This window comes from Bos grunniens, chromosome 25, assembly GCF_055505025.1.
Source record: "Bos grunniens cultivar Pamir isolate PY7600 chromosome 25, Bosgru_T2T1.0, whole genome shotgun sequence".
NCBI lineage: Eukaryota > Metazoa > Chordata > Mammalia > Artiodactyla > Bovidae > Bos > Bos grunniens.
This window is the reverse complement of record NC_141189.1, coordinates 25,855,798-25,927,619: the sequence shown is the minus strand read 5'-3', so window position 1 is coordinate 25,927,619 and position 71,822 is coordinate 25,855,798. Positions and strand designations below refer to the sequence as shown.

Below are 71,822 nucleotides of genomic sequence, written 5' to 3'. Positions count from 1 at the left end.
AAGTGAAAATATCCAGAATGGCAGAGCAAAGAGATGCCTGGGTCCCTGATTCCCTGAACTCCTGGCTGCCTACCTCCAGGCTTCTAGATGATGAGAAAAAATAATTTAAGTCACAATAGGTTAAGTTTTTATAGGTTGTGGCCAAATGTCTTCCTACGTGATAGTTTCCCAACATGCTTTTTATCACTGTTGTTTTTTCCTTTACAATTGAACATACCACCCAAAAGTTCAACACCAGCCAGCATCTGACTGAAGCTGAAGCTTAATCATGAGGGGACACTGAGTGAGTGTCAGTTGCGTTACTTTTGAGACCTACAGCATGTTGTCACCTGAATCAACATTTGCATTTTCCAGCTTCCATTTGCTTTTCCGAGATGGGGGCAAATGCAGGGACACAAACAACTGTGTAAACATGCCCCCCAAAAGACGGTGACACTGCCACGACTCAGCCCACCCTCACTGGGCTTCAGCAGATGAGGGAAACCTGGATTCACTGTGGGAAGGTGGTTTCTAGCAAAGTCTGGCTGTCTGAAGGTCAAATGCATAAAAGTCAAGGCTGCCTGTTTACTCCACTGGCAGCCCCTCTTTCCCAATTTTTTTTTTTTTTTTTTTTAGCTTCCAACTCATTCAGGTATTGCTAAGCTACAAACTACCACTAACTCAGCAGCTTAAAACAACGTGTTCAGTTTTGCTTGGTGGCTATAGGCCAGCTGGGCAGTCTTGCTGATCTGGGCTGGTGGCTGGGCTCGGCTGGTCAAGTGCTTCAGTCATTCTGTTGTCTGCTTGGTTGTGGGCGGGAAGGGAAAGCTCATCTGGAATGGCCTCCATCACATCTTGAAGGTGGCGGTCACCTCTGGCGACAGGGCCACATGGTCCCTCATTCCCCAGCAGGCCAGTCGTTCACATGTTCCAAGAGAACAACTGGAACCAGACAGGCCTAGGCTGGGAATTAGCAAAATGCCCCTTCTACCACATTCTACTGACTAAAGTCACAAAGCTGTTCCAGTTTCAAGCGGTGGGTGAAAAGGCTTCCTTCTGGATGGCAGAGAATGCAGTCACTTCGCCAGGGGCAGAGGGATAGGGAGCTTTGGAGAACAGGGGCGACTTTTATAAGCAGGCTACCATGGTACCTGAGTAACAGCTTTCCCTAGAGGGGAACACCATGGGCATCAAGGAGCAGGAAGAACAAAATCTGGGAGCAGAAATATGGCCAGGTGGACCCTGCTGAGGAGGAAGAATGAGCCCAAAGGGAGCAGACGAAGAAGTTGGAGACAGACTAAAGGAAAATTCCATTCAATAATTAGTTCCACACTGGGTGCTGAATATGTGGCAAGTCCTTTACAGACACAATCAAGTTAATCTCACTCACTCCTATGAGGGAGGTTCTATTACTAATACCATTTTACAGATGAGGGAATTGAGGTTCAGACAGGATTGGATAACTTGCAGACACACAGAGGAGAAGAACAAGACGCAAGACTTGAAGACAGGCCTCTTGAAGATAAAGCCCTGGCCTGAACGTGACACTGGTCTGTCTTCAGAATAACTTGTGTCTCTGTCCCCACCCTTCTGCCTGGCTTGGACCGCTGCAGCATCGGATGACTTCCAGCCAGCGTTTTTTGTAAGAGGCCAGAGAGTGATTCTTTTCAGTGCTGTGTTGCAATTACTCAACCCTGCTGATGGAGAATGGAAGCAGCCAGAGACGGTATGTACATGAATGTGTATGGCCGTGTTCCCATAAAACTTTATTTATAAAAACAGATGAATTGCCACCCTCTTCATTCTCTGCCTTGCAATTCAGAGTGAGTCAAACTCAAATGTGACCCTGCCATTCCTTCCTAAGGTGGATTGCCAGTATCTTGGGGGTCAGTCCAGACTTTCAGTGTGGTTTCCGACCTTGCAATCAAAGTGCAGTGCCTGCATCAGCAGCTTAGCCATCATCTGTGAGGAAAGTGGGCTTTCAGGTTGCACCCAGACCTGTGGAATTAAGAACTTACATTCAAACAAGATGCTCAGGTGGTTTGCACAATGCAGTTTGAGAAGCTCAGGCTTCCGGAGCCCCTGTGCCCTGGTGCCTTCCTACCTCTCCCACCTCATCCTTTGCCCCTGGAGCCCCCTTGCTCCCACCCACCCTCACTTTCCAGCCAAACTGACTGCTCCCGTCACCTCTGTCTGAAGCTTTGCTCTCCAGCCCAACTCCCTTTAATCAGCGAATTCCTGTCTATCTTTGGATCTCAACTGCAAATCGCTTCGTTCAAGCAGCCCTCCCTGAAACTTCTTCTGTGCACCCAGGCCCTCCTCCCACCTAGCACCGACCACACTGCATGGAAATGACTTCTTTAAGTGACTGCCTCTCAAGGCGTCTTGTGAATTCATGAGAGAGACCCTATCTGTTACCTCTGTATGTCCTCACCCCCTGGGGACAGGAGCCACCCAAGAACTAACTGCTGAAAACTAATCAAAACACACCCCTTTCCCTTAGGCAAGTGTTCTACACAACCACTGTTTAACTAGCCAACTTCCACCTGGTTCTAAAGACTTTGAAGAGTCCTAGCGGCCTCTGAGATTCCATCTCTCACAAAGCCTGGTGGTTTTTCTTATTAGCTAATGTTTACCATTTGGAGAGGGCCTGGGGTGGGGTGGGGGGGCGCTAAGAAATTTCTGGGCAAAATTCTTAAGCTACAAATTAGCCACAGGCCAAGACTTGAGTTGTGTTTGGTGTGTGAGAGGCGAACTGAGGGTAGAGGCGGGTGGAGGTGGGAGGCAGAGAGGAGGGACAGGGCCAGAAGCTTCTTGCTAAAAAAGTTACTTGAAGGCAAGACCCCACGCTGCCCACAGAGCCATGAACTGGCATCCTTCCCCACCTGTGCACGATGTCAATTCTGTACAATGTCCCAGCTTTGCTATGTGGAAAAGTGTCCCATACACCCACTCGCTGAAAGCAGGTGGCCTGTGTAAGGAATCACAAGCCATTATAGCCACACGCTACCCTCCCGGAATATGAGAACTCTCTCTAAATCTGATATTCAGTCCAGAGGTTTCTATAAGTTCCTTTATTAATAAAGCAAAGTATGAAAGAACAAGGTCCCCAATGACCCATATGATTAAAAGTGCAAATTTACTTCAACCTGAAATAGAAAACAAATGGCTGGCCTCGACTGTTTGGACCATGGGAATTTGGTGTGATTAAAGCACCTTTTAATCACACAACTGTAGCAGCTGAACCATATTTGATCACCTCTTTGGTCTCTGTTATTGGAACAAAACATATGCTATGACCGCAGCCGATAGACAGCATCATAATACACAGTTTAGGGTCAAAATCCACACTAAAAATAACAATAAAATAAGAGGAATGTTTTAAAGTCAAGTGACTGAATCAAGGCACTTAAAAAAAAAAGTAAACGGTGCTCACAATATTCCTGAATATCTGATACTTAAAAAACGAGATTACATGTGATTTAGCTGCACGTTTTAGTCCATTCTCTCTGTACAGATGATCACATATATCTTCATCCTCTCCCAACGTATACTTGCTCTATTCCCACTGAATCATGTGCTATGAAAGTATAAAAAAAATTAACAGTAGTGTCTAGGAAACAGACAAGCAATTAAAAAAAAAAAATTAACAAATGCCACAATGATAACACTGAACTTTTTTCCCTCCCAAGGGATAATGGAAATGTCCATGAAGTTTATTTTTTCCACCACTGGGGAGGGATAATAATAATCTTCCTCCCCATGTATATGATCAATTAAATCATCATCAAGGTCAAAAGCCACATTTTATAGAAAAAGTGACTGACTTCTTGAGGCTAAAGGAAACACTTTGGAAAGCTATTAGTTTAATTCCTCCAGCTAGGACGTCACTTTTGGTGGGAGCCATTGAGGCAGAAAGAGATAGGAACATCTGATCAGAACAGTGCTCTTAACAGTGGGGCTGGTAACAAGCCTAAGAAGCTTGGCAGGGAGGCCCTGGCATGCTTCTCTGGTGTTCACTGCCACCAACTATCATCCCAAAGGCTAGGAAACGACTAAAAAACAAAACTTAATTTAAAAATAAGAATAATACACAAATAAAGAAGAAACAAGTTATTCTACAATCCTTCCTGATTACTCATCTGCAGACTCTGATAGAGCCAAGGAATTCAGGCCCAACTCACCACGAAGGAAATGCCAAGAGCTGGTCCCCAGGGGCCTGATATCCAGTCTGACTCTTTCGGCTCTAGGATGGAGAATCCTCCTGGGAATTTTAAGTTAAGTGTTACCTGTGGCAGTGTTAATTTGGGGGATTTGTTTCTACAATAAAGCTTAGTTCTGAGAGAGAAAGTAGACTTGAAATATCACCCCCAACCACATAGTACAACATCATACCCATAACAATAAATATAACCTTATTCATACTTGAGGGGTTAACTGTGTAAGGCAGGGATCGCAAACTGGTAGCCCCCAGGCTCATTCAAATGTATTTTTGGCCCACATGTGTTTTGGATTTTTTAAAATTATGTTGTTTAAAAATCAGAAAGCTTCCTTTTTAAAAAACAATCCTGACTTTTTTTATTTCCAGCCACACCCTACCCTCTTCCCTGCATAGAACTGAGCAATGTGCCCCATGAAGATGGGTAGAGTACCCCCCCACCCCTCCCCTATTTACCTCCCTGTCTTGCTTCTGCAGGCTGCTGAGTTTGCGACCCCTGGTTTGAAATAGCACATATCTAAACAACGTGTTTCCTAACCCAAACCTCTCTCACACCCTCATGTGATTTCACCCCATGGAGTGAATTCTTCTGCCCAGCTCTTCCTTTCACATCCATCTTAAGTCCTCCTTCCTGAAATCTTCAGATTTCTCTTCGTTCGCTCACATTTTCCCTTCTTTCAGCTTCAGTTTCATTTTGCAAAAAAAAAAAAAAAAAATCTCCGTCTCTCAGCCCACAAGCGTTTCGACATGGCTCCCAAGACTGGTCAGTGGGAGTTACTAAAGTGTGTCTTACGGCAAAAAGGCTGAGTCATCTCCCCAAAATATTTTCTTCAGACACCGGCTGGACAGTTAATCTTTTTTTTCAGAGCATGAACAATTTTGAGCCTTCTGGAATGAGAATATTTGCATTTATGAATCTCCAGTACCAAGTATACACCAAAAATGTATATATTTCAGATCAAGGACATGATGGAGCCCTAATAAAATAGAGAATTGAGCTTAATTTAAGTGCCATGGGCAACCATCACACCTGGCTAACATGCCATATTATTTCGTTTGTACACAGTACATGTTTTGGATTACTAAACATTGATCAAAATTGATCGAAATCTCCAAGTTTTTGGTTACCATGTACAGAGAACAATTGTTCAGCATGGCATTTAAATAAAACATTAATAGTTTAAAAATTCACAAACACAATGCCCCATTAATTAAAAAAAATAAAATTTAAAAATCTTGAGGATGGATGAGGCTTTGGGTAATTAACCTAAAAAAAAAAAAAAAAACAAAGAAACTACAAGAACAGTAAGTGTGTTACTAGATTCAAACATCAAAATGCTATTCAAAAAAGGAACCTATCAACTTAACTAGAAATATTTGGAAAATTCAGCTTTTAAAGCTTTATAATACCCCCCCCCCAATAGCCTCGCTTTCCCCTATTCCAACTACAGGGGAAATTGTAGCTGAGTATGGAAACATTATAAATATATATTTATATAAAGATCTACTTACTCTTGAAATTTATTTAAAAAGTAATTAAAAAAAAAAAAACACTGTGCAGTTTATATCTTTGCAGGAAGTTGGTAGACTGATTCCTTTGCTAAATGCAGTACCTTACGACCTAACACTGACCTCAAAAACTAGGAATGACTTTGTGGTATCCAGGGGAAATGTCCCCAGCGCAACCCCAAAGAGACAGCACAACATTTGCAACTGTTTCTCTTGTAGTCCAAGGTTGCAAAGGACTAAGAAATCTCTGCAGTTCTGATGAGAAGGATTCCCTATAAGTCATCTATTCACAACGATTTCCCCACAGTGGCCAAGTAGGGCCCCTAAAAAGTTTTAAAAGTTCCCTCCAAATAGCTCAGAAATTAAACAATGGCCCAATTCACGTGACTACTTCTGTCTTCCAAGTTTTACCTTTAAAAGTCTCTGTTAAAAAAAGAAAAAGTTAAAAAACCTAAAGTGTATCACTGGAACTGGTTGTATTTTCTATTCAGCAGATGATGGCCCATTCTAAACGTCAAGTGAGTTTCATGTTGACTGATGCAATTGAGAGCTATTAGAAAATTGGGAGGACAGAGGGATTTCAGAATGGACGGCCTGCAAAATACACTCAGCCTGGTGATGTTTATGCTCAAAGAGAAGAAAGAGGGTACAGCTGACAAGGGCTGTCTCCCTCCATCTCCCCTTAGCTTGCCCTCCCCTGCTGTCTTTCTCCTGTTGACGGACTGAGAAATAACTGATCTTCAAGCACAGAGCCCAGAGATGCTGAACTCTAAGTGAAATGCATCGCAAGACCTGTGCTGAACCAACTGCTTCTCAAAGGTGGCCTTTGGGCCGCTAAAAGGCTGCTTAGGCAATCAGAGCAAAACGTCCCAACCACGAAGGATCACTGAGATTGGCTGAGAGCAGGCACTGCCTCTTCACTATCTCATTAAACTCAGAAAGAAAAGGAGTTTGCTAAAAAGACTTTAAAACAAAAATGAACAAACAAAAACAGGTTTCTCCCTCTAGCCAGCAGCAAGCCCTGGCGAGTCACCTTGCTAGGCAGAGTGAACTTCATCTTTTTCGAGACTCAACATGTTTTCTGCCCTCACCAGTGCTGTCTGAAGCATTGTCACTCCGCCCTGAGCATGGCTCACAGCAGGGGCTGATGAGCGCTCATCCCAGCGCCTGCCTGGAGCTGTGTTGAGCAAGCCTGCTTTTCAAGACTGCACCTCCCTTCATAGCAAATGTAACTGGCCTCCCTTTCCAATGCCACACGTGGCACTAGCAATTACCCCAAAATGAAAGAACTGATCGATAAAGTGCTGTTTGCTCTGAAAGTTTCGCTAACCAGCTCTTGACTGCGGCTCAACACCTGTGACTTAATCCTTCACAATCCTGTCAAACACCCTTGATGGAACCCTTTAAAAAGACCTTAATATTTATCTGAACAGTGGAAACTACCTCAGAACATGAATTACAGTTCCAGTTGTAGAGAAAGGTCCAGATTTTTAAAAAGACAACCAGGAAACCAGGACCTACCAAGTAGTTATGTAAAAAACAAAACAAAAACAAAAACCATTAGCTTCTTTAAACTGGGGGGCAAGAGAGATCTTCTAAATAACTGGCAGAGGGAACTTTTTCTGCAGCTAGTTCTTGCTTTATTGAACCTCCCTAAAAGCTAAATCTTTCTACAGAATCATTCCACACAAACCAACATTTGGACCAACTCTCAGTTGCCGATGGTGGCTGTCTTTCCATAGCTCATCCAGGACACTCTGGTGGGTGTGAAGATGCCATGATTATCTGGATGGTGGAGCCGGGGTGATGTTTAAGCTGCCAGATGCCACTGCTCTGAATATTCCAACCCCTTCTGCAGGTCATCTTCCTTGACTTAAACAGGCTTCACTGCCATCCCCGCCCCACCTGTGGAGTGGGGCTGCAGGAGCACTGGGCCAGGTGGGGGCTCTAACAGGGTTTATGGTTCATCTTCAGGGAACCCTTGGGTGCGCTGACTCCGGGGTGGCGGACACCTGACGAGGTAGCGGGGACCGCCATAAGCGCGGAGAAGCTGGGGCAGCCTTCGCCACGTGGACAGCAACCGCGCCGCTGCGAGTTCCCGAACCTGCCGGTCGAAAGCCGCCAGGAGGTCAACTGGGGCAGCTTCACGCAGTACCTTGGGTAGCGGGCCCACCTCGGTGGCCGCCCCTCCAGGGCCCAGGACGCAGTGGAAGAGCGTCCGGCGTCGCAGCAGGCAGTCCCTGAGGAACTGCACTAATTCCTCCAGGCGGTCGCCCAGGTGCGCCTCGTCCCAGCCTGGTGCCGGAGCCCCCTCGCGCTGCAGCACCGCCAGCAGCGCCGACTTGAGCACGTATGAGGAGAGGATGCGTCCCCACTGCGCGGCGGCCGTCGGGTCCAGCCCGCGGGCGCCCAGGTCTCGCAGAGCTTTAAGCAACTGCAGGCACTTGAGGTAGCAGGCACCTGGAGGGGCCCTTTCCTGCAGCCAACTCAGCAGCTTCTGCTCCTGGCGCGCTGTGTTCAGCCCCCACAGGGCATCGGCACGCAGGCCTTCCGGGAGCTCCGACAGGGGCCCGGCAGGTGAGGGTGGCGGTGGTGGCGCCACCAGGAAGACGCTGTCGCCCAAATGGACGGCAGGGATGAGTCGCACGGCCATGGAAAGGCGGCAGCAGCCGTAATCGGTGCGGCAGGGCAAGATGTGTAGGGTGGGCGGCTGCTCCAGACCGCCCGGGGTCAGGCTGACCCGACAACGCCCCTCCAGGCTGTAGCGCACGGTGGCCAGGGAGCGCTGCAGGTGCGCCTGGAACCAGCGCAGTACCAGCGTGGCCGAGAGGAGGCGCCGCCCGCGGACATCCACGCAGAAGCCGTCGGAGAAGGGTTTGCAGTCCCGGAGCCAGTGTCCGCCGGAAGCCCCTGGCGGCGCCTTGAGTGCACACACGAAGCAGCCGTGGAAGGCTGGAGCCAGCTCGGGCTCTGAGCCCAGGCTCCGAGGCTCCAGCGCCACCAGGGGAGGGAGGCGCAGCGGCACGAGCACGTCGAAGCCGTCGGGCCGGCGGATTTTATGCTGCTCGTAGGCGCTCCCTACCTGGATGAAGTCTCCGCGGAAGGCCAAGGCCAGCGCTCCCCCAGGTATGGGGCCTGGGGACCCTCGGGCACGGCCAGCCCGCACCAACTCGCCCACAATGCGGCTCACGTGTGCCTTGCTGTGGCCCAGCACGTGCGGCGACAGGCGCACCTCGTGTTCGTAGTAACTCTCCAGCAAGATGTCTAGGCTGGGCTCGGGGAAGTGTTTAGCCGAGAAGGTGGAGTGGCCCCCCATGCGGGGAGGCCCGGGCAGAAAGCGCTGTCGGACAGCGTGGCGACAGCGCAGGAGGATGTAGCCAAGGAGGAGGAGGACCGCCACCTTGAGCAGCGGGAAGCCGCCGTCCGCGCCGTCTGGGGGCTCGGTTCGGGCACCCGCGTTTCCCCGCAGAACATGGTAGAGGCACACGAGGGCGGTGCACAGGCCGGTCACCAGGGGCCAGAAGACGCGCAGATTGAGGGTGTAGTGCACCGACATGCCGGGCGCCGGGGGCAGCGACGGCGGAGCAGCCCAGGGCGCGAGCCCCGGCGGCGCCCCCGGCCCAGCATGCGCGCAGCGCCCGGGCAACCCCACTGTCCCGGTCTCCTTCGCCTCCGCGGCGGCTCCCCCGTCGCCGGGCCGGGGAAAGCCGCCCTCCAGCTCGGCCTCCTCTCCCAGCTCAAGCGCTCCTTCCAGCAGCGGCCGGCCCCGCCCGCCCCGGCTCCCGGCCGCGCCCTGTGCCGACTGTGCGCGGCGTCCGGCCCGGCGGCCCTCCCCGCCCCGCCCGCGGCCAGCTTCTGGTCCCGCCGCGCTCGCCGCCTACCCGGGGCTGCCCGCCCGGAGCTGCGGGGCACCGGCTCAGAGATCCCTCGCCGCTCCCCTCCGCGCTTGTTCCCGTTACTCGGCCCCAGGAGTTTCCTCTTCCGAGGGGAGGCGAGACCACGCCAGCTAGCGGGGAGGAAATGCCGGAGTCTGGAAACCGCGCGCGGAGCCGGCGGGCGGGGTCGGCCCCCTCCGGGGCCTCCGCCTTCAAGCGACGCGGGACGGCGGGAGGGACTTCGGGACGCGCTGGCAGCTGGCCTTCCCGGTCCTCCCTGCCCGAAGGAAGATAGGAAGGCTCTGATTGCGGGGCGGTCGCCTGTCCGGGGAGCTTTCTGGAGTTGTGTTCACACAGAGTTGCACTGAGAAGTTGAAAGGAAGGAGGTGGAGACGGCGCAAAGGAGCCCGTCCACCCCCCGCCCTCCCCCCGAAACCGCCCCCCTCACCCCAGCAAGCCGCGGCGGCGGGGTGTTGGTGGCGTGGCAGGTCCTGGAGCGGAAGCGGCCCCTGCCAGCGTGCCGCCGTCCTTTATTCAAACCGATACCTCCTGAGCACCTACTGTGTGCCCGGCAGACCAGGGGCTGGTGAAACAGCAGTTGGCGAAATAGATTAGGCTAATGGTGCCCTTCCTAAAGCTTAACGGCCTTTTTTCAAAGAGGAAAACAAAAAAAAAGGAGGCGTCCCACAGCAGAAAAATGCTCTGAAAAGGAATAAAAGTGTGTGAGGGAGTGACAAGGTGGGGGCTGCCCCGCGGAAGCTGGAGGCTCTCTGTGGGGGGTGACGGTGGGTTCCCGAGACCCGGAATTGAGGAGGAGCCAGGCTTGGAGGGACAATCACAGCCTTTACACAGGTCACACACGCTGGCTCCTCACGTCCTCCTACGAAAGGGGCACTATTATTTCCCGCATTTTTCAGATGAGGAAACTAGGGCACAGACAAAGTTCAGCCCTTGCCCAGGGTCACACAGCTTTTAGCAGAGCTGTGCTTTGAATATCAGCACCTGGCTCCAGGGAAGCAGGACCTGGGAGGCCGTGCCTTCCTGAGAAGGGTCCTTTGTCAGGGCCTACGCTGGCCCCCCAGCCCAGGAATCCTTCTTTTGTTTCATAACAGGGAGCACTCCCTGAAGTTATCAGCATTTATTTAATTATCTGAACTTATAATTTTTAAACAACTTATTTACACTCATTGCACCTTCCTTGTTTCCACCACCAGTAAAGGAGAGCAAGGGTAGATATATTAAAAATGTCAGAACTCAAAAGTCATCTGGGAATCAGGACTCAGAGGATGGCTCCTGACTTAAGCCCCAATATTCCTCCCAGGAAAGCCTCTCAGAGCTAAGCAGAACTGTACTCAGATACCTGTCTCCACCTCCTATTAACTTTAACCATGAGATCAAAGTCTATTAAGTCAGGAGTCTTTGAGTTGCAAGTGACAGACATGCAGCTTTAAAAGCATTTATTGTCAGGTTAATTGAGACGTCCTTTAAGATCCTAGAATACTTCAGTATGGCTGGATCTAGGTTTTCTCAAACCACTCCTTAGCTCTGCTTTCTTCTAAGTGGGCTGCACTCTCTGCCAATCTGTCTGGAGAGGCCCCTGGCTGCTCTAATTTGACCTTTTCCTCATCGCAAAGGAAAAGAAGATTTTGGTTGCCTGAAAGTTGCAGCAAATGTCATGCCTAGGGATAACCCTGAGTCCTATGCTAGAAGTGACCAAGCAAGAGAATGCAGTGGTAAAGAATCCACCTGCCAAGGAGATGCCAGAGACGCAGGTTCAATCTCTTGGACCGGAAGACCCCCTGGAGGAGGAAATGGCAACCCACTCCAGTATTCTTGCCTGGAAACGTCCATGGACAGAGGAGCCTGGTGGGCTACAGTCCATGAGGTTGCTAGAGTCAGACACCACTGAGCGATTGTGCACACGCACAGAAGAGAATGCAATGATTAACCTGGACTGGGGTGGTGCCATAGACTGAAATGTGTGTCCTCAAAATTCACGTGTTGAAGCCCCTTTGTCCCTAAATTAAGTGCATATTCACAGGTTTCAGGGTTAGGATGTGGACAAGACTTTTGGGGGAGCCACCTTCAGTAAATGATGTACTGTACTACTCTGTGTGTGTGTGTGTGTGTTAAGTTACTTGGTCATGTCTGACTCCTTGTGACCCTATAGACTGTAGCCCACCAGGGTCCTTGGTCCATGGGATTTAACTGGAGTGGGTTTCCATTTCCTCCTCCAGGGGATCTTCCCACATACAGAGATTGAACCCATGTCTCCCTCGTCTCCTGCGTTGTAGAATATTACCATTACTATCATCTTTTCTGCCTATAATCAGTTTCCATAGCTCATTTCCTCCAGAGAGTTCAAGGTACAGACTTCGGAAATTTGCCCTTGGAAAAATCTACTGCATGTTTCAGATCAAATACAAATTCATTTTTTCCTTAATTTATTACCCAACATACAATGTGCCAGGCAGCAGGGACATGCAGTAAAAGAGTAGGGGCTCTCTACTTACGGACTAATGCTACATGGTGTGGGTAGATTCAGAAAACTGCCACTGTTTCATCAACTTTTGACCATTATTTCATTAAAAATCTTTAATGTTTAATTTTTGACAAAGGCCGCTCTTTTTTTTTTTCTAATGCTCAGCAAATATATATACACAGCCCTCCCAACATTTCTGATTCCCTAGAGGTGTGTCCTGTGAAGAAAGAATGGCAGTGACTCACTTCCCAGGGAGGGCCCAGGGAAGGCGCCTGGAGTGGGGAGGAGGGTGACACCCCATCAGGCTTTGGTGGCTGGGAAAGGACAGTGTGTTTGATAATATGTCTGGTGTTTCTGCTGCAGACATTTTCACTGCATACCTAATTGGCCTTCAGGCAATGTTGCTGTAAAAGATAAAATAGTGAAAAATAAAAAAGGGGCATTAAAGGAAATAATGAAACATGTTATTTTAAATAACAAAATTTAAAAGACTTTATGGCAAAATACAAATGTATTTGAATACATTTAAAATGTGTGTCAATTTATGGCAATACTTCACAGATAATTGATTCTATTTTGTAGATTGTACCTAAAATCACTGCAGATGGTGACTGCAGCCATGAAATTAAACGACACTTGCTCCTTGGAAGAAAAGTTATGACCAACCTAGACAGCATATTAAAAAGTAGACACATTACTTTGCCAACAAAGGTCCATCTAGTCAAAGCTATGGTTTTTCCAGTAGTCATGTATGGATGTGAGAGTTGGACTATAAAGAAAGCTGAGCACCGAAGAATTGATGCTTTTGAACTGTGGTGTTGGAGAAGACTCTTGAGAGTCCCCTGGACAGCAAGGAGATCAACCCAGTCAATCCTAAAGGAAATCAATTTGAATATTCATTGGAAGGACTAATGCTGAAGCTGAAACTCCAAAAATTTGGTCATCTAATGTGAAGAACTGACTCATTTGAAAAGAGCCTGATGCTGGGAAAGATTAAAGGTGGAAGGGGAAAGGGATGACGGAGGATGAGATGGTTGGATGGCATCACCAACTCAATGGACATGAGTTTGAATAAACCCTGGGAGTTGGTGATAGACAGGGAGGCCTGGCATGCTGCAGTCCATGGGGTCGCAAAGAGTCGGACATGACTGAGTGACTGAACTGAGCTGAAGCATGTGTCCTCCAAGTCTTTTGTTCTTAGTATTTTAAAGGTTTCTTTTGCTTTTGTCTCACCTGCCTGTTCAGCTTTGCTTTTTCTCTAAAATTTCTTTTGTCTTTAAGAGAGGCATCAGCTTCCAAATACTAGGATGCATATTTGTACCTGAGCTTTGTGTCGTGTTAGGAAAGCTGTTTGTTCTTGGCAGGTTGTCACATGTCCCCTGATAGACGTTCCAAAGTTCTGCGGAAGGTGTGGGTTCAACTCTGTGTCTTCAAATCACCAAAGGATCTGCAGACTGACATGTTATCATGTTCTAGTGCAGTCTGGTGGTTTAGTCACTAAGTCGTGTCCGACTCTTGAGACCCCATGGACTGTAGCCTGCCAGGCTCCTCTGTCCATGGGATTTCCCAGACAAGATTATAAGAGTGGGTTGCCATTTCCTTCAGGGGATCTTCCCAGGGATCGAACCTGGGTCTCCTACATTGCAGGCCAAGTCTTTACCAACTGAGCCATACAGTACATGCTCTGACTTACTCTCTTACTTCACACTTGCAGTAAATTTTATCACCATATTTTCTATCAAGTCCATATACATAGTTGTCATCATCCTCTATTTTAAGACCGCCACGCCTGCTCGTCCCTGTACAGATCATCATGAGGGCTGAGATTGACGGGATGGAAGGACAGTTCTGTGTCAATGGAGAAATGAAACCAAACTGTCAACCAGTTGAAAGCCGCCGGTCAAACCCAACTGTCAACCAGTTATTTTATCTTTTACAGCAAGATTGCCTCATGACCAATTAATTTTGCAGTGAAAATGCTTGTGGAAAAGATGTCTATGCAAAGATGCTTGAGGTTCGAGTACCCAGAGCCCTTCGATAAATACCATGTGCCTCCTGGACTCGGCTCTTGCCCTGTGGTTTCTGCAGAGAAGCTCAGAACCAGCCCAGCTATCAATGCCATTTCACATATGGGCAGAGCAAGGCAGCAACAGGATAAGAAAGTCACACCACTGGCAAGGCTGACTCTGGAGCTGGACTCTGAACCCCTCTGCTTCACTCCCTTTCACATTGTAAAAGGTTTTATAGGCACACCTTTTATGGCACTTTGCTTTACTTTGGCTCATGGATATTGGGTTTTTTTTTGTTTTTTTTAAACAAATTGAATGTTTATGGTCACTCTGTGAGCAAGTTTATCAGTGCCTTTTTTTTCAACAGCATTTCCTCACTTGGTATCTCTGTCACATGTTGGTAATTATCTTAATATCTCAAGCTGTATTATTACTGTTATATTTGTTATCGTGATCTGTGATCCTAAATTTGATGTTACTCCTTTGACTTACTGAAGGCTAGGATGATGATCAGCAATAAAGTATTTTTAAGTTACGGTGTATACATTGTTTATTTAGACCTAATGTCATCACACACTTAATAGGCTACAGTATAGTGTGAACATAACTTTTATGTGCACTGGGAAAGCAAAAATAGTTTTGTGACTCACTTTATTGTGATATTTACTTTATTGCAGTGGGTTGGAACTGAGCCTGCAATATCTCTCGGGTGTGTCTGTGTAGCACAGAAAGGGCACATTCTGGGAAGGCAGGTTAATTTATGGTTGTCTCCAGTTGCCAAGTGCTGACCAGGTTCTGCTGTGTGGCTTCAAAACCTTTTCTGGAAGTTGAGCTCAGAGCCCTTTCCTGCAACTTTTCCAGTGATTCTCAGAGTATCTGTGATAAATGATCTATTGTTGTTTTTCTAAAGCTCTCCTGGGGGTTCTCCCGTGTACTGGACACAGCTCATGGCACACAGCTCAGAATACCCACACGAGAGAGAGACACACCTATCAGTCACTTTGGTGAACATCACAGCAAAGTCAAGTTGATGCAAATGTGTCTGAACACTTACTCTCAAGTGACTGGGCCAGGGCAGCCGTAACATGGGGGCCTGACACCCAGCTTTGCCAACAGTGTCCCCCCCAGTACTTGATGGTGACCCAGGGACCCAAACCTATCTTCTATCTTGGGGAGTCTGAATGGGACACAGAAGCCATGAGGAAGCAGAGTTCAGAATTAAGCTGAAGCCATGTGTAAGTGGGCTTCCCTTGTGGCTCAGCTGGTAAAGAATCGCCTGCAATATGGGAGACCTGGGTTTGACCCGTGGGTTGGGAAGATCCCCTGGAGAAGGGAAAGGCTACCCACTCCAGTATTCTGGCCTGGAGAATTCCATGGACCATATAGTCCATGGGGTAGCAAAAAGTCGGACATGACTGAGCGACATTCACTTCACTTCACTTTGTGTATAAGCAGAAGGATGGAACAGGCAGAGGCCTTAAGGAAACAGAAACCATTTCAGTTCCGAGGAGGGTAAGAAGAAGTCAGGAGAGAGTGCAGCTGACCCAAGAATGGTGGGTATCAGAGTTGATACAGGGGAATTAGAGCTGCCCAGATAAAATTCCAGGCCCCCTTCCTGTTTTAGGAGCAGCTGCCTCAGTTCCCATGAGTCTGATAATACTCCCCACTTGTGAAATACTTGCTATCCCCACTGGGCTCTGAGATGATATGAGTGTGTCTGTTCCCTGCAACCCAGACTCAGGGGTGGAGAGGAGTTTTACCCTGGTTCCCTGAAAAACAGAATCTAAGAGTATAGCTTGCATATGAATGTGTTACTGGGAGTGCAAAACCTAGGAAGCAAGAGTGAGGGCAAAGGGGAAGTGAAGCAGGGAAGGAAGGGGAACAGAGTACGAGGCATACAGAGCTGGTCACAGCACTGCTGCAAACACAACAGGCTCCTCAGCCACCAACGAGGCTGCACAGAGCCCCTTCACAATATCTTCAGTTCAGTTCAGTCCAGTCGCTCAGTCATGTCCGACTCTTTGTGACCCCGGGGACTGCAGCACACCAGGCCTCCCTGTCCATCGCCAACTCCCAGAGTTTACTCAAACTCATGTCCATTGAGTTGGTGATGCCATCTAACTATCTCATCCTCTGTTGTCCCCTTCTCCTCCTGCCTTCAATCTTTCCCAGCATCAGGGTCTTTTCAAACGAGTCAGTTCTTCACATCAGGTGGCCAAAGTATTAGAGTTTCAGCTTCAGCATCAGTCCTTCCAATAAATATTCAGGACTGATGGACTGGTTGGATCTCCTTGGGAGGAAAAAGTCAGACAATTGAAGGGATGGCTCCTTCCCATTACCCGCCCCTCATCTGTGAGAGTATGCCCGCGGGGCACTAGCCACACTTCCCCACCGTGTCAGGGGGCTGTTAGAGCAGCCAGGGTCTCTGTGGGTCTTGCCTAGTCTGAGCACAGGTGGGCAGTCTCTCCTCAGTCGGCACCGTGCAAAGGAAGCCCGTGGTCGGTGGCAGTGACAGGAACCAGTTCTTTCCAACAGTGAGGATGGGGTGAGTCGTGGCAAGGGCTGTTCTGGGCAAGAAGCGAGGCTGAGGCCCAGGTGTGCAGACAGGGCTGAATGAATCTGGGGAAACTGGGGTCTAGTAGAAGTCTCCTTGGGGGAAGCATCTGCTAAGCTGATTCTGGAGGATGAATTGATCATTGCCTGATAAAGGGATGGAGGAAGCCAACGGCGCAGAAGTCCCTTCATGTATGGAATCCCGCAGAAGTGAAAGCAGGATTTTGATTCCACTAAGTCTGAAGTTTGGGGCTGAGAAGAGAAATGTTGAGAGATAAGACTGGAGAGCTGGTCACAGCCTTGTGTACCAGGCTATTTGGTTAAAATGTCCTTGGTTACTGGTAACAGAAGACCCCAATTCAGTTGATTTATTCATAAATATCTAGGGAGAAAAGGGGGCAGACAATTGAAGGGATGGCTCTTTCCCATCTCCTGCCCCTCTTCTGTGAGAGTGTGCCCACAGGGCACTACCTGGCCACACTTCCCCACTGGCTGATAGAGCGTTGGGTCCCCGTGGGTTGGCAAGGACGTGTTACCACCTCACAAACTGGAAGTCTGAAGGTGGAATGGCTCTAGGCTCACGTAGTTTACTGACTCAGTCATGCCATCAGATTCCTTCCAGCTACAGACTAGCTCTCCTCCTGGTTACTAAATAACTGCCACAGATCCAAGAATCATAACCAGATACAATAGCATCCATCAAAAGACGGACCTAACACCCTGCCTGGTACTTTATAGAGGTGGCCGTCTCCCTTGGATCTCTATTTTAGAACAAGGAAAATTTCACAGAAATCCCCCAGGAGAACTTTTGGCAATTTACATGGCCTAGAATTGCATCTTGTCAAGGCCAAGAATTACATCTTGTCCAGGCCCATTGCCCTGATTGGTTTATATTAACAAGGATTTACCTCTGAGTTAGGGGTACAGTCATCTGTGTTAAGAGTTGATACTTGAATAAATTTGGGGCTCTCTTAATAAGGAAGAAGGGGACTGGGTGATAGATCAATGTATTAGGATGTAAGTTCTGCTGGTGTCACAGAAAAACCTGAAATGACCATGCCTGAAGCAAAATAGCAGTTTGTCTCTCCTGAAACAGTCACGGGGTTGGGAGCCAGACTGCCTCCATCTCACTGACCCACCACACCCAGGCGCTACCGTGACTGCTCTGTGCACCCCCGCCTGTATTCCAGCCCACGGGAAAGAGCAGAAGGACAAAGAGAGGGCATGCTCTTCCTTTTAAGAGCATGACATAAAATTGCACGTGCTGCTTCTGCACATTACCTTGGCCAGGACTTAGACACATGTGTGATATTGTGACTTAGAATAAGAAATATATATTTGGGCTTCATCTCTGGCACAGAGCTCCTAAAATCCTTAGAATATCCTAAGTGATGGAAGCGGCAAAGGTGTCCCGTGTTGTCAGCGAGGCGACTTTTAGAAGCACCTGAGTATGGGAGCTGGTTGCCAGAACCGACCACCTGGTTAGAGCGATGGAACGTTTGGTCCCCCCCCTTGACCTCCACGGAGAGGAGGGGGCTGGAGATTGAGCTCAACCACTAGCAGCCAATGATTCAATCAATTGTGCCTATGTAATAGTTCAGTTCAGTTCAGTTCAGTCACTCAGTCATGTCTGACTCTTTGCAACCCCATGGACTGCAGCACGCCAGGCCTCCCTGTCCATCACCAACTCCCAGAGCCTACTCAAACTCATGTCCATTGAGTCGGTGATGCCATCCAACCATCTCATCCTCTGTCGTCCCCTTCTTCTCCCGCCTTCAATCTTTCCCAGCACCAGGGCCTGTGTAATCAGGTCTTCATAAAAACTCAAAAGGATGGGGTTTAGAGTTTCCAGCTGAGGAACACATGGAGGTGCAGAGAGCATGGTGTGCTGGGAGGGGGCATGGGAGCTCCGGCCCACACACCCTGCCCTGTGCATCCCTTCCATCTAGCTGTCCCAGAGTTACCGCCTTTTAAATAAGGCACTTCTGGTGAGTAAAAGCTTTCTCTGAGTTCCATGAATTGCTCTAGGAAGCTGACCAAACCCAAAATGGGGATGGGAGTTGTTGGAACATCCGATCTATAGCCAGTCAGTCAGAAGCACAGGTGATAACTTGGACTTGCAACTGGTATCTGATGGGGGAGAAGCAGGGGAAAACTGAGTCCTTAACCTGTGGGATCCAACACTGTCTCCAGGCAGGTGTCAGAACTGAGTTGAATTGTAGGACACCCAACTGGTGTCTCAAAATTTCTTACAAGCGTGTGTGGGGGGAAATCCCTCCACACATTGAAATTGGTCCCAGGAAATTCACTGGTGGTCCAGTGGCTAAGACTCCAAGCTCCCAATGCAGGGGACCCAGGTTCGATCCCTGGTCAGGGAACAAATCCTGCATGCCATAACTAAGACCTGGTGCAGCCAAATAAATAAATATTAAAAAAAAAATAAATTAGTCCCAGAATTGTACATGGCCACATATAGTAGCAGAGGAGGCTGGGAAATATTGTCATTATCATAGAAAGCATCTTGCTAAAAATAAATGTTTCATTATTATGGAAAAGAAAGAATAAATGCTCCGAGACAGTCATCAGACTTTGCCATAGTAGGCAAGCAACAGTATCTGATCAATGGGCTCCATCCTAATTGTGATTCACTATTTGTGTGATTACGCATTACATGTTTATATTTCTAAATATATCCTGAGGTTTTTTTGTGAGCAGGTACTACATCTGTCCAGTTCACTGCCCAGTACTGACACTGAAAACAAGTCAATCTATTTCAGAAGTGCGGCAAAGGAATTCCATACTGATAAAGAGCTTTTCACCAGAAAATGTTCTTTCCTGATCTCCATTTTCAAAGCCTCTGTTGATATAAGAGTCGTGAATAATGAAACCAACATCCGTCAAAGGGAAGCTTCCGTCTTGCAGAGATGAAGGGCTAGGAGAGAGCTATTGAGTCTGTAATACAATTTGGTGCCAATAAAATGGTGCAATATTAAATTCAAGGCCGTCGGATTTACACTATAAATCCCACCCAATTAGAGAGCAAGCAACCAACCCCCACCTGCCACAGTTCCTCTAGTTTGAGTCATTTTACGAACACAGACTTCCCCGGACATTGCCTGGTGATGTCATAGAGAGAATTTTGACAGTCATTACATTTCTGGCTGGAGGGCAAAGGAGGCCAAGGAGGCCAAGGAGACTCGGAGCTGAGTAGAACATAAAATGACTGGGTTCAAAAGGCACAAAGTCAATTGTCTATAAAGTTAATGAGTTGGCTGCAGGCCTCTCGTCCCTGCTGCCTGCTCGCAGGGTGGTGATGAGGGTCAGCCTGTCCTGAGAGTTCACCCTACAGCAGGGGATGTTCTCATTAGGACTTTGCATGATTTAACCCCATTCGGCCTCCACCACACAGAACAACCTGATGAGAGACAGTCTATTTTTACCCACAGTCCCTGGGGAAACTGAGGCCTAGCCATAGGATACATACTTTGCCCAAGGTCATAGAGCTGCTGCTGCTGCTGCTAAGTCGCTTCAGTCGTGTCCGACTCTGTGCGACCCCATAGATGGCAGCCCACCAGGCTCCCCCATCCCTGGGATTCTCCAGGCAAGAACACTGGAGTGGGTTGCCATTTCCTTCTCCAATGCATGAAAGTGAAAAGTGAAAGTGAAGTCGCTTAGTCGTGTCCAACTCTTAGCGACACTATGGACTGCAGCCCACCAGGCTCTTCCGTCCATGGGATTTTCCAGCCGAGAGTACTGGAGTGGGCTGCCATAGGTCATAGAGCTAGAAAGTAGCAAAGATGAGATTCAAACCCACGCTTCCTGTGCTGGTATTTTTGCCCACCCTACCACCCCCATATGCAAACTGCCTCTTGTTTTCAAATGGGCATGTTTTCCTGGGTCTGGGGCAACAGAGCAAAATAAGACATATGGAGGGAATTTTTCATAAAGCTCAATTCACAGGGGACTCTCAACTCACAGGGTAGGGACATTTAAATATCAGCACACGGCAAAAGAAAGTCAAATTTAGTTCAAAGTAGATCGGCATAGGGGCTCGGATCACACTTGCATCAAAATTCATTAAGTGATCCTCTTCAAGTTTGGGTATTTCGCTGTATCTAAATTTTGCCTCCAAGAAATCACATACACACACATCAGATTCTAGTAAGTGATACACCTGCTGAAGTGTGCTGCCTCAGCAATTGCCTTTGAAATGTAACAAAAATAAGATGGGGACCTCCCCGGCAGTCCAGTGGTTGAGACTCCGAGCCTCCAATGCAGGGGGCACGCATGGCTTTGGTTCCTGATTGGGGACTAAGGTCCCCCATGCTGGGTGGTACAGCCCCCAATTTTTTTTCTCAAAAAGCTGAAAAAAATAAGATAGATGGAGAGAGGGATGGAGGAATATACAAATGTGAGAAAGCCATCAAGCTAAACAGTAATGGTAGAACAGAAGAACGGAGAAGGCAATGGCACCCCACTCCAGTACCCTTGCCTGGAAAATCCATGGACGGAGGAGCCTGGTAGGCTGCAGTCCGTGGGGTCGCTAAGAGTCGGACACAACTGAGTGACTTCCCTTTCACTTTTCACTTTCATGCATTGGAGAAGGAAATGGCAACCCACTCCAGTGTTCTTGCCTGGAGAATCCCAGGGACAGGGGAGCCTGGTAGGGTCGCTAAGAATCAGACATAACTGAAGCGACTTAGCAGCAGCAGCAGCAGAACAGAAGAAGTGGGTATATCAGTGTTCTTTGTACAGTTCTTTCAATTTCTCTGTGTATTTGAAGATATTTTTAATATAATATTTTTAATATAATGTTGAGAGAGAAAAGGAATATTTGAAAATCTGTTAGGAGGTTGCTGTTGTGGAAACTGATACTCTGTCCCCTGTTGGCCATCACAGTCAGAGTTTTCTCCAGCATTAAAAACCAAATTTTAGTGGTTGAGCACCTGATGAAGCGGTTGGTTTGAGTTTATGGGCCAAGTTGTGGCAATCATATGTATCTTTGGGCACTCGGCTTGAAGTAAAGTGATGAACAGGACAGTCCATGCTATTTAAAGAACTTTCTGCCACACCCTGAAGCATTTTTACGTAGCTGTGAACTACAATTCATATTGTACTACAAGACAGGAAAAACTTAAACATAAAAGTTTTCTCTGCCCTTTGGCCTCCTCTCTGCCCGCACTGTGCATTGTACATCTGCGTTATTCATCGACCAAACCTCCCCATTGGCAGAAACACCTACTCAGTTCTAAAGATCAGTATTCTCCCAACATCAACAGGACAACTCCCGAGGAGATAACTTCCCTTCTTGATCCTGTAAGGCGCCATGATGACCCAAGACCCACTACTGTACTGCTAAATTGTGAAGCTGTTGTTATCATTGAAGGTACTTCCCTCTGTCTCAAAAACTTTTATAACCATGCTTGACCTCCAACCAAGAGAACAATTCTTGGAGCTTTCTGAGAGGCTGTTCCTAGGTTATAATCCTCAATCTGGCTCAAATAAAACTTTCCATTTCTTTCTTTTTAATTATTGTCTTTATTTTTTAATATAAATTCATTTATTTTAATTGGAGGCTAATTACTTTACAATATTGTATGTTTTCCCATACATCAACATGAATCCACCACAGGTGTACATGTGTTCCCCATCCTGAACCACCCCCCCACCTCTCTCCCCCTCCCCTCCCTCTGGGTCATCCCAGTGCACCAGCCCTGAGCATCCTGTATCATGCATTGAACCTGGACTGGCAATTCATTTCACATATGATTTTATACATGTTTCAATTTCTTTCTTACATCAGCTGATTGATTTTTTTGGTCATAGCTGAATCCCAACAATTTAAATTTTCATATGATATGGTTCTAATACAGTCATTTAAAAAGTCTGTCCTTTAAGAGTATGTCCTTCCACTCTGTTCCAGGTTTAAGTAGCCATTTTCTTCTGAGGAGAAATGGATAGAAATGATATTCACAAGAAGGATTTCTTTCTTGAAGTGCTAAGAGCAAAGTGAAAACTCAGCGATCCCAAGCCTCTCAAATGTGGGCACGGCTTTTATCTGCTTCATGCCCCGTTATCTCCCCAGTGCCTGGCACAAGAATCACTCACTGAATAAATATTTGTTGAATTCACTTCACAGGCCTGTGAAATCTGAAGGGCTGGGGAGAATAAAAGCCTGCAGCAAGATACGAGAAGTCCTTACTGACCCCATGGACTGCATGGTACCCGGCCCCAAACAGGTGTCCTGTGATCATCTGCTCAGGACACGGTTGTCAAGGCATTCCCACCAACAGGAGCAGACGGCAACCTGGCAGGGATGCCCCAGGGTCATCCCCGCTCCATAAACTTCACTTGGGACATCTTTCCCACAAGGACGGAAAGCATGTGATGCCCCTCGAAAGCCAAGAGGAACTGTGTGTTTTGACCCCCAAGGGAGGGACACTGTGGCTTTGCATCTCTGTTGGATGAGGAAAAAAAGACACCAAAAAGAAACAAAGCAGAGAGGAGCCCAGAACTGCCAAGGGTACAGGGTCTTTCAGAAAAGACATCAAGGGTGCTGTAGCTACTGACTTAATGACGAGCCGGTCTGGTGGAACCTTCTGACCTGGAAAAGATGCCCGGTTTTTAATACTGGTCTCTTTTTGGTGGTATCTTAACCCCTCCACAGGCATCCAAATCTCTACCATTTAGTTTTCTTATCAGAGTTGAACAGCAAAGCCCCATCCCTAAACTGAACCTCACAAAGCTTAGAATTTGGCTATTTGTACCTCTAAGATGGTTCAGGAGAATGTACTTGGAAATGAAGTTAGGATATATGGAAATGGGTGGAAACTGTTCAGGTCTGGAATACAGTTGGAGTGCTTTTAATTTATGTGAATTTTGCAGGTAACCTGCCCATCTACGCTTGAGTCTGGAGCACATGCCCCCATCTTGGTGCGTATGAGATGGAAGCCGGTAATCTGCTGTCCCCTTCAACATGGCCCCAAGAAACAACCCCTTACAGTGCTCAACCAGAGACACAGTGGTGGGATCCAGCTTTGGAAAAAATAAGCTAGGTGTACAGAGAGACTGTACAGGCTTCTCAGGTGGCTCAGTGGTAAAGAATCCACCTGCAATGCAGGAGACACAGGAGACGCAGGTTCGATCCCTGGGTGGGAAGATCCCTTGGAGGAGGAAATGGCAACCGACTCTAGTGTTCTTGCCTGGGAAATCCCACGGACAGAGGAACCCCAGACGGCCACAGTCCATGGGTTTGCAAAGAGTCGGACACAACTTACTGACTGAGCACATGCAGACAATACAGTGCTGTATATTCCAGGAATTTAAGAAACTAGTCCAAAGGTATCTTTGCCAGTACGTGGATTTCATCGTCCCTGCTGATGCCGGAACCTGCCCTGTTGCATTTCCACACGGGAAAGGATGGGGAGAATGAACACACAGCCCATTTTCTGTGAAACCTGCAGCAACTCTCATCCTCTGGGACGTTTTGGTCAATTGCAGCTTGGGGTGCTCTCGTTGGCGGGTCTGGTGGTCTTTGTCTGACCCTGTGAACACACCATAGGCGTACATGTGATTTCTGAGTCTTTGAAAGCTGGCATCACCAGTGACCTTGGGAGCAGCCTTCCCAAATGCCTCCTCGGCTCAGTCTGCTGGTGCCGGGGATGGGCATGAAAGGATGCCCCCCGTACTCCCCGCTGTCGGGCCCTCCCCGACCACACCGGGCTGCCCTGAGCCTGGGCAGCAGCTTGTTTGTGGCAGGGCACTCTGGCCATCAGCTTCACAAAATGCCGAGCTGCTTTTGTGCTCCTTCCACAGAAACAGAGGCCCTTCACTTTCCTCCTTTGTTAAAGGCGCCTGGAGAGGAAAGCAACAGTGAATTAGGCCATCTTTTTATAGCCTCTCCAAAGGTTAGGCTTTCTTCTGCAGCTGAAAGTGGCCCATGACACACTGCGGGCATCAAAGGGATGGATTATCAGCCTGGCCTTCATGTCAGGGCTGTGCTGAGCACATACTCTACCTCGCTTTTCTTTGGCCAAGCCACCCAGGGCTCAGTTTGATGTGTTTCATTTCTGCTCCTGTGTGACACAGCCCACCAACACCCCCAGCCTGTAGGAGGCCTTGAACAATACTCACGCCCTTCCTCTGGGGTGAGCCATCAGGACCGTGCCAGATGTGAAGTGGGTGATTCAGTCCCATGAATCAAGTCCCAAATCCAAACTGGGTCCAGCTTGTCACAGCACAGAGAGGGACCAAGAGCCCAGCATCCATGCATGTCCAGTCATTTTACAGGACAGTCCTCATGCTGCTGTGTGGCTTTTGATCACTTGCAGGTGGGTTACTGATGATTCACTTACCATCCATTGACTCAGAACAGACTTATTGACCACCTACTATGTGCCATGCTCTTCTGTAAGTGCCAGAGATGCACTCAGTGGACAAAACACAGATCTCAGCCATCCTGGGCTGACATTGTAGAGAAGATCCTGGAATTTATTGACTCAGACACTCTTGAGGGAAAATGTTGCCACAGATAAGTAGGCAGGGCAACAGGCACTGACCAGGGCATCCTGGCAAACCACAGGGGACATATGCGGTGTTATAAGAGCTTGTTTGTAGTGGACACAGTCAGGTGCTCCTATAGTGGGAAGAACAGGCATTCTGGAGGTAAGCCGTGCTGGGTTTCAGTCCCCACTCAGCGACTTTCTCACTGGGTCTCATCAACTCTGTGTCTCTGGTTTTCTGGTCTTCAGGTTCCCTGGGTAGTAGGATTAAGTGAAGAAACACATGGAGGGCACTTTGCACATGGGTTGGAGTTTAGAATCTATTGGTTTCCCCTAACTCAATTCAATGCCACCCACCCCCCAAACACACACACAACACACCTACACACATGTATAAATCTAATAAGTTACTCTTGAATACCTAAAGTAGTTTACTTAGATTTGCATGAAACTTTGTTTCTGCTAGAGGAAAAGGAGGATAAGATCAGTGAGAAAATCATAATAAGCACTATATTTATTGAAGGTTTTCTACAAATGCTAAGTCGTTTTCATGTTCATTGTGTTTCATAATCCTTACAATCTCTGTGAAGCAGGTCATGTTTTTGTTGACCCATTTTAAAGATAAGGACAGTAAGGTCTACATCAGGGGTCAGCAAATATTTTCTGTAAAGGGCCAGCCAGAGAGTTAAGTATTTTGGGTTTTGAGGGTCCAGCTATTTATTTTGCATGGTACCAAGAAAGCAGTCATGTTTAACTTATATGCAGAGTACATCATGAGAAATGCTGGGCTGGATGAGGCACAAGATGAAATCGAGATTTCCGGGAAATATCAATAACCTCAGATATGCAGATGACACCACCCTTACAGCAGAAAGTGAAGAAGAACTAAAGAGCCTCTTGATGAAAGTGAAAGAGGAGAGTGGAAAAGTTGGCTTAAAACTCAACATTCAGAAAACTAAGATCATGGTACCTGGTCCCATCACTTCATGGCAAATAGATGGGAAAGCAAGGGAAACAAAATCACTGAAGATGGTGACTGCAGCCATGAAATTAAAAGACACTTGCTCCTTGGAATAAAAGTTATGACCAACCTAGACCGCATATTAAAAAGCAGAGACATTACCTTGCTAACAAAGGTCCATCTAGTCAAAGCTTTGGTTTTTCCAGTAGTCATGTATGGATGTGAGAGTTGGACTATAAAGAAAGCTGAGCACTGAAGAATTGGTGCTTTTGAACTGTGGTGTTGGAGAAGACTCTTGAGAGTCTCTTGGACTGCAAGGAGATCCAACCAGTCCATCCTAAAGGAAATCAGTCCTGAATATTCATTGGAAGAACTGATGTTGAAGATGAAACTCCAGTACTTTGGCCACCTGATGTGAATAACTGACTCATTGGAAAAGACCCTGATGCTGGGAAAGATTGAAGGCAGGAGAAGGGGACAACAGAGGATGAGATGGTTGGGTGGCATCACCAACTCAATGGACGTGAAATTGAGTGAACTCCGGGAGTTGGTGATGGACAGGGAGGCCTCCATGGGTTTGCAAAGAGTCAGACACGACTGAGCGACTGAACTGAACTGAACTGAACTGAAGCAGAAGGTGTGACTGGACTGTGATCCAATAAAACTTTATTTATAACAACAGCTACTCCAGCTCAAGATGGCGGTATAGAAGGATGTGGGCTCATCTCCTCCTGCAAGAGCACAAAAATTGCAGCTAGCTAATGAACAACCATCGACAGGAGGATGCTGGAATCCACCAGAAAAAGATACCGCACATCCAAAGACAAAGAAGAAGCTGCAGCAAGATGGTAGGAGGGGTGCAATCATGATAAAATCAAATCCTATACCCACCAGGTGGGTGACCTGCAGACTGAAGAACAATAATACCAAAGAAATTCTCACACTGTTGTGAAGGTTCTGAACCCCACGTCAGGCTTCCCAGCCTGGAGATTTGACAAAGGGACTGGGATTCTCCAGGGAATCTGGCCTTGAGGGCCAGGGGGATTTGATTGTAGGACTTCCAGAAGACTGGGGGAAACAGAGTTTTGTCTTGGAGGGTGCAAACAAAATTTTGCACACACCAAGACCCAGAGAAGAAGAGCAATGACCTCACAGAAGACTGAATCAAAACTACCTGCTAGTGTTGGAGGGCTTCCTGCTGAGGCACGGGTGGGCAGGGGCTCACAACAGAGACAGGCACTTGGCATAAACCCTCTTGGAGTTCACCATTAACCCTACTATAGAGCCTGTAGACCCTAGGGCTGGGTTGCCTCAGGCCAAACAACTACCAGGGAGGGAGAGCAACCCCACTCATCAGCAGATAATTGGATTAAAGCTTTACTGAGCAAGGACCTGCCCACCAGAGCAAGACCCAGTTTTCCCCAGTTACTCCCACTGGGCTTCCCCAGTGGCTCAGCGGTAAAGAATCTACCTGCAGTGTAGGAGATGCAGTAGAATCAGGTTCGATCCCTGGGTTGGGAAGATCCCTAGAGAAGGAAATGGCAACCTACTCCAGTATTCTTGCCTGGAAAATCCCATGGACAGAGGAGCCTGGTGGGCTATAGTCCATAGGGTGGCGAAGAGTCGGACATGACTGAAGCGACTTAGCATGCACGCATGCAGTCACTCCCATCAAGAACCTTACACAAGCCTCTTAGCCTCAGCCGTCAGAGGGCATACAGAAGGAGCAAAGAGAAGCATAGTCTCACAGCGGCTAAAACAAAAACCATATTACAGAAAGTTAATCACGATGAAAAGCAGAAAGTTATATCCCAGATGAAAGGACAAGATAAAACCCCAGAAAAACAACTAAATGTGGTGATAGGCAATCTTCCAGAAAAGGAGTTCAGAATAATGATAGTGAAGATGATCCAGGATCTCAGGAAAAGAATGGAGGCAAAGACTGAGAAGATGCAAGAAATGTTTACCAAAGACCTACAAGAACTAAAGAACGAACAAACAGAGATGAATAATACACTAGAAGATATCAATAGCAGAATAACTGAGGCAGAAGAACAGATAAATGACCTGGAGGATAGAATGGTGGGAATCACTGCTGCAGAACAGAATATAGAAAAAAGAATTAAAATAAATGAAGACAGCCTAAGAGACCTCTGGGACAACATTAAATACACCAACATTTGCATTATAGGGGTCCCAGAAGGAGAAGAGAGAGAGAGAACCTGAGAAAATATTCAAAGAGATAATAGCCGAAAACTTCCCTATCATGGGAAAGGAAATAGTCAACCAAGTCCAGGAAGCACAGAGAGTGCCAGGCAGGATAAAGCCAAGGAGGAACACACTGAGACACATAGTAATCAAACTAACAAAAATTAAAGACAAAGATAAAATGTTAAAAGCATCAAGGGAAGAAGGACAAATAACACAAGGGAACTCCTGTTAGGCTGTTCAGAGGATTTATCAACAGAAATGCTACAAGGCAGAAGGCAATGGCATGAAATATTTAAAGTGATGAAAGGGGAGAACCTGCAACCAAGAACACTCTACCCAGAAAGACTCCCCTTAAGATTTGATAGAGAAATCAAAAGCTTTCCAGACAAGCAAAAATTAAGAGAATTCAGCACCACCAAACTAGCTTTACAGAAAATGCTAAAGGGACTTCTCTAGGTGGAAACACAAGAGAAAGAAAAGACCTACAGAAAATAAACCCAAAACAATTATGAAAACAAATGGTAATAGGATCATACATATCAATCACTATTTTAAATGTAAATGGATTAAATGCACCTATCAAAATACACAGACTGCCTGAGTGGGTGAAAATTTGTGCATGTATGCACTTCCACTTACCACATCACTCTGCCTAAACCCCCAAATTGTATGTAATTATTTTATATTTTAAGTCAATCATGTTCCCATTATGGCTTGCAATTATAAATATATTTTTTAAGTTTATATTTATATATTTATATTTTATTTTTATTTTATATTTATATTTTATAATTTTGATTGTAAAAACTGATAAACATCTTTTACTATTGTGATTATAGAGCTATTACTCACTTAATACCATTGTATCATGACTGGTCAACAGAAAAATAATAGAATTCCATATCACCAAAACTAGGATCTAATAGAAAAACCTGCAATCATTTCTTAAAATCCAGATGTATATCATAATTATCTTAGAATCTTTTGAAAAATACAAATGCCCAGGTATTGTTTTTTTTTCTCCAGCACTCCAGTATGTTTCTAATGAACAGCCATGTTGAGAAACAACAGGACTATATGATGATCTTTTACTTTTATCTAGTTTGTTTCTCTTTTTCTATTTCATATTCAGTGCTCCCATTTCATTTAGGTCATGTTCAATTTCTCCATCTCTTCCTTTTTTTATTTTTGATGTTCTTCCTCAAGGTTTATCAAGCATTGTAGAAAAGCTTCTGTATACATATATATATATATATAATACTTTTTACAAAACATGAATTTTTGCCTAACTAAAAAAATTATGACATTTGGATTCTATTTGTTTGACAGTATGAATAGAATGCTGCTGCTGCTGCTGCTGCTAAGTCGCTTCAGTCGTGCCTGACTCTGTGCGACCCCAGAGACGGAAGCCCACCAGGTTCCCCCGTCCCTGGGATTCTCCAGGCAAGAACACTGGAGTGCGTTGCCATTTCCTACTCCAATGCATGAAAGTGAAAAATGAAAGGGAAGTCGTTCAGTCGTGTCCGACTCTTAGCGACCCCATGGACCACAGCCTACCAGGCTCCTCCATCCATGGGATTTTCCAGGCAAGAGTACTGGAGTGGGGTGCCATTGCCTTCTCTGGGACAGAATGCTAGATTTCTAATTAAAAATAGATATGCAACAAGCAACAATGGTTTACTGTATAGCATAGGGAACTACATTCAATATCTTGTAATAACTTATGATGGAAAATAATTTCAAAAATAATATATGTGTATTTGTATAACTGAATTACCTTGCTGTGTACTTGAAGCATTGTAAGTCAACTAGACTTCAATAAATTACATATATATTAAAAAAAAAAAGCTAGATCTGGCTTTTTGGCCATAGTTTGTGGAAACCTTTGACCTACAGATGTGACTTCCAGGTCAAGCTCGTCAGGCTGGTGGAGGATGAACAACATTGATACACACTGTTCTGCATCTTGGTTTTGCTCCACTACTGTGTTTTTTGGGATATGTTTCCATATCACATTAAACAGCCATCTCATTCTTTTTAATTGCTGCAGAGCAATCCCTGGCAGTTAAATCATGGTTTGTTTAGTTGATCCTCTTCTAATCAATGGATGAAGTTCTACCTTCTGGTCTGGAGGTAGGTTACATTTTTTGCTAACACAAATATGATGACACAAATCTTTCACAAAGTCATTTTGCTCCAGGGGAACTGTATCTTCAGAGTAGATTTCTAGGAGGGGGATTGGGGCTTCCAGCTTCTAAGACATGTTGCAGGAAACTAGAGTCTTTTGAAGAAGCCGTGTGAAGACGGGCGATCCAAGAACTGTAGAACCTTCCTTCATCCCATGCTTAGCTTGCTGAGCTCCCATGCTGGCAAGCACCAAACACCATGATTAGCCTCCAGATAAAGGTAACTCTAGGAGTCAATGAATTACTAAATTGCTATACTGGGACAGGTGAACTTTTATCAATTCTGCCTTCTTGATCTTGAAACTAATTTCTTCACAAATGGCAACCCACTCCAGTATTTTGCCTGGAGAATCCCATGGACAGAGGAGCCTGGCGGTCTACAGTCCACAGGGTCACAAAGAGTCGGACACGACTGAGTGACTTCACACACACACATTCATCTAAAGCAGAAATCTAAACTGTGAGCTTCCTGAGAAAAGAGACTGTCTTAGTCCACAGTGAGTGCCTGATTCATCCATTCATTCACAGATATGTATCAAGTACCCACAATGGGTCCTATACTGTGCTAGATCTGGGACTACAGTGATAACAGGAGAGACAAGGTCCCTGGTCTTGGGAGGCTAAAGTCTGGTGGGGCTTGGAGACAAGGCTGTGATAAGCGCTTTGACATAGGACAGATAGAGCATTACAGGAACCCATAGAAGGGAATTCAGGTGGAGGGTTGGCAATCAGAGAAAGCCTTCTTGAAAAAGGAGGTCTACCCTAAGACTTGAAGCCATTCACTAAAAGTGTCAGTTAGGGTCGATAACTTTTGGCTGCTATTAGCAGAAACCAAAAGTAACAATGGCTTAAACATGATAAGCCATGTTTATAAGCCTGAAAGTCCACCTTTCAGGTCAGAAGGTGGACTGTCCAGAAATGGTGGTGGCAGTATTGTGGTCACCGGGGATCTAGAAGTCTTCTATCTTTTGGGGTTGTCATCCTTAGCCAGGGCTTTCATCCCCAACAATGCCTCATAGTTCACAATAACTTCTGGAGTAAGCCATCATATCCATATTCCAGGCTGGAAGCAAGAGTTAGGAGCAGGTAAAAAGGACCAGGTCCAGCTGTCTGCTCCATTCCTAAGGAGCTTTCTGAAAGTCTCACCTAAGAACTTCTGTTTATATTTCACTGACCTCTGCATAGACCCTGGGCACATCCAGGTGCACTGTAGAGAGAGACAACATCCTTTGCGTTGAGCCCATCAAAGAGACAGTGACATCAGGTAAGAGATGATGGTGGCCACTCCTTGGGAAGAGGTGATGGTGGTGCAGAGAAAATGGAATGGTTTTGCATTTTTTCAAACCTGATAAAACTTCCAGATAATCTCCAGCTTTGCTCAAGTCTACTTAGGAATCAATACCAAAGGCAGAGTCTCCTTTTTAGAGTGATTAATTCCCTCCCTTATCTCTGTTTAGAAGACAAAGAAGGAAATGGAGAAGAGGAAGACAAGACTTCCTGCCACTGGAGAATGGATGACCCCAACCACTGACCCAAGGTGATTTAATAGTCTGAATGCCCCCCCGGGCTCCTAGGGATGAGTAAACATGATGCTCTATGGAACTGCAAGGAGGCAACCATGGCCCAAGTTGTCCCTTCTTCGAGTGGCTTTCTTAAGATCCCCTTCCCTCAGATGGGAATAAAACATGAGGTAGGGAGTGACCCTTAGGAGTCAGGACTCAGCCTTAGCTGATTCCAGGATGGGTGTCTTTTTCTCCCTGTCTGAAGAGGCTTTCTCTCCCCTTCCCATCTTTTCTATACTTTAGGCCCTGCTTTGCTTAATGGCATTATATTGGAAAATGTAGATAATTTTCCCTTGAATACTATCTTATCCTCCCCAATAAACACTTAACACTGTTAGTATTTAGCACCCTTATCCCCTTGACTTGCTTGGGACTGCAAAAATACTTTATGTCGGTACACCTTGACCAATACCAATAACTTTCTATTTTCTAATTTCATATACAGTAACTCTTCAAATACCTCAAATATTTCCATGGTCCTCTTGAACCTTAAATCGTTATTAAATGTCGTGGATTTTAAAAAGATGGGTGAAAGTGAAGCTGAAAGTGTTAGTTGTTCAGTCGTGTCCAACTCTTTGTGACCCCATGGACTGTAGCCAGCCAGGCTCCTCTGTCCATATAATCCTCCAGGCAAGAATACTGGAGCAGGGTGCCACGCCCTTCTCCAGGGAACCTCCTTGACCCAGGGATGGAACCTGTGTCTCCTGTGGTTTCCACATTGGCAGGCAGGTTCTTTACCATCAAGAACCACCAGGGGATGGTGATTCCAATGAGAGGCCTCTCCACCTGCCAAGGAAAGGGAGCCAAGAGCAATTCGAGGAGGTTAAATTATACATCTTGAGATTCATTCCATGTTGAGGCTGAGGCTGAAGACAGAGGCAAGGACAGATTTGGCCTCTGGTTTTGGCAACTGGTGGAGCTTTTAATCTCCAACAACTGTCACTTTATCTGGCACAGGGCAGACGCTGAATTCGTATTTGTGAATGAAAGACAACTTCACAAACCAGTCTCTTCCTTGATTTGATTTCCTTATTTTTGTCCTATATTCTGATTGGTTTCCTAGTCATCCAGCCCGAAACTCCCCACTGACTCATCTTTCTTTTCGGTTCTGTGTTAGTCAGGGTTCTCCAGGGAAGCAGAACCAAGAGGACGCATAGCGAGACAGGAAGAGACTCATGTGATCGGGGAGGCTGACGAGGGCCAGGATCTGCAGATAGCAAGTCAGAGACCCAGGAGAGCCAATGGCGCGGTTCTCTGTCGAGTCTGATGACTCCAGACCCAAGAAGGGCCAGTGTTTCCATCTGAGTCCAAAGGCAGAAGGTTGCTGTCCCAGCTCAGCAGCCAGGCAGGAGGAGTCTCCTCCTTCATTTGGGAGGGTCAGCCTGTTCTTCTAATCAGGCTTTCAGCTGATTGGATGAAGCCCACACACAGGAGGGTGGGCACCTGCTTCACTCATCCAAGTGTTAATCTCAACCAAAAGACCCCTCACAGACACACCCAGAATCACATCTGACCAAATGTCTGGGCACCCCGAGACCCAGTCAAGTGGGCACATAAAGTTGACCATCAAGAATCCTTTCTGATTAGCCAACAAGTCCTGCCCTTCTTCTTTCCACGCCGTCAGTATCCTGCCAGGAAAGAGAGGCACACATATCGGTGGAGTGAGAGAAGGGACTGAACGACGGGACTGTTCAGAAAAGTGAGGACCAGACGAAGGGAATTCAGGATGGTGATGCGCCAGGGACCCGGGAGCGTCAGAGTTGCCATGACCTCTGGGATTGTGCCGGTAGAGCAGGTGTGACTGGAACTGCTCAAAACATGTGACATGTATTATCTTTAAAAACCTCCATGGTTGCTTTTATTCACATACCATACAATTCACAGATAAAAGATGTACAATTCACTGACTTTTGGTAGACTCACAGTTGTACAACCATCACCATGATCAATTTTAGAATATTTTCATTACACTCCTCCCAGCCCCAAGCAATCATGAATCTACCTTCTGTCTTCGTAGATATGCCTATTCTGGACATTTCATGTAAGTGGATCACATATTCTGTGGCCTTTGCGATTGGTTCCTTCCACTTAGCATATTGTTTTCGTATTTATCCATGATACCCCCAGTGCCATCTTTTACAAGGGGGAAATTAAGGCCCAGAGAGGTTAGGTAACACTTGGTAAGTGGCAGAGCCAGAATTCAGACCCGGGTGGTGCAGACCAGCTTTCTAGGCCACCTGGCACCCCAGAGCCCTGACCCAGGTCCTCGTTCACTGTCAAGGGGAGGTTATCATCATGTTCCCTGGGTCTCAGCCTTCCACCGCATCTGGAACCCTCTGCCCCACTTGCATCCACTTAAGACCTGTCTCCATCACAACTTCCTGGGCTCAGGGGACATGAGGCCTTTTTGTCTGCCCATATCTGTTCTCCCTTCTGGTGAGGGGACTCGGGTTTCCTTTGGGGGAACCACCTTACCCACTCTTGACCCACGTGGCTTGGCTGGAATTGTCCCCACTCCACTTGCTTCAGGAGCAAGCGTGTAACCAGGCATGGCCAATGAGATTAGTCACAATCCCCCAGGCCACGTTGAGGGCCAGGAATGTGATCTGATTGGAGAGAAATGAAGCTAGAGGTGGGAGAGGGCTATGCTTTAGATTCTGGGAAAACAAAATTTTCTCCCTCTTCTGCAGAAGCTAGAGGAACAGACCCTCATCCTTCTTTGGGATCAAAGAGTGTTAGGAGGTGATGTATGAAAGTGCTGCGTAATAACAATGTGATCATACTTGAAGAAGACCCCAGGGGCCGCTCTGTCTAATGTCAACACTGTGGAAGCAGAGACAGGAGAGAGAGAGAAGACAAGTACTTGGTTTGAGCTCCTGGATCAAACCATACCTGAACAAAACATGCTATGGATTTTCCATTTAGCAGAACAAACAACTTCCTACTAAAGCAAACGTGAGATGTTTTGCGTCTCTTCTAAATAATATAAAAAAGGAGTATGAATTTCATATCCTAAATTTAGGATATTCCACAGCACTTAGAATAATATGCTACCTTAAAGTATCCAGATAACTGAGATAATTATTCTTTTTAATGCCCATGTTGTCTTATTTAAACGCACATACAGAGAGCGTCAGGAGGTCAGTGTAACAGGTGGCATCTCCATGCAATTTTTTCAGACCGTTTCAATAAAGCCAGCTGGGAGTTAGGCATGGAAAATACCACACAAATGCCACTCACCCAGCAGAACAGGGAGCACGGCTGCTCAGCATTGTTCCCACCTGATGAGGACAACTTGATCTAGAATGTGTTTCCAACTGTCGCAGCACTGAATGGGCTGGAGAATACTGCAATTACAAGTCACATCTTAGCAGAAGGCAGTGCAGGAGAAGTGGGACAGAGTAGAAATCCTGAAGCAGCCCAGAAAAGGAGGATGGAAAACAGAGGGAAAGCCCCCTTCGGAAGCAGGTTTAAAATAAAGTCCGTGTGGGATCAAACCACTGATCCTTAACCATGGCTGAGAATCAGAGCCTCTGTATGAATTTTTAGATTATATTTCTCCCTTAGGCCCTTGGAGTGGAAAGTGGTAACCCACTCTGGTATTCTGGTCTAGAAAGTCCCATGGACAGAGGAGCCTGGTCAGCTTTAGTCCACAGGGTCACAAAGAGTCAGACGTGACTGAGCACACACACTTTAGGCCCAGCCCAGAAGTTTCTGCTTCAGCCCAGTTTTCTGCTTCTGGGCAGAGCAGGAACATCTGTAGATTTTTTTTTTTTTTAATCTCAAGAGTTTATTCTGATGCACATGCCCAGTTAAAAACTCCAGGATTAAGAAGTAGGAAATTCTGTACAACCTTGGAAATATTGGAGTTGAACCAAAAAAAAAGGAAAAATGTATAAATGTATCATGAAAAGGACTCCTCAAAAAAAAAAGACAAATAGCAGGAATGAATAAAAAGCATTTCAAAAGAGTAGAGACATGGTCACGCATTAAATGTTTGCCAGGTTTTGGGGTGCAGATGGACAAGAATACTGACTGAAGGGCATTCACTCACAAGCTTGGCCCTCCCTCCCTGTTTCACACTTTCATCCAGAAGTTTCTAGGTGTGTGCATATTGAGATCAGGAGGCTCATTTGTCAATCCTTGTAATTGCTTTTGTTCCATTCCATATGCTTGTTAAAGTTTAGATTAGCTTATCAAAAACATTGACTGAGGGCAAGCTAAACTCCAGGTGTTGGGGTAGCCCTTGACTTTGGGGAGCTCGTGCCAGCTTGGAGAGATGGTAGGGAAGCATTAACGCTGGGGTGCAAGAAGCTGAGGGGCTGGGATGGGAGAGGCCCTGAGGGATGATTTCACCTACGAGATGCAGATGCGGGTTTAGAAGGGCAAACAGCCTTCATCAGGGAAAGCGCTGAGCGTGTGGACCGAAGGGAGGCTTGCGTCCAGCAAGCAGCACTAACTAATGAATAAAGTCATGACACCCCTCGGACACTGCTTGACGCTTGAAGCCGGTTTCATCGTGTGTTTCCCCTAGAGAGAGGATAATCGACCACCCCTGTGTTTTCCTCTCTCTCTTTTCTGAAACAGAAATTGCATCCTCCTGGTTAAGGACGCTCCCCTCGCAGACCGCAGTGGCCAGGTGTGTCAGCCCACACCTCGCAGTGTGTGAAAGAGACGTGCCACTCCCGTCTGACAGCGGAGTTCACGAGGCCGGATTATCACCATCCGTAGCAAAGACCTGGGAAAGACTGAAGGCAGGAGGAGAAGGGACGACAGAGGATGAGATGGCTGGATGGCATCACCGACTCGATGGACCTGGATTTGAGTAAGCTCCGGGAGTTGGTGATGGACAGGGAGGCCTGGTGTGCTGCAGTCCTTGAGGTCGCAAAGAGTTGGACACGACTGAGCGACTGAGCTGAACTGAGGCAATGACCTGGCCTTGCCCGCCGGGAGTGTCCCGAGACTTCAGGCAGGGCCCGGCGGGCTGGCGGCGGCTGGCGGACTCGGATCGCCGGGGCGAGGGCGCCCTCTGGCGGCGGCAGGTGGCGCGCGCCCTTGCTCGCCCTTGGCTCGCCCAGCGGATCGTCCTCGGCGATCCGGATCAAAGGACCCGCGGCTCAGGCAGAGCCCTGCAGGGCTGCCATTTCGGGAACTGGAGTGGGAGGGATCACGTCCTCGAAGGCAAAAGGAGCCTTTTAAACCTTTGGAAACATTCAGTAGAAAAGTGCTTTGTGTTCCCGTAGAGCCGGAAAGAACGATTTTTGAGGGAAGGTTTCTTTTGTTCCTCGCGATGGGGAAAGGTCATGTTTTCTCAAATCACCCGGATTGACAGGCCTAAAGGAGGCACAGGGGTGAGGGTCCAGAGCTTTTATCATATTGGCAAAGAAGTCTGGGGTCTCCAGAAGGCTTAAGGACGCCAAGGTCCCTCCTCTGAAAATTCCAGAGACTTGTGTTCAGGGGTGGTCCCCGCAGGAAAAGTCCCTCAATTCTGTGTTAATAACCCAGATGCCCCCCGCTGGCGGAAGCGAGGACCTAAGAGGTCTCGGGGAAGAGAGAACAGAAGAGACCTAAGTGGTTAAGTTCCAGCCTCCCCTGCACGGAGCGTCTCCTCCTCTGCTGAGCGGGGATGCGGAGCGTAGTGCAGGCTGTGGGGCGCGTGGTGGCGGTGGCCCTGCTGGGAACTAGCAGCCAGCTGGAGGGATGAGGTGGACCCGTAGGCTGGATCCACAGATTGGAAAGGCAGATATCCCTCACGAAGTCAAAAATGTACACATCAGATCAGGATGCACAGTTTATTATTCCGTTTGAGGAACAACAAACCCCAAGCTGTACAAATATGGATAGAAGATTTTTTGAGTCTGGAAATGAAGGCAGTGAACCAGTAACACTGGTTACTTTTAGGTAATGGAGCGCTTCCCTGGTGGCTCAGACTATAAAGAATCTGCCTGCAATGGTGAACACGTGGTTTCACTCCCTGGCTCAGGAAAATCACCTGGAGAAGGAAATGGCTACCCACTCCAGGATTCTTGCCTGGAGAACTCCATGGACAGATGAGACTGGCGGGCTATATAGTCCATGGGGTTGCAGAGATTAAGACATGACTGAGCATGTATTATCCTTCATAGTTGCTGAGAGTCGGGTGTGACTCAGCCCGGTGGTTCTGGCTCTCAGCCTCTCATGAGGTTGCAGTCAGGATGTTGGCTTGACTGAGACTGAGGATTCCCTTTAGAGATGTTTCACAACCATGACTGTTGGCAGGGGCCTCAGTTCTTGGCCATGTGACCCACTCCACAGGTTAACTGTTCTCACCACAAGGCAGCTGGCTTCCTGGAGAGGGGGAGAGCGATCCTAGAGAGAAACGTGGAGCCTGCAAGGTCTTTTATGACTTAGCAGCCTTGCAGGTCACACTCCACCACTTCTGCCACACTATTTGTTATAAAAAAGTCACTAAGGACAGCCCATACTCAAGACAAGGAGAATTAGGCTCCACCAAAGAGAGAAATGGGCTTCCCTGGTAGCTTAGCTGGTAAAGAATCCTCGTGCAATGCAGGAGACCCTGGTTTGCTTCCTAGGTTGGGAAGATCTCCTGGAGAAAGGAATGGCAACCCACTCCAGTAGTCTGGCCTGGAGAATTCCACAGACTGTATATAGTCCACGGGGTCGCAAGGAGTTGGACAGGACTGAGTGACTTTCACTTTCACTTTTCAGATGAACACTTGGACTTTCCAGGTGGCTCAATGGTAAAGAATCCGCCTGCCAGTGTAGGAGCTGAGGGTTTAATCCCTGGGTCAGGAAGATCCCCTGGAGAGGGAAATGGCAACCCACTCCAGTGTTCTTGCCTGGAAAATCCCATGGACAGAGGAGCCTGATGGGCTGCAGTCCAAGGGGTCACAAAGAGTTGGACAAACTGAGCGACTAAAACAACCAACAACAAAACAGAGAAATATCAAGGAATCTGCAGACATACTTTAAAACCACCAAATCTTGTTAAAATGCAGATTCTGATTAGGCAGGTCCTGGGAGGATTCCCCAAATTCTGCATTTCTAACAAGTTCGCAGGTTACCACTGCTACTGGTCTGTGGACCACTTCTGAGTAGAGAAGGAATCAAAAACACGCAAATAACTATAGCTCAGATGACATCTTTGGGAAGTGGACTGCTTGCAAGAATAATATCCTTCGTCATCCTGGCATCATTTTTGGATGGTGCCCAAATCTAAAGTCACATTTCCCCTGAAAGGTCAGAGCAGTAAAGTAAGAGAAAGACAAGATTACCTTGTTAGTACAGAGGACAAGCTGTAATGGAATTAAAACAATCAAAGGGGGATTCGGCCAAGCTCTCTAGCCTTATATTCAAGAAGCTCTCAGAAAGCACAAAACGTCAGCCATCAATTCTGAAGGGGATGCTAAACAAACAATAGCAAATCTGGGCTTCCAATAAGGATTGTACAAAATGCCTTCATAGGACTAAGACTACTGACTGCAGTACTTACAAAATTCACTTTGATACAGGAAGGCAAGAAGCAGCATCAGCATCTCAGAAGATCAAGACTTCCGCATGCTCTGCTGGCTTGAAGGCTTGTACGTTAAATAAATCATTTCCCATTCAATTGCCTGGACTGAAATTTGCTTTCAAATATAGCATAAAATTGCTATGTGACTCAGATGTAAAGAATCTGCCTGCAAAACAGAGGACTTGGGTTCGATCCCTGGGTCAGGAAGATCCCCTGGAGAAAGTAATGGCTACCCACTCCAGTATTTTTGCCTGGAGAATTCCATGAACAGAGGGGCCTGGTGAGCTACAGTCCATAGGGTCACAAAGAATAGGACACGACTGAGCAACTAACACACACAGCATAAAACTACAAATCCTGTATTTTTTTTAATTGCTATGATTCATACCATAAAATTCACCTTTTTAAAAACCATCTTTCAGTGGTTTTTAGCATGTTCATAGGTTATGCAACCATCACCACCATCTAATTCTAGAACATTCATCACCCCCAAAAAGAAACCCTAAATCCATTAGCAGCAACTCCCCATTCCATCTCTTGCAGTCCTAGGCAACTAGCAGGCTATTCTTTGACTCTGGATTTGCCTGTTCTGCACATTTCATATAAGTGAGCTCAAAAATTATTGCTATAAAATATATGTAACCATTTACCATCTTAACCATTTCCATGTGCAGAGTTCAGCGGTATTAAGCATTTTCATATTGTTGTGCAACTATTACCACCATCCCTCTCCAGATCTGTTTTCATCTTCCCATACTGAAACCCTATAACCAAACATCAAGTTTGTAAGTTTCCCCAATGCTACAACATGCATCAGTACTTCCTTCCTTTTTACAGGTGACTAACAGAGTCCCTTGGACTGCAAGGAGACCCAACCAGTCCATTCTAAAGGAGATCAGCCCTGGGATTTCTTTGGAAAGAATGATGCTAAAGCTGAAACTCCAGTACTTTGGCCACCTCATGTGAAGAGTTGACTCATTGGAAAAGACTCTGATGCTGGGAGGGATTGGGGGCAAGAGGAGAAGGGGACAACAGAGGATGAGATGGCTGGATGGCATCACTGACTTGATGGATGTGAGTCTGAGTGAACTCGGGGAGTTGGTGATGGACAGGGAGGCCTGGCGTGCTGTGATTCATGGGGTCGCAAAGAGTCAGACACGACTGAGTGACTGATCTGATCTGATCTGAACCCACTCCAGCGCTCAAAATTCTCCAAGCCAGGCTTCAGCAATACATGAACTGTAAACTTCCAGAAGTTCAAGCTGGTTTTAGAAAAGGCAGAGGAACCAGAGATCAAATTGCCAACATCTGCTGGATCATCGAAAAAGCAAGAGAGTTCCAGAAAAACATCTATTTATACTTTATGGACTATGCCAAAGCCTTTGACTGTGTAGATCACAATAAACTGTGGAAAATTCTGAGAGATGGGAATACCAGACCACCTGACCTGCCTCTTGAGAAACCTATATGCAGGTCAGGAAGCAACAGTTAGAACTGGACATGGAACAACAGACTGGTTCCAAATAGGAAAAGGAGTACGTCAAGGCTGTATATTGTTACCCTGCTTATTTAACTTCTATGCAGAGTACATCATGAGAAATGCTGGGCTGGAAGAAACACAAGGTGGAATCAAGATTGCCGGGATAAATATCAATAACCTCAGATATGCAGATGACACCACCCTTATGGCAGAAAGTGAAGAGGAACTCAAAAGCCTCTTGATGAAAGTGAAAGAGGAGAGTGAAAAAGTTGACTTAAAGCTCAACATTCAGAAAACTAAGATCATGGCATCCGGTCCCACCACTTCATGGGAAATAGATGGGGAAACAGTGGAAAGAGTGTCAGACTTTATTTTCGGGGGCTCCAAAATCACTGCAGATGGTGATTGCAGCCATGAAATTAAAAGATGCTTACTCCTTGGAAGGAAAGTTATGACCAACCTAGATAGCATATTCAAAAGCAGAGACATTAGTTTGCCAATAAAGGTCCGTCTAGTCAAGGCTATAGATTTTCCAGCAGTCATGTATGGATGTGAGAGTTGGACTGTGAAGAAAGCTGAGCGCCGAAGAATTGATGCCTTTGAACTGTGGTGTTGGAGAAGACTCTTGAGAGTCCCTTGGACTGCAAGGAGATCCAACCAGTCCATTCTGAAGATCACTTTGTGGGTGTTCTTTGGAAGGAATGATGCTAAAGCTGAAACTCCAGTACTTTGGCCACCTCATGCGAAGAGTTGACTCATTGGAAAAGACCCTGATGCTGGGAGGGATTGGGGGCAGGAGGAGAAGGGGACGACAGAGGATGAGATGGCTGAATGGCATCACCAACTCTATGGACGTGAGTTTGAGTGAACTCCGGAAGTTGGTGATGGACGGGGAGGCCTGGCGTGCGGCAATTCATGGGGTCGCACAGAGTCGGACACGACTGAGCGACTTAGCAGCAGCAGCAGCAGCAACATTCCATTGTATAGATATACCGCATTTAGTTTATCCATTTATCAGCTGATGGACACTTGGGTTGTTTCTACTTTCTGGCTATCACAATGTTATTAATACTATGAATACAATGTTATTAATACTATGTATATTCATATCCAATTACTTATTTGTATACATTTTCACTTCTTTTAAGTTTATATCTGGGAGAGGAGTTACTGTAGCACAGTAATTCTATGTATAACTACCTGAGGAGATGTCAGACTGTTTTCCAAAGGGGCTGCACCATTCTACAGTCCCACCAGCCCTGTGAGAGGGTTACAATTTCTCCACATCCTCACCAACACTTTTTATTCTCCATGTTTTTGATTGTAGCCATCCTAATGGGTGTGAAGGGGTATCTCGTTGTGGTTTTCTGTAATGACGAATGATGTGGGGCCTTTCTATTCCCCAAATGCTAATTGGCCCTTTGTATATCTTCTTTGGAGACATGTTTGCCTATTTTTAATTAATTTGTCTTAGAGTTGTAAGAGTTCTTCATATTCTAGATACAAATCCCTTGTCAGATACACGATTCGCAAATATTTTCTCCCATTCTGTTGGTTGTCTTCTCACTTTCATGATAGTGTTCTTCCAAGAACAAAAGTTTGTATTTTGATGAAGTTCAGTTTATCTATTTTTTTCTTTCATTGCTTGTGCTTTTGGTGTCATAATTAGACAACTGTTGGCCTAATCCAAAGTCACACAGATTTACTCTTATGTTTTCTTCTAAGAGCTTTAGAAATTTAGCAGTGTGTTTTGAGTTAATTTTTTTATGTGCTGTTAAGTACAGATCTAAATTCATTCTTTTGTATGTGAATTCATAGCCAAAACTCCAGTCTGTGTTTTTTTAAATCATCAGCTAGAAACACAGACAAGGGCCTTCCTTTGGTTTCCCGGTACCATCTCCCTATCCCCACCTTCTCCGCATCCGCTGGCTAAAAGATTTTGAGTTTTACAGCAAAACAATTTGTATAGACCAGGGCCAGGGGCCCAGCGCAGTTTGGTAGAATCTTTTCAATAAATCTCCACTGAATTTTGCTGGGATGCAAACAGGAGTAGTTCTGATTTACCAGTTATCTGAAAATAACTTCTAATAGGGGAGAACAATTTCCTCATCCAATTCCATCAACTAGTTACGTGTTAGTGATTAAAACAAAGATTTCTACCCTATAGAGCTTATATTCTTACAGGGAGAAAACAGACAAGAAACAGAAGAAGTAAGTACCTTATATAATATGCTAAAGGGTAGTAGTGCTCTGGGGGGAAGTGCAGAACAGAGCAAGAGGCATGAGGTTATGTGGTGGGGTGGGCTCTGCAACCTTTTGGAAAGAGGTGTTCAGAGTTGGTGTCCTTTCAAAACTGACATTTGAACAAAACCTTAGGAGTTGGTGAGGGATTTGACCATGGAGATATCTGGGGGAAAGGATTCCGGGCCAAAAGAATAGCCATTGCAAAGGCCACAAGGCAAAAATATGCCTCAGTATTTCAAGGAATAGGAAGGGAGCCAGTGTGACTAGAAGAGTGAGGAAAGGGAAGCTGTCACGGAGGCGAGATTATGTAGGTCTCATAAGCCATCTTGGGGACCATGACCTTTAACCTGTGATAACTGGGAAAAGCCACAGTGAGGTTCTGAGCTGAGCAATAGTACTGGGATCTGACTGACAGTTCAAAGTACGCTCTGGCTGCTGGGTTGAGAAGGGATTGTGGGCAGGAGTAAGGCAGGAAGAATAGTTAAAAGGCTTCTAAAATAGCCTCGGTGAGAGATGGGGGGAAGGGGGAGAGAGACTTGAGTGACGGCCGTTGAGACAGTGAAGAGGATCTGGTAGAGCCCAAAGGATGTCCTGGTTGATGGGAGTGTAACAGAGGCAGGTGTCAAAAGGGACCGTAGAGTTTTTGGCCTGAGAACCAGAAAGGAGTTGCCATTCCCTGTGACGGGGAGGCCACTGGGGAAGCAAGACTAGGGGTGGGAGGGCAGGGAGCTCAGCTTGGGGTGTGTGGAACTTGGGACTTTCTTGACTTCCAAGTGGAGGATCTTGTAGGCAGATAGCTATTTGAAAATGAGAAATCCAGGCTGGAGATATAAATGTGAAGGAGTCAGCCTCAAGGCAGGATGAGATACCAAGAAGAAAATGATGGACAGAACAGGGCCAGGGATGGTACCCTGGGCGCCTCTGGCACTGAGATCCAGAGGAGATGAAGAACACCCACGGAGGCTGTTTTCCTAGCAGTTTGGTAGCTACTTAAGTACATTTTGTCCCTCCCTTCCTTTTCTAATCTCCTTTCCTCCCCTCCCTTTTAATGGGCACCTACTGTGTACTAGGAACTAGAAAAGATGTTTAGCCCTCAATAAACTCATTGTCTTTACAGGAAATAAAATGCGTATTTATAAGATAATGGAGATGTGCAACAACTGAGTAGAAACTTGGCCTTTCAACAGACATCTGTTTGTAACCTAGTGCAAGAATTTAGAATTCAGTTGTCTTCAACCCTTCTCTCCCATGTTTAATTTATTGCAACTGGAACCAGAAGACTGATTCACTTGCTCACATTAGATTAAATGCATGTTCGGTTTAGGAAAAAAGAGAGGTCATAGAAGACTAATCCAAACTATCCCAGTGTTGCTGTCCTTCAAAACAGAACGCCCTGAAGCAAGGCGGCGATTAAACACAGGGCGCTAGGCAGGAGGCAAAGACCCAAGGACGTGATTCTTCACCACAAGAAGCGGACAATCTAGTACTCAGCCTAGAATCACCTGGGAGCTTTTGAAACCATTGTGATCCTGGGCTCCCCGCTAATTAAGTCAGAATTTTTGGTTCACAATCCGAAAAATTCTAAAAGGCTCTTTAGGGACCCTAATGTGCAGCCAGAGAAGAGAACCACTAATCCAGGTTTTTTTTTTTTTCCACAAATTATTTTAAAATTTGTAAATCATAAAGGATTTCAACAAAGTATGAGAATTATAGTTCATTTGGTCCATTCTTTAGGGAACAGACCTAAAGGAAATGATTATAATTCAACTTCACAAATAATCCACAATTTAGTATATTCTCTGATGGGAGAATGGGTAACCTGCTCTCAAACCACATTTCACAATAAAAAGAATGTCAGTCTTCTGCTTACCTGATGGGCTAGACAGTCTTGCTTTGTCAATTTTAAACATCACTATTTTAAATTACTTTGTGATACCGGTGAACTCATTTTTTTTTCTCTCAAAGATATGTTATCTTTCTTAATGATTCATACTTGTTGCTTTAGAAAAAAATGTATAGACCAAATGAGAACCAGCTTCATTTGCTGTCATCTGAACACACCTGGTAAACTGTCAGCCTTATGGCCATAAAGCAGCACAGAGAACAACCAACACTGGAGAATTTTATTAACGAAAAAACCTCTCATAATTTATTAACAAAGTCACAGGACAATAACTGTACATTTCCTTCTCTGCCACTGTCACCTGTTAAATTACTATTATCTTTACACACAAGGAAAAGTGGACATACTTTAAAGTCTTTCTGATAAATATATCGCCACTTTGCATCCTGCCTGGATAACGCTCTTCAGAACGACATACGCTGGAGCCTGTTTAAAAAAAACAACAGTAAGCAAACCAAAGAAATCCGTTCTATATTCACTTTCCATTGTAAGGCACAAGTCTAGCATGGCAGGGTTGGGACTTCTCTGGATAAATAATAAGATCTAAGAAATGATTTTAACAGCGGGAAAAAAAAATACTTTTCAAAAGATTAGAATGCCTTTGCTACAGCCAAAACATCTGACCCAACCAGCTTCTCACCGGAAACAGCGAATGTGCTGGGGAAAAGGATAAGGAAGCAAGAAATGATTCCCAGCTGGGAGCAAGGCTTTTGCTTGCTTTCTGTCAAGCAGTTCTATTAATGCTCACTTGTGAATGCAACTGGTGATGGAACTAAAGTTGAATGCTGTAAAGAACAATCTTGCATAGGAACCTGGAAAGCTAGGTCCATGAATCAAGGTAAATGGGAAGCAGTCAAACAGGAGATGGCATTTAGGAATCAGTGAACTAAAATGGACCGGAATGGGCGAATTTAACTCAGATGACCATTATATCTATTACTGTGGGCAAGAATCCCTTAGAAGAAATGGAGTAGCCCTCATAGTCAACAAAAGCGTCTGAAACGTAGTACTTGGGTGCAATCTCAAAAATGACAGAATGATCTCTGTTCATTTCCAAGGCAAACCATTCAATATCGCAGTAATCCAAGCCTTTGCCCCAATCACTAATGCATAAGAATCTGAAGTTGAATGGTTCTATGAAGACCTACAAGACTTTGTAGAACTAACACCAAAAAAAGATGTCCTCTTCATCACAGGGGATTGGAATGCAAAAGTAGGAAGTCAAGAGATACCTAGAGTAACAGGCAAATTTGGCCTTGGAGTACAAAATGAAGCAGGGCAAAGGCTAACAGAGTTTTGCCAAGAGAACACACTGGTCATAGCAAACACTCTCTTCCAACAACACAAGAGACAACTCTACACATGGACATCACCAGATGGTCAATACCGAAATCAGACTGATTATATTCTTTGCAGCCAAAGATGGAGAAGCTCTACACAGTCAGCAAAAACAAGACTGGGAGCTGACTGTGGGTCAGATCATGAACTCCTTATTGCCAAATTCAGACTTAAATTGAAGAAAGCAGGGAAAACTACTAGACCATTCAGGTATGACCTAAATCAAATCTCTTATGATTACACAGTGGAAGTGACAAACAGATTCAAGGGATTAGATCTGATAGACAGAGTGCCTGAAGAACTATGGACGGAGGTTCGTGACATTGTACAGGAGGCAGTGATCAAGACCATCCCCAAGAAAAAGAAATGCAAAAAGGCAAAATAGTTGTCTGAGGATGCCTCACAAATAGCTTAGAAAAGAAGAGAAGTGAAAGGCAAAGGAGAAAAGGAAAGATATTCCCATCTGAATGCAGAATTCCAAAGAATAGCAAGGAGAGATAAGAAAGGCTTTCTCAGTGATCAATGAAAAGAAATAAAGGAAAACAATAGAATGGGAAAGACTAGAGATCTCTTCAAGAAAATCAGAGATACCAAGGGAATATTTCATGCAAAGATGGGCACAATAAAGGACAGAAACGGTATGGATCTAACTGATGCAGAAGATATTAAGAAGAGGTGGCAAGAAGAACTATACACAGAACTATACAAAAAAGATCTTCATGACCCAGATAACCACGACGGTGTGATTACTCACCTAGATCCAGACACCCTGGAATGCGAAGTCAAGTGGGCCTTAGGATACATCACTATGAACAAAGTTAGTGGAGGTGATGGAATTCCAGTTGAGCTATTTCAAATCCTAAAAGATGATGCTTTTAAAGTGCTGTACTCAACATGCCAGCAAATTTGGATAACTCAGCAGTGGCCACAGGACTGGAAAAGGTTAGTTTTCATTCCAATCTCAAAGAAACACAATACCAAAGAATGCTCAAACTACCACACAATTGGATTTATCTCACATACTAGCAAAGTGATGCTCAAAATTCACCAAGCCAGGCTTCAACAGTACATGAACCGAGAACTTCCAGATGTTCAAGCTGGATTAAGAAAAGGCAGAGGAACCAAAGATCAAATTGCCAACAGCCGCTGGATCATCGAAAAAGCAAAAGAATTCCAGAAAAACATCTATTTCTGCTTTACTGACTATGCCAAAGCCTTTGGCTGTGTAGATCACAATAAACTGTGGAAAATTCTTCAAGAGATGGGAATACCAGACCACCTGACCTGCCTCCTAAGAAATCTGTATGCAGGTCAGGAAGCAACAGTTAGAACCGGACATAGAACACAGACTGGTTCCAGTTTGGGAAAGAAGTACATCAAGGCTGTATATTGTTACCCTGCTTATTTAACTTATATACAGAGTACATCATGTGAAACGCCAGGCTGAATGAAGCACAAGCTGGAATCAAGATTGCTGGGAGAAATATCAATAACCTCAGATATGCAGATGACACCACCCTTATGGCAGAAAACAAAGAAGAACTAAACAGCCTCTTGATGAAAGTGAAAGAGGACAGTGAAAAAGCTGGCTTAAAACTCAAGATTCAGAAAACTAACATCATGGCACCCAGTCCTATCCTGTCATGGCAAATAGATGGGGAAACAATGGAAACAGTGACAGAGTTTATTTTGGGGGGCTCCAAAATCAATGCAGATGGGCAGTGCAGCCGTGAAATTAAAAGATGCTTGTTCCTTGGAAGAAAAGCTATGACCAACCTAAGTAGCATATTTAAAAGTAGAGACAGTACTTTGCCAACAAAGGTCCATCTGGTCAAAGCTATGGTTTTTCCAGTAGTCATGTACGGATGTGAGAGTTGGACTATAAAGAAAGCTGAGCATTGAAGAATTGATGCTTTTGAACTGTGGTGTTGGAGAAGACTCTTGAGAGTCCCTTGGACTGCAAAGAGATGCAACCAGTCCATCCTAAAGGAAATCAGTACTGAATATTCATTGGAAGGACTGACGCTGAAGCTGAAACTCCAATACTTTGGCCACCTGATGTGAAGAATAACTCTTTGGAAAAGACCCTGATGCTTGATGATGATTGAAGGTGAGAGGAGAAGTGGACGACAGAGGGTGAGATGACTGGATGCCATCACGGCCTGGACATCAATGGACCTGAGCTGAGCATGCTCCGGGAGCTGGTGATGGACAGGGAGGCTGGCGTGCTGCAGTCCATGGGGTCGCAAAGAGTGGGCACAACTGAGCGACTGAACTGAACTGACCGATATGGGTTCTCTTTCTCTGACGGTGGTTTTATAACTTTCTGGAAACAGAAATGTTCCTGTGCCTCAACCTTCCAAATAAAGTACCACTACAAGCAAACAGTAAAGATGGGTCCCTACCAGTTCTGCGTCATGTTCGAGGCCTATGTCATGGTGCTCAAGTTCTTCATCCCGAAATTTCTTGATCACCTGGTTAAATAAAAAGAAACTGAAACAAGTCAGCCTTCCAACTCCCCACTGTTCAAACTTACTCTGGTGGCCAAAGCCTCATGTTGCCGTCTAAGACACGGGTAGGCAGACTTTTCCTGCAAAGGCCCAGAGGCAGTACTTCAGGTTTCTCGGGCTATAAGGTCCCTGTCACAATGACTCAACTCTGCCACCCTAGAGGGGACAACAGCCATGGACACACAGACAAATGAGTGCAGCTGTGTTCCAGAAAAACTTATTTACAGAGACAGGTGGGTGGCCACTGACTTAGACTTAAAAAAAAAATTAAACAGTTCCCTTATTTTCTGTAGAAAATTTCTGAGGATATTTACTTATTATTCTGAGTACATTCGTTTATTTAATCTGAAGGATCTGTGCTTGTGGCCTTCGCTCAGGATCCAACAATGACCCAGAAGCAGAGAGAATACAGGTGTGGGCTCAGGAAACGCGGGTTTCAGTCCCAGCTCCGCCCGAGCACGTGACAGGGCCCATAGCTTCAGTGTGCACGCCCTTCAAATGAGGTGCTGCCCCAAGTTTCTAAGGCAGTGCTAGTCCCTAACATTCCATTTTGTTCCTCTTACCAAACTGCGTTATTTGCCCTTTCCCCCTGGCAGTCCCTTCCAGAGCGTGGTCCGATACCTGCAGAAGCTCCTCGTATTTTTCAGGCTCCTTCTCCATCAGCGTCCTGATCTGGTTGTTGTAGTGGTGTGCAATGGACTCTTCCACGGCCACCGTGCAGGCCATGGCGCCCTCCTTCCCAAGCAGGGCAGTTCCGGCGCCTGGAATGGTCAGATCCAGAAGGTAAAGGATGGGGTTGACACCACTGGGGATGGAGACCAGGTCAGGGTTTGTCGCCTGGCACCCTGGGGCTGGGCAATTCCTTGTTGTGGGGGAGTGTCCTGAACGTGGTAGGATGCTTAGCGGGATCCCTGACCTTTACCCACTAGGTGCCAGTAGCATCCCCAGTTGCAACAACCAAAACTGTCTCTAGATGTTGCCAAGTGTCCTCAGGAGCAACCTGCCATCCTTGAAAACCACGGTGCCAGATGACAGTGTCAAACCCTGTAAGAATGTTCTTTGAGTGCTTTTTCTAACCTTCTGATAATGGCAGGAGCGAGTCTTCACTGGGGTTCTTGGGTTCTTCTGTATCACTGACTCTCCCTTTTTATTTTTGTGTTTTTTTTTCTTTTGGCTGTGCCTCAGGGCTTGTGGGATCTTCATTCCCCAACCAGGGCTGGAACCTGGGCCCTCAGCAATGAAAGCGCTGAGTCCTAACCACTGAACTGCCAGGGAGTTCCCTGACTCTCTTTTTAAGAGTGAGCAGATCCCAAGTTTAGAACCTTCATCAGGGAACTTCATCTGGTCAGTCAAATTACTCTAGCCTTTTCCCTCTCTGTTGTAGTTATTTTCAATGTATCTTCTATTTATAAAAGTACTGATTTTAAGGTTCTATCTTAAATAAATTTAAGCAAAAAAAAAATCAATTTAACTTTAGAAAAATATTAAGTAAACGAAAAGGTTGTAAGGGGACACAGCAAGAATTGTAGAGGGGTTATTTAGTGATTCAGCCATCCCAGATCCCTAAGCTCACACGGGCTCTCCGAGATAGACACGTACCCAGTGCAAACCCCACCACGTTCCAAAAGGGCATGAGGACGGTAGGCCGCACCCTGAATGCAACCATCAGCTCATTGAACTTTTTCAAGTGGTCCTTTTCTTGGTCCCACATTTTCTGTAAGAAACATAAAAACAAAGACATTTCAGAGAGACCACCTGCTACGTAATAAGGAAGCCACATGCTGTGTTCATGTGGGTAAAGGAAGCACAATGGGGAGAATGATGGGAACTGCTACTTCCCCCAGTCCCCTTGAATCATCGAAGGAAAAGCCCTAAACATCAGATTACGGGGAAGAGAGACAGCAAACCAAGAGAAATGTCCGTTATCTCCATTCCAGACAAGCAGAGTCCGAACCACAGAGCTGGCAGAAGCTGCTCAGATCCACAGTGCGCCTATTCAAGGACAAGGGGCCACACCCCAAAGACATGAGATGCGTAGCCCATTTCAAAATTTAGGAGGGCAGAATATTACCCTTTATATGATTTCCTTTCAGACAGCCAGAAATGTATCATTTACATCAAAGGAAAAAGGAAGAATGATCGTAAGAGCTAACACGTAAGAGTATGTCCCATAGCCAGGTACTGTCAAATAGCTTTGTGAAGGACAAACTATCATTATCCTCACTATACAGATGAAGGAAGTGAGGCACAGAGAGGTTAGGTAATTTGCCCAAGTACTCAGAGCAGGCCATTTAACTTGTGCTAAGTGGCTACTACATGCCAGGCATGGTATTCGCTGCTCTACACCAGCTCATTTACTCTTCACCAAAACTGAATGACGTTTTGTCAGCTCATTTTGCAGACACGGAACACGTCATGGGACTTCCTCAAGCTCACAGAGGTAGGAGGTGGGACAGAGCTGGAATGGGAACTTCGCTTTGTGTGACTATGAAGCCCAGGCCTGTCCGATCTGCCCCTCAGTATAAAATATCAAATATCCCCACTGGGCTCCACTAGGGGTGGGACCACAAGGTCTTACAACCGGTGTTTTGAGTTGATGCAGTGACTTAGTCCTTTTTTATTGCTCCCCGCCACGAAATTTTAATACTACAGCTAGAATGTGTATTTGTTTATGTACTATAAATCTGCTTTTGTCTGTCTGTGGTTTATAAAAAAGAAGAATACGCTTTTTACTCCTCCACCCCCACCCCACAACCAATTTTTCCTCTCTTGGGGACAACAGTACCTCCCTTGACAACGCATGACCCGATGTGATTCATCACTGAGAGATCAAGAGGTGCCCACCTGAATGACCGGCCCGATGCTTGTCCGACCCAGGACGGCCATCTGCCCTGCATAGATGCGGTTCGCTCCATATTCACCTGCATGATCCACCCGGATTATTCGATCCACAGCTTCCCTATTGATATTGTCTAAGGTCATTCCCGAACTGCAAAATCTGACACTGATTCTTCTTCCATAAGCTGCAATGCAAGTGTTTATTCTCCGTTACTCTCAGGTAAAATTGAGATGATTCCTTTCGTAGAAGAAAGAGGCATCTTACAGCAAAGGTCACAAATAAGCTCCCCATAGGTTGGGGAAGCCTACAAGTGGACCCTGTTTAACCTGCAGTAATTTGTGGCTTTGTTTTTTAAACTTCTTATTTTGTATTGGGGTATAGCTAATTATCAAAAAATGTGATAGTTTCAGGTGAACAGGGAAGGGACTAAGCCATGCATACACACGTACCCATTCTCCCCCAAACACCCCTCCATCCAGGCTGCCACATAACACTGAGCAGAATTCCATGTGCTATACAGTAGGTCCTTGTGAGTTATCCATTTTAAATACAGCAGTGTGCAGTTTTCTTTTTTTTAAAGTAAATTAATTGCCAGTATTTAAAACATAGAAGATTTAACATAAAGATTTGGAGCCTGGCTTCAGTTGAAGTGTATGTCCATCTAGAAATACTGACGGTGTCTTCTCACCAGACAGCGAACACGGCAGCTGTCTCTGGATGGGCATGTTTCCCCACTTCATACACCTGCTTCTTTTCCAACTCTGGCTGCACACAACCCCTAGGGGGCTCTCAGAATCATGGATGCTTCTCCCCAGTTGATCCCTGGGAGATGATGCTTTTAAAAAGTTCTGTGCACAAATGTTCTCTGCAGCCAAGGTTAAGAACTGTAGATTTAATTTCTCTTATTAAAAGTTATCTGTGCCAGTGAGCATCTGACTTTGAGAATTTAGCCTAGCGCTTACGTTTCATCTCATTCTGGTACTTGATTCAACTGAACTCTTCCTGCTTTCAAAATGTAAATTCTTCAGGATAGATTAGATTTTGTCTTTTAAAAAAAATCTCCAAATAGTTAACACCTTGACTATAATCTCTGAGGCTTGTATTAGAGCATTCCCAAAGTTCTCTCCCCTAAGAGAAGAGTTTTATAACATGTTTAGATGTATAAGGTGTTAACTCATTTTGCAGATATGGAAGTAAAGACTTAGACCATTTAGTTGGTAATGTGAACTCTGACTGTACTGATATCATCTTGAGATGTGTTTCAGGGCTCTTATGACTACCATCTGTTTAATAGATACCTTTCATTTAGGCTAAGGAAAACCCACAAAATGTGTAGAAAGTTTCATTCTGATACATCTATAGCCTTTTTTTTTTTTTCCATTAAAAAAGGCTTGAGTGCTTTGGACACAAAGTGATGGGGTAGGCCTGATGAAACCTGAGATGTGCATTTGAACTTTTCAGGCTGAGGATTTTAAATGCCTCACTCTAGACAAAGGAGCAGTGGATATGGGGGTCTGAAGCATGGTGTCCCAGCTTTGAGCCATTCTTCCACAGAACCTGCTCCATCTCACTGAGCATGCCTGACTTAACTGGGTGGATTCCAAGTTCTGCCAGGTGTAAGGTACCACTCAGATCTATGTCATCAGACAGCAGGTCACTGTGGTCCACGGCCTTTTGCTTTGTTTTGGCCACGCTGCATGCAGGATCTTAGTTCCCCTACTAGGCTTCGAACCTGCGCCCCCTGCAGTGGAAGTGCAGAGTCTTAACTGCAGGACTGCCAGGGAAGTCCCTCCATGACCATTCCATGTGGAGAACAATTTGAGACATTTGACAAAGTCAAGGTAACCTGTCCCAAGTTTTTCCTCCAAGTCCAAGGCCTGGCCTCCTTGTAGACAGATGTGGTCCAAAAGTTAAAATTAAAAATGATGAGATGTGACTTTCCCTGGCGGTCCAGTGGTTAAGAATCCGTCTGCCAATGCAGGGGACATGGGTTTGATCTCTGGTTCTGGAAAACCCCACACACCACAGGGCAACTAAGCCTGTGCATCACAACTACTGAGCCTGTGCTCTAGAGCCTACAAGTCACAGTACTGAAGCCCACCCGCCTACAGCTTGTGTCCACAGCACGAGAAGCCACTGCAGCGAGAAGCCCTCAAACTGCGATGAAGAGCAGCCCCCGCGCTGCGGTGAGAGGAAGCCTGTGCAAAGCAACAGAGACCCAGTGCAGCCACGAATAAATAAATAATGAGATGACTCGACTTCTTAAAATAACCTTGTTCTCTCATTTTGTTACTCCCACCACAAAATGTGTTAATAAGAAAGAACTTTTAAAACAACACAATACTCCTTTCTTTTTTTTGGCCAAGCTGAGTGGCTTGTGGGATCTTAATTCCCAGACCAGGGACTGAACCATTGAACTGGGCCCTCACCAGTGAAAGTGCAAAGTTCTAACCACTGAACCATTGGGAAATTCCTCAATATTAATTTTTAAGAAATCATTTACTGAGAAATAGCAAGGGGTTAAGTGCATGAGTTCAAACACACAGCTGATTTTTGATGGGTAGAGTTATAATTCCTATTAAAAACATATTTGACTTCTCCCTAACACTGCAACACTTTTCCAGATTCAGGCACCTAATAAATGCCTTTTTTGAGGTATATGTGGAGGGTGAGGTATGGTAATATTTGCCATCCCTATCTTGTCACAACTTCTGCAAGGTGGCTTTAAAAAGTATTGGATGGATGCTTTTTAGATTGCAAAGATATCCTTTAAATGGCCATACTATCCAAAGTAATCTACAGATTTAATGTGACCCCTATCAAATTACCCATGACATTTTTCACAGAACTAGAAAAAATAATCATGAAATTTGTATGGAACCATAAAGACTGAGAATTGCCAAAGCAAGTCTGAGAAAAAAGAACAAAGCTGGAAGAATAATCCTCCCGGATTTCAGACAATACTCCAAAGCTACAGTAATCAAAAAATGTGGCACTGGCACAAAAAGAGACAAATGGATCAACTGAACAGACAGACAGCCCAGAAATAAACCCACACACCTAGCCAGTTAATCTTTGATAAAGGAGGCAAGACTAGACAATGAGAAAAAAACAGTCTCTCCAGCAAGTGGTGTTGGGAAAGCTGGACAGCCACATATAAATCAAGTTAGAACATGCTCTCATAGCATACACAAAAATAACTCAAAATGTAAGTTATAAATAAATAAGACAGGACACCACAAAACTCATAAAAGAGAAAATAGGCAAAACATTCTCTGATATAAACAGTACCAATGTTTTCTTAGATCAGTCTCCCAAGGCAATAGAAATGAAAGCAAAAACAAATAGGACCTAATCAAACTTATAAGCTTTTGCACAGCAAAGGAAAATGCAAAGACAACCTTCAGACAGAAAATATTTGCAAACAATGCAGCCAACAAGGGCTTAATTTCCAAATTATACCAACAATTCATACAACTCAAAAAAACCACACACACACAAAAAAAACCCAAACAACCCACTAAAAAAAACAGGTAGATCTAAATAGACATTTATCTGAAGAAGATCTACAAATAGCCAATAGACACATGAAAAGACGCTCAACACTGCTAATTAGAAAAACGCAAATCAAAACTACAATGAGGTACTACCTCACACCAGTCAGTCAGAATGGCCATCAATAAAAAGTCTACAAATAACAAATGCTGGAGAGGGTGTGGAAAAAAGGGAACCCTGGTACATTGTTGGTTAAGAATGTAAACTGGTGGAGCCACTATGGAGAACAGTATGCTGGTTCCTCAAAAAACTAAAAACAGTTGCCATATGATCCAGTAATACCACTTCTGGGCATATACCTGGACAAAACTATAACTGGAAAAGACACACGCACCCCAATGCTCATAGCAGACTATTCACAACAGGCAAGAGATGGAAGCAAACTAAACGTCCACTGACAGATGAATGGACAAAGAAGATGTGGTCTGTCTACACACACTCACACACACACACACACACACACAATGGAACACTGCTCACTCCTAAAGAGTGAAATAATGCCATTTGCAGCAACATGCATGGATCTAGAGATTATCATACTAAATGAAGGCAGAGAAACACAAATACCAGGTGATACCACTTATGTGTGGAATCTAAAATGAGAACTAAGAAATTTACAAAAGAACTTATTTAAGAAACAGACTCACGTAGAAAACAAACTTTTGGTTACCAAAGGGGAGATGGGGTGGGGGAAGGATAAATTAGGAATCTGGAATTAACAGATACAAGCTACTCTCTATAAAATAGATAAGGGCCTTCCCTGGTGGGCCAGTGGTTAAAACTCTGCCTTCCAGTGCAGGGGTGTGGGTTTGAACTCTGGTCAGGGATTTAAGATCTCACATTCCTTCCGCCAAAAACCAAAACATAAGACAGAAACAATATTGCAACAAATTCAATAAAGATGTAAAAAATGGTCCACACCAAAAAGAATAGATAAACAAGGTCCTACTATATAGCACAGGAAACTATATTCAATATCTAGTAATAAATTATAATGGGAAAAAAAAAGTATGAGATGGACCATAGACAGGGCACAGAACTAGAATCAGAAAATACCTATCTTGTCTCTAACACAGACTTTTGACAATTCCGAATTGCCATTTCTTACATATAAAATTGGGAACAATCTGGTTATTTTCTTTTTTGGGGAAACACAATAATAATATCTGTCTTACTGAGTTATCATAAAGATAAAAAGATACAGGACACAAGTAACTACAAGTGAAAAAGAATGAAGGAGCATTAAAATTCATCTTCAACAATCCTGAGTTGTGCCTGCATTGTCACACACTTTAAAACTGAGAAATAATAAAATTGAGGCCCAGTGCTAAAAGCTCTCAAGTGCATCATTTTCTATTTGTGATTTCCTAAAATGTGAAACATATACCAGTGATGACACCTATGAGATTTCAATTTGTATGTGAAAAGATCTTAAGTTGCTATGATTCTCTTCCATACACATATAGAAACCTATATGCAGGTCAAGAAGCAACGGTTACAACTGGACATGGAATAACAGACTGGTTCCAAATTGGGAAAGACGTATGTCAAGGCTGTATATTGTCACTCTGCTCATTTAACTTAAATGCAGAGTACATTATGTGAAATGCCAGGATGGATGAAGCACAAGCTGGAATCAAGATTGCCAGGAGAAATATCAATAAACTCAGATACACAGACGACACCACCCTTATGGCAGAAAGCAAAGAACTAAAGAGCCTCTTGATGAAAGTGAAAGAGAAGAGTGAAAAAGCTGGCTTAAAACTCAACATTCAGAAAACTAAGATCATGGTTTCTGGTCCCATCACTTCATGGCAAACAGATGTGGAAACAATGGAAACACTGAAAGACTTTATTTTCATGGGCTCCAAAATCACTGCAGATGGTGACTGCAGCCATGAAATTAAAAGACACTTGCTCCTTGGAAGGAAAGCTATGACCAACCTAGACAGCATATTAAAAAGCAGAGAAGTTACCCTGCCAACAAAGGTCCGTCTAGTCCAAGGTATGGTTCTTCCAGTGGTCATGTATGGATGTGAGAGTTGGACCATAAAGAAAGCTGAGCGCTGAGGAATTGATGCTTTTGAACTGTGGTGTTGGAGAAGACTCTTGAGAGTCCCTTGGACTGCAAGGAGATCCAACCAGTCCATCCTAAAGGAGATCAGTAGTGAATATTCATTGGAAGGACAGATGCTGAAGCTGAAACTACACAATACTTTGGCCACATGATGTGAAGAACTGATTCACTGGAAAGGACCCTGACGCTGGGAAAGACTGAAGGCAGAAGGGGACGACAGAGGATGAGATGATTGGATAACATCACTGACTCAATGGACATGAGTCTAAGCAATCTCCCGGAGTTGGTGATGGACAGGGGAAGCCTGGTGTGCTGCAGTCCATGGGGTCGCAAAGAGTCGCACACACGACTGAGCAACTTAACTGATTCTCTTCCAACTCTTTTGATTTTATCAAGGAGACTGTCTCAGTTTACAGCTGACATATCTTAAAATCTTCCTAACACTTGTTAATTTTCCTTTCTTTCGAGAAAAAAGATGGGCTTGAGTTCAAACCTTGGTAGACAACAGTATCTAATACAATAACTTGTTTTCAGCGTACTTTTATGATTTTTTTCTTGGGACAAGAAATATTGGTTTTCCGTTTACCTAGGGATCTAGTTTCCAGTGTTTTGATTTTAAAAAGGAATATGGTCTAGGGAAAAAAAAAAAAAAAAACTCTAGTAATATCAGTGGTAAAATATCAATGGTACAGTTATTAAGCAAAAATCCTGAAGGTGGTACACGCATGGTTTAACTTTGAGAAAATGACCTCACAATTTTCTGAGGCAGCTCAGATAAATGAGGAAAAGACGAGTCAGAATCTAAGCCCAAGTCTCCCTACTCCAATTCGATGCTCCTTCCAACATTCCGGTGCTTCTCTAACTTGCAAATGCACACGAGTCATTCCAAGGTCTTGTTAAGATCCGGTAGGTTAGAGAAGCGATCTGAGAATCTGCGTTTCTAACCGGCTCCGGAGTGGGGCGGGCGTACGGGAGGAAACCCACTCTGCCGGTCGTAGGGCCACCTACAAGGTCATAAGCGAAAGCTACGAGGACCACCCCCCCCCACCCCCGCCCTAGGAAACTAAACTTTCAAGGTTGCCAACTCTCCTCAATTCGGAACGCCTACCACACCTGCAGTGACGTCACAGAAAAGGCGCGAAATTGCGTCATCTCCCAAACGCACGGACGCCGAATGGGCTCGCCAGAAAACTGAGGAAAACCCACCCCCTTTCCGTCCGGCGGGCTCCGCGGCCGACTGCAGGCCTCGCGCCGCTTTTCCAGCCGCGCAGTCGCCCTCCGTCGCAGCCCTGTGACGTATGAACGTCTGCCCCCCGTGACCTCTACGACCTAAGCCTAAGGCGAAAATTCCTGGGCTCCTCAGCCCCGCGCGCAGTCGCGCTCAGGCTTCCCCTTTACCTGAGAGGGGCTGCAGGGCGCCTGTGCGCAGCCGCCACAGGCAGCAAGCCGCCAACGCCCGGGCACAACTCATTGCCGCGGAAGCAGCACTACTTCTCCTTAAACGGAGGGGGTCAACGGTACCCTTGGCGTAGACTGATGACGCACGGCCTACGGAAGGCAGATGCGGTTGGCTCTCGCACCGGTGGAAACGCCCCTAATCCCCCGCTTCCACTCGATTGGTTGGAAATGTCAAATGAAAAGACTCTAGTGGATGCGGTCGCTATCAATCACTACGTAAAGAGTTGCCATAGAGACGAGAATGCTAACTTGCTCTTTCAAAAATCCAAACAGGTAAAATATTACTCACCTCAATTCCTGAGGAAAAGGACAATGAGGGAATTGTTTACCGGCATAGCCATTGTATTTTGTGCTTTGCCAATACAGGAAATTTCTATCTGTAGGCTCTTTAAAATAGTAGAAATTACAGTCTGAAATTCAATTCACCACGTGAAAAGTGTTGACTCTAGTTATTGGGATTGACAAACTAAATTTCTTCCTACTCCTTTTCTTTATTTTTAGATTTTCTACAAAGAACATTTATTATTGCTATCCTTATTTGTCCTTTACTGTTAGTGAGAGAGTGTGTTAGTCCCTCAGTTGTGCGGGACACTTTGTGACCCCCATGGGCTGTAGTGTGCCAGGCTCCTCTGTCCATAGAATTCTCCAGGCAAGAATATTGGAGTAGGTAGCGATTCACTTCTCCAGGGGATCTTCCCCAGCCAGGGATCCAGTGTGGGTCTCCTTGAGGGGAAGGTTGGGATGAGTAGATTTAGCAACATATTCCATACTTTTGAGTCTGTATCCAGTCTGTCAGGGCAGACTCATTAATTGTAACAAATCGCTGTTCAGGAGGCTGTGTATGTGTGGAGGCATGTTTAATAATGGTAACTTCAGAGTTGAAATTGTGAGAAGGTGACTTTCATTTTTTACTTTACATTTTTGGATTATATATCTTTTATCCATCACTTTTATCCATATTTAAGATAGACTGCTATTGTAAAATAATGTTGCTAGTTGTTTTAAAATTTAACGCACTTTTTTGCTGAAAGTTTTACTTTCAGGTTGGAAGGACTCATTAACACAAGAAACCACATGGTATTACATACATAAACAATTTCAAATTTTTATGAAAGATTATTTGACAATTTCAACATACAGTAATTAAAAGAAGAGAAATAGAAACAATAGAGAGAATTAACAACACATACACCACCAAATTGGTGGTGTCTACATCTAGACTACATCTAGTCTACATTTAGACTTGAACAGGCTGGAAGTCCCTTGTTAACAGCAATCTGGAGTCTCTACTGGGAAAGGGTCCTGGGCTGTGTATCCACCCCAAGGGTGAGACTTCATATTGCAGTTTCAGGAGCTCTTGTTTATAATCCTAGACTGCAGACTGGTATCATTAACAGTTTGCATGAAGAAATGCAGCTCTGTTTTCACTTTCACCTTTTTACAATGCTGTTTGTTTCACTTTGTGAGCCATAGGATTTCGTTGACCCTGCGGGGTTGGCCAGATCTCCAGGGGCTCAAGAATTCTAAGACCCACTCCTTTTCTTATCTAAAGTGCTGCCTGACTTGCTGTGCTTACACACACAGAGTCTGGGTGGTGTCAAGGCTCGTCCAAAGCAGATCAGAGGCCTGCTCTCCTGCTTCTGAAGCCTGAACAAGACTTCCTTCATTTTACTTTCCCTAAAAGCTGGGCTCAGGATTGTTTAGGCTGAAATGCATAGGAATAAGGCAAGATAACACAAGTAGGCTTCTTCATTCTATAAGTCACATAACAATTCCAGATAGTCAATAGAAATAAAGTGATCAAAGAAACAAGTAATGGGTTAAGCAATACAGGAAATACTTTTTGAGCAGTAGGGGACTTAGTAAAGAAGAAGTTCCACCATGAATGAGAAGTATATTTTGGTACATCAACTCCTACATCCATTAACTTATTGGTAGCAATAGTAGTAACAACAGAATGTTCTATCAAGGTCTGATTACCTGTATCTATGAAATTTTGTAACTCTTTCAGTTCAGTTCAGTGACTCAGTCGTGTCCAACTCTTTGTGATCCCATGAACTGCAGCACGCCAGGCCTCCCTGTCCATCACCAGTTCCTGGAGTTTACTCAAACTTATGTCCATTGAGTCGGTGATGCCATCCAACCATCTCATCCTGTCGTCCCTTTCTCCTCCCACCTTCAATCTTTCCCAGCATCAGGGTCTTTTCAAAGGAGTCAGCTCTTTGCATCAGGTGGCCAAAGTATTGGAGTTTCAGCTTCAGTATCAGTCCTTCCAATGAATATTCAGGACTGATTTCCTTTAGGATTGACTGGTTGGATCTCCTTGCAGTCCAGGGGACTCTAAAGAGTCTTCTCCAACACCACAGTTCAAAAAGTGTCAATTCTTTGGCGCTCAGCTTTCTTCACAGTCCAACTCTCACATCCATACATGACTACTGGAAAAACCATAGCTTTGACTAGATGGACCTTCGTTGGCAAAGTAATGTCTCTGCTTTTTAATATGCTGTCTAGGTTGATCATAACTTTTCTTCCAAGGAGCAAGCATCTTTTAATTTCATGGCTGAAACCCCATGGACTATATATGTATGTATACAGTGCATGGAATTCTCCAGGCCAGAATATTGGAGTGGGTAGCTTTCCCTTCTCCAGGAGATCTTCCCAACCCAGGGATCAAACCCAGGTCTCCCGCATTGCAGGTGGATCCTTTACCAGCTGAGCCACAAGGGAAGCCCGTATAACTCTTTGGTTCCTTGCAAAATCTTTCATAAGGGTTCTAAGGGAAAGCTAATATTGGGAACAGAAAGAATATGGAATAACATTCGAGTCCACAATACCTGAGTTCTCATGGGGAAAGTAATAGGTGGTCCCCCTCCAATATAAATGATTAATATGTGTTAGGCATCTGGAAAAAGGGGTTCCTAACTGATAGATGGAAATTGTTTCTACATAATGGGTTACACTACATACAAATTGAGGGCAATCTGAAAAACATACTTCAGGATTTAGGGAAGATAGTCCATTCACAATAGTTAATAGAGTTCTCCAATAAGCAGGATTCCCAAATGCCAGATGTTGGTCCACATAGCAGTCCTTTGGTAGCCTTTCCACAGTTGTATCAGTAAGTGGGTATGATTATTCAAGTCCAAATAATTTCCAGTAAAATGTGGTAATCAATACTCTTCCCCAAATACAATGGGTAACACATGAAGCTGGTATAATCTAGCAGACAGATAAATTTTATCCATAGAAAGTCAAAGTTAAGAAAGGCCAGAACTTGTTTGCAGGGCAGGTGAAATTATCTTGAGTTCAGATCTGTTTCACATTTCTCTAGCTGAAGGTTCTCTGATGATTTCCAATGGCCAGGGGTTGAGGCATGGATGACAATCCACATTATGGTCAAACTTCCAAGAAAAATCTATTCGCAAGAATGACAGTGAGTTAATGGCACGTATTTCCATTTTTCCTGTCTGGTGATCATTACTAATATGGTATTATCCTTCCCCTGCACAGTGACATCAGTAGGTATGGGAGGACCGTTAGCCTCCTTCACCCAGACTTTAGCTCCAATTGCATGTATTTCATTTGTGGATCCAAACACTCCATCACCTCTATCTGTTAATTAGGTGGGAGGTTCTCCTTTTTGTACTTTGTCAGTTACACACGGATGAATCAGCAATTTGGCAATTCAGTCGTTTATTAATAAATAATTATCTTTTCCTTGATTTTGTAGAATTACTTGATTTCTCCTTGGTAGTCTGGGTCTATAACTTCCCCACAAACACAGATCCCTTTTAATGCTAAACTGGAGTATTCTTTGATTAATCCAAAGTGTCCAGAAGGCATTTTAATTCCAATACCAGTTGAAACAGTACATATCGATCTTTTAGTAAGTCTGTGTTCAGATACAGAGTACAAATTCAGTCCAGCAGCCTCAGGAGGAGCTCCGAAAGGAGCTAGTGCCCCTGGGCTAATTTCCCAATACTCAGTTGTTTAAAGATGGAAGTTGATGTTATGAATTTGTAAATTTGGCATAGTCATTCTCATCAAAGAAATTTCTGATTCTCCTGTAGGTCTGTTATTTGAAATATTCAGGACAGTATTAAAGAATAGTTCTCCAGTTTTTAAGAGTCCTTTCCAAATTATTAATTGCTGTTTAAGCAGACCATTCATTCTCTCAAACAGCAGCTTGAGATAAGGAATATGAAAGGTCCATTGTACATTATGTTCTGGGGTAAACTCTTGTATTAACTTAGCTTTAAAATGTGACCCATTGTCACTCGGACTTTGAAGTGGAACATCATATTAGTTATCTTCAATGTTTTAATAGTATTAGTCTGATCAGATCTGGCTTTTCTGAAGAGAATGGGCACTAAGTATCCAGAATACGTGTCCACAGCAGTACTCACATATTGGCATCCTTTGTTTCAAATTAATGGATGAATATAATCAATTTGTCATATTTTCCTAGGCAGCTTGCCACATGCCAATTGTCCTTTGACTAGCTGTGGCAAGATTCTGGGCTTCCCTGATAGCTCAGTTGGTAAAGAATCCACCTGCAATGCAGGAGACCCTGGTTTGATTCCTGGGTCAGGAAGATCCGCTGGAGAAGGGATAGGCTACACACTCAACTATTCTTGGGCTTCCCTTGTGGCTCAGCTGGTAAAGAATCTGCCTGCAATGCAGGAGACCTGGGTTCAATCCCTGGGTTGGAAAGATTCCCCTGGAGAAGTGAAAGGCTACCCACTCCAGTATTCTGGCCTGGAGAATTACATGGACTGTCCATGGGGTCGCAAAGCATCAGACAGGGCAAGCTTCTGTGCTTAATATGTTGACAAGCTGGACACTAAAGCAACAGTTTTAATGACATCCATAGTTAAGGAAATAGCTCAGTCCTGAGCCCACCTGTACTTTGCGTTTCCTCCCAGGTGGCTACATTTTTTGTGTACCCACAAAGTCAAACCTTTTATGTCGCAGGAGTCTGGATCGACTTCTGCTTGGATTTGTGTTTGTTCCTTTGTAATAGGTGGCACAGTGATAAAGAACCCACCTGCCAATGCAGGAGTCATGAGAGACATGGGTTTGATCCCTGGGTCGGGAAGATACTTTGGAGTAGAAAATGGTAAGCCACTCCAGTATTGTTGCCTGGAGAATTCTATGGGCAGAGGAGCCTGGTGGGCTAGTCCATGGGGTCACAAAGAGTTGGGCATGACTGAGTGACTAACACACACACACACATAATGCATATAATTCAGCAAATTGATTACTCTTATAATTTTTTCAGCCTCTGGAAATTTCCTATTCCAGAAACCCAAGGTTACTGTTTTGTTGTTTTTCCCATAAACTCCAATTACCATACAGTTCATTGATAGATACGTGTAATTTTATGATCCCTGGTTGTAGCTAATGGGCTATCTAATCTCTCCAAGTATAGATCACTGAAATAAGCTTTAGAATAATTCAGTTAACTTTTTAGCAATAAACATAATAGTAAGGAACTATCTGGGAAGTTCAGTTCAGTTCAGTCGCTCAGTCGTGTCCAACTCTTTGCAACCCCATGGACTGCAGCATGCCAGGCCTCCCTGTCCATCACCAATTCCTGGAGTTTACTCAAACTCATGCCCATTGAGTCAGTGATGCCATCCATCATCTCATCCTCTGTCATCCCATTCTCTTCCCACCTTCAATCTTTCCCAGCATCAGGGTCTTTTCAAAGGAGTCAGCTCTTCACATCAGGTGGCCAAAGTTTTGGAGTTTCAACTTCAGTATCCGTCCTTCCAATGAATATTCAGGACTGATTTCCTTTAGGATGGACTGGTTGGATCTCCTTGCAGTCCAAGGGACTCTCAAGAGTCTTCTCCAACAGGTCAAAAGCATCAATTCTTCAGCGCTCAGCTTTCTTCACGCTCCAACTCTCACATCCATACATGACCACTGGAAAAACCATAGCCTTGATTAGATGGACCTTTGTTGGCAAAGTAACATCTCTGCTTTTTAATATGCTATCTAGGTTGGTCATAACTTTCCTTCCAAGGAGTAAGTGTCTTTTAATTTCATGGCTGCAGTCACCATCTGCAGTGATTTTGGAGCCCCCTAGAATAAAATCTGCCACTGTTTCCACTGTTACCCCATCTATTTGCCATAAAGTGATGGGACTGGATGCCATATTCTTTGTTTTCTGAATGTTGAGCTTTAAGCCAACTTTTTTACTCTCCTCTTTCACCTTCATCAAGAGGCTCTTTGTTTCTTCTTCACTTTCTGCCATAAGGGTGGTGTCATCTGCATATCTGAGGTTATTGAAATTTCTCTTGGCAGTCTTGATTCCAGCTTGTGCTTCATCCAGCCCAGCGTTTCTCATGATGTACTCTGTCTATAAGTTAGTCTTGGTCAACATCTCAATTAACAAAACCAGAATTTAATATTCAGTGAAACATAAAATTTGTCTGTATGTGTTTGTGTGTGTAAGGGTATTAACCCTGCAGCCAAGGGAGACTTTATCCCATCAAATAAAAAGTGAGGTTTGTAAGGGGACTGGGAAAAGCCAAGTGGCCATCTTGGATTTCCTATAGCCTAGACTGTTTGATTTATAGCTATTTTAAATAGCTATTTCACATTCTTTGATTGAGAAGTAGACTGTGCCTTGTCCTAAGGACATCAGGATAGCAAAAGTCTGACAATGAGGGGTTAATTTTTTGTAGAAGCAGAATGAGTTTTATTTATGTGTGCCACAACCTTCACAGATGACTGTGAAATAATATTTACTTTACCAAAGTAACAAAACCCTTTAAAAACAAATGTAAATCACTTAAAGGCAAAGACATTCACATACTCTGTTATCAGAAGCCACATTCCAAGAAAACTTTGTTATCATCTTAACAGAGAGAGAAAGCCAACTTCTAGTTGGATAATAGCTTACTGTTAATAACAAAATTGGTTTATCTAGTTAATTTTAATGTACTCTTAGGTCCTTTCTGTAAATCTTGACCAGGTGATAGCATCTTTTTTCACAAAGGCATCAGAGTGGAAGCATGAGCTATCCATATGACAAATGGCTTAAGAAGGAAACTTTAAAATCTGATTATATTGCAATTGACAAAGTAACTTGGTTACTGCTGTGACATGTAACATTTAATACAAAAACTAGAATTATGACTGATAACATTTTATCTGGACATACAGATTTTTATGATAAGAAAGGTTTGTGTAAAGTGGACCCTGAGAAAACAGTTTTATGCATGGTAGAAGTTTCCCTGGGATGCTGAAGTGCCTTTGATAATAGACTTAAGTTTATTTACCCTTTAAGTGATCTGTTCTATATTTACCTTTGAATATTTTCTGTATCCATAACTTTATTTTCCCATTCAGAAACAGATACCTGTAAGTCAGACCTTTCCTTTCCCTTAACATACTGCAATTCCATTCCTCATACTTTACTAGAAACACACATTCTACTTTCCTTAAGCAACCATGAACTCTCCTTTAGATTAGCATTCTGTACATTGGTGAACCTAAAATGCCAGTGATAATTTCTAAAAATACTTGCTTTCTTATAGAGAACATCTCAGGATGGTACCAAACATATTCACTAATAGTTCTAAACCTTTTTTCTATAAATAGAAACCAGTTTTTAGTAATTATTTTAGCATTTTATTTGGAAATGGCCTAATTATTTAATAAACTTCCATCATTTAACGTGATTTAGCACAAGCCTAGAAATTAAAGTTACCAAATCTGGAGAAACTATTTTAGGTACACATTGCCCAAGCATAATTATTCCTAATAGAGTTTATCTAAAAGCTCTTACCTCATTTACATTTTCTTTCTGTAAAAGTTTCTTCACATGGAGTTACTCTGTAAAGTGGACTCAGTATCTGGCCCAAATGTGGAATATGCTGTCACCAGAAGCCAAATATCCTTTATGCATTTTTGTGCCTTTTGTCTCAGAAGTTTGAAATTCCATTATCTTTTGTTTAGCCTTAGGTAAAATCTCTTTATGTCCTTTAGCCCATTGTATTCCCCCCAAATTAGAGTCTGGGCAGGTCCCTGAATTTTGGAAGGATTAATCTTCCATCTCAAGCATTAAGGTCCCAGGCTACTCTTGTTTTAGCTATTGCCAGATAAACTTTCTTTTTGTTAACCTGGCTGTACCAATTTCAATATTTAGCTTGTGCAAACTTTATAGCGGCTTTTTTGGCTACTGACTTTAAAGTGGAGACTTGGTCAGCTAAAATGTAATTTTGACATTGTAACATGGATAATCGTCCTTGCAAATTGCATAACTCTCTCCAATTTTAACTTCTCTTCACTAATTTTAATTTAGCTCCATGCACCTTATGGTAGGCAGAGAGGATTCAGCTTCTCCTACCAGTGTGGTATATTCTTGTCCTTTCTCAGTTAGCAAGAGCCACAAACGTTCAGTAACTACTAAAGGTTCAGCTCGCTTTAATTTGAGGTCCCGTTTCTTACACAATCCAGTGCATATGCTCCATTCAGTAGCTAACGAGTAATAAGGCAAATCTTCCCATCCAGAAATAAAAACTTGATTAGTTTTAACCTCTTTCTTCTTGAGCGGCATTTTGTTTCACGAATCCTGCTCACAGCACCAATTTATGTTTTGCTGAAAGTTTTACTTTCCTCTTAGTTTTGAAGGATTCATTTATACAAGAAACCACTTGTTACATACATAAACAATTTCAATTTTTAATAGATTTGACTTAATTTCAATATACAGTCATTAAAAGAAAAAAAAATAGGAACAATAGAGAGAAGTTAACAGTACGTACATCGTCAAATTGGGCCAGCCTACATCCAGACTTGAACAGTGCTGGGAAGTTTCTTGTTAACAGCAATCTGGAGTCTCGATTGGGAAAAGATACCGGGCTGTGCATCCGTCCCAAGGGTGAGGCTTCAGATTGCAGTTTCAGGGGCTCCTGCTTATAATCCCAGGCCGCAAATAGTTATCATTATCTGTTTGCATGCAAAAATGCAGCTCTGGTTTTACTTTCACCTCTTTACAATGCTGTTTGTTTTACCCTATAAGCCATAGGATTTTGTTAGACCCTGAGGGGTTGGCTAGACCTCTGGTGACTCAAGAATTCCAAGACCCACTCCTTTTTTATCTAAAGTGCTGCCTGACTTGCTGTGCTGGCAGGCAGGCATAGAATCTGGGCAGTGTCCAGGCAGATTAGAAGCAGGTCAGAGGCCTGCTCTCCTGCTTCTGAAGCCTGAACAGAACTTCCTCCATTTTAATTTCCCTAACAACACTGCAATGATTTAAAATTGTAATTGACTGTTACATACCATTTCTGACTGCACTGGGTCTTCGTTGCTGCTCACCGGCTTTCTCTAGTTGGCAGCAAGAGGGGGCTATTCTCCAGCTGCAGTGGCTTCTCTTGTGGAGCACAGGCTCTAGGGCACAGGCTCAGTAACTGCAGTGCATGGGTTAGCTGCTCTGAGTGTGGCATGTGGGATCCTCCCAGACTAGGGATTGAACCTGAATCCCCTGCATTGGCAGGCAGACTCTTAACCACTGGACCACGAGGATAGTCCAGATTTTTAACTCCTAATACTTGGTGAAAGTGAAGGTGTGTAACATTCTCACGTAAAGCTCCTGAAAGTAAACCTTGCTCTCAAAAGCCTTGCAATGTTCTAAACCTTGGCTGTAATCCCATTTCCAGGTCTCTGTCTCAAAAAAAAGAAAAAAAAAAAAAGAAAAAAATGTTGACAAAGATTTTTGTGTCTTCGTTATTTGTTATCAGGGACATTTGGAAACAAAATGAATGTTGAGCTGCAACAGAATGTAAAAAGAAACTCGTGGCCCATCTGTATGATGTTATGTAGCCCACTGAAATGCTTATAAAGAACTTTGGATAAAGTGACACAACACTTATGAAAAAGAAATGAGAATTTTTATTTTTCTTCCTTTTGTTCTTGTCCTCCATCCCTCACTCTGTTCTTTCTACCTTACGAGGCATTTTGCCAAGGTTAACAGTGGACGTCCATAAATGTTGCTTATACATGGTTCATTTCTTTTTTCTCTATAGCTTTCAAATTTCTATAATAAACAAGTATTTTTGTAATGAAAAAACAAAATTTCATAATGAAAAGGCTTCATTCGGTTCAGTCGCTTAGTTGTGTCCAACTCTTTGAGACCCCATGAATCACAGCACGCCAGGCCTCCCTGGCCACCACCAACTCCCAGAGTTCACTCAAACTCATGTCCATTGAGTCGGTGATGCTATCCAGCCATCTCATCCTTTGTCATCCCCTTTTTCTCCTGCCCCCAATCCCTCCCAGCATCAGAGTCTTTTCCAGTGAGTCAACTCTTCACATGAGGTGGCCAAAGTATTGGAGTTTCAGCTTCAGCATCAGTCCTTCCGAAGAACACCCAGGACTGATCTCCTTTAGAATGGACTGGTTGGATCTCCTTGCAGTCCAAGGGACTCTCAAGAGTCTTCTCCAACACCACAGTTCAAAAGCATCAATTCTTTGGCGCTCAGCTTTCTTCACGCTTCAACTCTCACATCCATATGCATGACCACTGGAAAAACCATAGCCTTGACTAGATGGACCTTTGTTGGCAAAGTAATGTCTCTGCTTTTTAACATGCTATCTAGGTTGGTCATAACTTTCCTTCCAAGGAGTAAGCGTCTTTTAATTTCATGGCTGCAATCACCATCTGCAGTGATTTTGGAGCCCCCGAAAGTAAAGTCTGACACTGTTTCCGCTGTTTCCCCATCTATTTCCCATGAAGTGTTGGGACCAGATGCCATGATCTTAGTTTTTTGAATGTTGAGCTTTAAGCCAACTTTTTCACTCTCCTCTTTCACTTTCATCAAGAGGCTTTTTTTTTTTTTAGTTCCTCTTCACTTTCTGCCATAAGGGTGGTGTCATCTGCATATCTGAGGTTATTGATATTTCTCCCAGCAATCTTGATTCCAGCTTGTGCTTCTTCCAGCCCAGCGTTTCTCATGATGTACTCTGCATATAAGTTAAATAAGCAGGGTGACAATATACAGCCTTGACATACTTCTTTTCCTATTTGGAACCAGTCTGTTGTTCCATGTCCAGTTCTAACTGTTGCTTCCTGACCTGCATATAGGTTTCTCAAGAGGCAGGTCAGGTGGTCTGGTATTCCCATCTCTTGAAGAATTTTCCACAGTTTATTATTATTCCCTAATTCAATCCTCAAAAATAAAAGTGAATTCAATTATTTTTTCATTTTAAAAATGAGGGTACTAAAAAAAAAATGAGGGTACTTTATCCCAGAAAGGTAAGGAAACCTGTAAAAACTTATGCAACTAAGCAAGTTAGAAAGCCACTCTATAGTCCCAAGCACATCCCATGTTTTGGAAAGAAAATATACCAAATGAAATTTACTAATAAAGTAACACCCTATATAAAGAAGACACATTAAAAAGTTCTATCTTCCTAGAGATCAGACCTTGCTGTGCCATCCCTTTAATTCCTTTCTTCTGCTCTGCTCTTATTAGTCTCTCAGTCGTATCCAACTCTTGCAACCCCATGAACTGTATGTAGCCCGCCAGGCTCCTGACTATGGGGATTCTCTAGGCAAGACTACTGGAGTGGGTTGCCATGCCCTTCTCCAGGGCATCTTCCCAACCCAGGTATCAAACCCAGGTCTCCCGCATTGCAGGCAGATTCTTTACTGACTGAGCCTCCAGGAAAGCCCTCTCCAATACTTACTCAAGTGAGTATCTGCAATCAGACATGTAGCTGCAGAAATTTACTTTGCTAACAGAGTTAATACAAATTAAAGACCTGTGTAACTGGATTCTTCTCTATGAGAATATTTTGTGATTGCAAGGAAGTGCAAGGCTGTCTTGATAAAGAACAAGAACCTGAAGCTGGGGTGGGGGGTTGGAAGGGATGTTTTAAGGTCGGGGGATATATATACACTTATGGTTGATTCACGTTGTTTAATGGCAGAAACCGACACAGCAGTGTAAAGAAACTATCCTCCAATTAAAAATTAAAAAAAGAAAAAAATAATATTGAACTCTTAATAAATGCATTATATGTTAAAAAAAAAAAAAAAAAAAAGAACCTGAAGCCGAATGGGGTAGAACAAAGAAAAGAGAAATGTTTGCATGGACTTTCAAAATTCCAATTCCCAGTGTTTATAATGAGGTGTGTGGGGTCAGGGAGGGGGTAGTGACTGAAAACTAAGTATCCAGCACTGGTAAATGATTATGAAAGTATACAGTGGCATATGGAAGAATGCCATGTTCTTCAAGATATTATTAAGGAGGAAAAAAGGAGAAGCTCAGAAATAAATAAATATCATGCATACAACTACAGATACATATTTGCTTGAATATATATTATATAATTTTCTGGGAGAATAAAATTCCTCTGGGAGGTGGGATAGGGAATGCTTGAAATAACTATTTCTTTTAAGTTTAAAACACACACACACACACACATACCTCCTTGGCTTAAAATAGAGTCTTAATTGCACTCATTTGATGACTTTCTAAAATTAAATCTTTCTTCTCTCTGATTCTAGGAAAAGGCAAAGAGTAACATTACAAACTGTTATAGTTTTCTATGGTCACTAGATTGCTGACAAGACCCCTCCAACCACACACAATCACATTTTAAAACCTTCAAGATACAGTTTAATCAGTAGTTTTAATGCACATTTGTTAGAGAGAGCTGCACTTTAACAATTATACAGACATCTCCTGCAGTTATTAAAATTATCAAAATATAAAAAAATATTCAAGTACAAAGTATGCAAATTAGCAGCATTTACCTAAGATGAATATATTAGCATATTTCAGTATAATAACAGGAAAGAAAACAGAGCTTCCAACACACACACACACACACACACAC

The 71,822-nt window shown here is 44.5% G+C and overlaps 2 protein-coding genes and 1 long non-coding RNA gene across 11 annotated transcripts; all 3 read right to left on the bottom strand.

The window, feature by feature from the left end:
- Positions 1-1,710: 1,710 nt before the first annotated feature.
- LOC147345338 (uncharacterized) lies at positions 1,711-2,985 on the bottom strand. Its single transcript, XR_015154668.1, has 2 exons — positions 2,865-2,985; positions 1,711-1,977 (listed from the first exon to the last, which is right to left on the bottom strand). It is a non-coding gene; the product is annotated as an uncharacterized LOC147345338 (long non-coding RNA).
- Positions 2,986-3,038: 53 nt separating this feature from the next.
- Positions 3,039-11,688, bottom strand: ITPRIPL2 (ITPRIP like 2). Its single transcript, XM_086375552.1, has one exon. The coding sequence runs from the start codon at positions 9,261-9,263 to the stop codon at positions 7,665-7,667; it is 1,599 nt and encodes a 532-aa protein (XP_086231678.1). The 5' UTR covers positions 9,264-11,688; the 3' UTR covers positions 3,039-7,664.
- Positions 11,689-22,140: 10,452 nt separating this feature from the next.
- COQ7 (coenzyme Q7, hydroxylase) lies at positions 22,141-59,041 on the bottom strand. Of its 9 annotated transcripts, none has more exons than XR_015154667.1 (7): positions 58,713-59,041; positions 51,880-52,058; positions 50,635-50,749; positions 49,657-49,796; positions 48,931-48,999; positions 24,760-25,381; positions 22,141-24,170 (listed from the first exon to the last, which is right to left on the bottom strand). XR_015154667.1 is itself a non-coding variant. In XM_086375554.1 (6 exons), exons 1-6 carry the CDS (start codon positions 58,975-58,977, stop codon positions 25,373-25,375), a joined length of 585 nt encoding a protein of 194 aa, XP_086231680.1. In that variant the 5' UTR covers positions 58,978-59,041; the 3' UTR covers positions 22,141-25,372. The 9 variants fall into 9 exon arrangements, 6 of the variants coding, with proteins under 6 accessions (XP_086231680.1, XP_086231685.1, XP_086231683.1 ...); XR_015154665.1 differs by having other exon boundaries at positions 58,905-59,041; XR_015154666.1 differs by having other exon boundaries at positions 58,620-58,779.
- Positions 59,042-71,822: the final 12,781 nt, after the last annotated feature.

Excerpts from the sequence above, each read along its gene's own strand:
- ITPRIPL2 (XM_086375552.1), bottom strand. The coding sequence starts at position 9,263 with ATGTCGGTGCACTACACCCTCAATCTGCGCGTCTTCTGGCCCCTGGTG.
- COQ7 (XM_086375553.1), bottom strand. The coding sequence starts at position 58,977 with ATGAGTTGTGCCCGGGCGTTGGCGGCTTGCTGCCTGTGGCGGCTGCGC. Across the intron at positions 49,797-50,634 it reads CGTGGTGGGGTTTGCACTGG|GCGCCGGAACTGCCCTGCTT; the intron begins GTACGTGTCTAT and ends TGACCATTCCAG. Across the intron at positions 45,614-48,930 it reads TCGAACATGACGCAGAACTG|GCTCCAGCGTATGTCGTTCT; the intron begins GTAGGGACCCAT and ends TTTTTTAAACAG.